Source organism: Malania oleifera, chromosome 2 (assembly GCF_029873635.1).
Source record: "Malania oleifera isolate guangnan ecotype guangnan chromosome 2, ASM2987363v1, whole genome shotgun sequence".
Taxonomy (NCBI): domain Eukaryota; kingdom Viridiplantae; phylum Streptophyta; class Magnoliopsida; order Santalales; family Ximeniaceae; genus Malania; species Malania oleifera.
Genome location: NC_080418.1, coordinates 106637040 through 106709128, shown reverse-complemented (window position 1 = coordinate 106709128; position 72089 = coordinate 106637040). Strand labels below are relative to the sequence as shown.

The 72089-nt window shown below is 36.5% G+C and overlaps 2 protein-coding genes across 2 annotated transcripts; both read right to left on the bottom strand.

Moving 5' to 3' along the window:
- Nucleotides 1–34536: 34536 nt before the first annotated feature.
- LOC131147584 (uncharacterized) lies at nt 34537–55236 on the bottom strand. The gene is made up of 5 exons (XM_058097075.1): nt 54821–55236; nt 54528–54600; nt 46479–46543; nt 38904–39013; nt 34537–35079 (listed from the first exon to the last, which is right to left on the bottom strand). Exons 1-5 carry the CDS (start codon nt 54935–54937, stop codon nt 34854–34856), a joined length of 591 nt encoding a protein of 196 aa, XP_057953058.1. The 5' UTR covers nt 54938–55236; the 3' UTR covers nt 34537–34853.
- A 7300-nt stretch (nt 55237–62536) lies between these two features.
- Nucleotides 62537–63434, bottom strand: LOC131147583 (uncharacterized). Its single transcript, XM_058097074.1, has one exon. It carries the CDS (start codon nt 63279–63281, stop codon nt 62664–62666), a length of 618 nt encoding a protein of 205 aa, XP_057953057.1. The 5' UTR covers nt 63282–63434; the 3' UTR covers nt 62537–62663.
- Between the last annotated feature and the right edge of the window lie 8655 nt (nt 63435–72089).

Below are 72089 nucleotides of genomic sequence, written 5' to 3'. Positions count from 1 at the left end.
TCGAATAGATCAGTTGTTATAATTCTCCCGGGTCAATTTTGGAATGACCGCTCGGGTAGCACCGTTCGCCATTGAGTTTAATACATAAAAATAGAGAGATGGGGGTTCATTTTGGCAAATATGATGTCACCAATGTGTTCAGAAGGTCGACAAACCTTAGGAACCGATTTCGGGTTGCAAAGCATCGGTCCAAAAATCACTGAACCTGCTACAGGAATTTCAGGTGGTTTTTAAACTAGGTCGGTTAAACTTAATGGCCATTTAACGGCGTTAGTTATTACCGTAGGGCCACATGGCAGCTTCTACCCGTGCCGTGTGTCGGTGGCTAGACGCGGGTCAGAAGGCGGGTCGGGTCACGTGGACAGAGCTTGTCACACCCCGAACCCCAAAATGGGGCCAAGGGTGAAAATGTAACTAACCTGTCCCTGTATCTGACAAAACATCCAAAGATACAGTACAATGGATGAGGGTTCGACCACGTGGGCTTCCTAGGCACCCTAAACACATCCAATCACAATCATAAAGGCAGCGAAAAAAGGACATCTATATACATATATGCAGTACCATACTAGAGTCTATACAAGAGCAGAAACAGGCTCTATCAAAACGTACAAATGGGTGCCCAATTACATCTCAGAATGGCAACCCACCCAAAAATACAGTCCTAGCACTTACCCAAGCACTAAACACAGTACACCGGCCACTACGCTCCCTACACCAGGACGCTAGTTTCGGTTACTCGAAAGAAATGTAAAAATGTACGTACAGAAGGGGTGACACACCTCTCAGTAAGGAAGAACACAGGTTATATCGGTGTGTGGCATTTGAGTGTTATAATGATACAACATACACGCAGTTAAATGCAATCCAGTACTCGTTACACAGTGCATACACGCACACATACACATACACATGATCAACAATCCTAGTGTCGTCACACCCTCGGCCTGAAGCTGACCCACGACATACGGCGTTGGCCCGTAGCCAACCCGCGAACACGGCACCACCGGCACATGGCTAGTCCCCGACTCCCATGGCATCGTACTGACGCTAACTGGTGGATCCACACCCTTCGGCCTGATCTATCGATATAGGCTCACGCCCTCGGATATAGAGCCGGACACTCTTGCCTACATGGCAGGTGATAAACACATGCCCTCAGATATAGAGCCAGACCTCTCAGTACCTGGAATAATTTCGGAACCCCGTTCCTGCTAGCATTTCAACATATTACACACACATGCATGCTCATCTAACCAAACAAACCACACCCATTTGGTAATCTAAAACATGGTTTTTCAAACAAATACAGTTTAAACAAGTCAAGGCACGACCATCCCAATATCATAGTATAAATCAACATATACCCACGGTTTTCAACAAAACCAGGGATGCAACCCGTCACCCCCTTTTTCCCAAAACTGTAATAATGAAAAACTCATAATTTCCCCCATTAGATCCCCCTAAATGAGTAGCCAAAACACACACAGGACCGTGAACCATAATTTCACCAAGTTCGATTTCAAAAATAACCAATATAAACATAGTTCCCCTTACCTTTTCCCCAAATAACAAATCCCAAACTCTAAAGTCCCTAAACAACGAACCGAGTTCCAAAACCTACAAATCACAGTACAAAATATGCTCACAAGACCGTTACCTACAAAACTACCAGATTAGAAATGAAAACCGAGTCTTACCTAGATTTTACGCCGAAACCCAAAAATCTCCGAAACAAGATTTCGTTTCGTAGAAATTGTGGAGAATCCTTTCATGATCCTCATGGTAACTTCAAATTTTTGATTCCATCAACGATCAGCGAAGAAATCTAGAGAGAGAGAAAGAGAGTAGGGAGATTTCTAGAGAGAGAGAGAGATAAAATTGAAGTTTCTTAGCTTGGAAGTAAAGAATATTCTATTTATAGCCCTTTTGACCAGGCCCAATTCGTCGACGAAATGGTGCCTTCGTCGACGAATCTTCCACTGACTTCGTCGATGAATCGGTGGCCTCGTCGACGAATTTGAGATCACCGGTTTTTCTGAAACTCCTCAGCTTCTCCTTGTCGACGAGTTTCTGAATTTCTTCGACGAGAAAAACAAAGGCTTCGTTGACGAAATTTAGCTTCGTCGATAAAATATACCAAATTCCCAATTTGCCCCCCTCTTATTTATTTAAACCCATTTATCATAGTTTGGGTTCTTACAATCTCCCCTTCTTATAAAAATTTCTTCCTCAAAATTTGCCATCTCTCATTCATAAAGTCATATCCGGAGTACAAATATATGAACTACCAACAAGAAACTAGCGACTACTACAGTGCAATCCCATCATACACATACCCACACATACCCTCACTTATGGCGGAGAATAACCATGGTTACATATACAACTGTCTCAGGAATTCACACACACACACTCCCGAAGACTAACCACCTATCCCAACCCACAGTAGGATCATCTACAAGTGCTCAAAAAAACTGTGGATACTTCCGGTGTATTTTCGTTTCCAGTTCCCAAGAAGCTTCCTCAACCTCGTGGTTCCACCACGATACCTTCACTAACGATATATCTTTGGTACGAAGCTTCTAAAATTTACGGTCCAGAACCTGAATAGGTATCTCCTCATACGCTAAAGTATCCCCAATTTCCAACTCATCATAACTAATAACATGTGAAGGATCCAACACGTACCTCTTTAACATGGATACGTGAAACACATCGTGGACCCTCAAAAGTGCTGGAGGTAATGCAATCCTGTAGGCTACCAGACCCACTCATTCAAGTATCTCGAATGGTCCAATATACCTCAGGCTCAGCTTGCCCTTCCTCCAAAATCTCATCACCCCTTTCATGGGAGCAATACTTAGAAATACCTTACCTCCCACTTCAAACTCTAACTCACGGCGGCGAACATCTGCGTAACTCTTATGCCGACTCTGAGCTGATCTAATCCTCTCCCGGATCAAACCTACCTTCTCAAACGCCTGCTGCACAAGTTCAGGTCCTAACACCTAACCTTCACCAACCTCATCCCAACACAAAGGAGATCGACACCTCTAACTATACAAAGTCTCGAACGATGCCATCCCGATACTAGACTGGAAGCTGTTATTATAAGCGAACTCTACAAGTGGCATAAACTGTATCCAGCTACCACCAAAGTCTAACACACATGCTCGCAACATGTCTTCCACTATCTGTATCGTCCTCTCCAACTGTCCATTAGTCTGGGGGTGGAACGTTGTACTGAAAGTAAGCTTCGTCCCTAATGCCTCCTGCAAGCTCATCCAGAATCAAGAAGTAAACCTTGGATCCTGATCCGATACTATGGACACTGGTACTTCGTGCATTCTCACAATCTCATGCACATACAAATCTGCTGGCGTACTCAAAGGATAGCCAACTTTCATTGGTAAGAAATGAGCAGATTTCGTCAATCTATCCACGAACACCCAAATAGCATTCTGCCCGTGAAGTACTGACGACAATTCGATCACAAAATCAATGGAAATATGCTCCCATTTCCACACCGAAATAAGCAAAGGCTGCAGTAGCCCTACCGGCCTCTGATGTTCAGATTTCACCTGCTGACACGTCAGACACTGCTCCACAAATTGAGTAATCTGCCTCTTCATACCAGACCACTAGAAGGTCTCACGCAGGTCTCGATACATCTTTGTACCACCAAGATGTATCGTATATATAGAACGATGTGCCTCCTCCAGAATCATCCTTTTAATCTCATCATCATTCGGAACACATAGTCTAGTCCCAAACCTCAACACACCTCACTTAGAGATGTTAAACTCCATAGTTAGTCCCTGCTGTACCTTTTCTCTAACCTTTGCCAACTTTGCATCACTAGCTTGTGCAGCTTTTATATTCTCAACCAAGGTCGGTTAAACCACCAAACCAACAAGAAAATTCTGATGATCACCAACCACCAACTCTATACCTGAGCTTTCCAAATCCTGTCTGATGTGACACTGAGTTACAACCGTAGATACATCCGTAGGCCCTGACTTCCGACTCAACGCATCAGCCACCACATTAGCCTTCCCCAGGTGATAACTGATCGTGCAATCATAGTCTTTGATCAATTCAAGCCACCGCCTCTGCCTCGTGTTCAACTCCTTCTGTGTGAAGAAATACCTTAGGCTCTTATGGTCAGTGAAAATCTCACACTGCACCCCATATAGATAGTGTCGCCAAATCTTCAGTGCATACACAATAGCAGCCAACTCCAAATCCTGTGTAGGGTAGTTCTTCTCATATTCCTTCAGTTGCCGAGAGGCATAAGCTACTACCTTACCCTGTTGCATGAGCACACATCTCAGGCCTTTCAGAGACGCGTCACTATAAATCACAAACCCACCATCCCCTGAAGGAATGGTCAACACTGGAGCAGTAACCAACTGGTGCTTTAACTCCTAAAAGCACTGCTCACAATCACTGGTCCACTCAAACTGGACTCCCTTCCTGGTCAATCGTGTCAGAGGTCTAGACAGTTTAGAGAAATCCTCTACGAACTGACGATAGTAACCTGCCAGTCCCAAAAAACTTCGAACCTCTTGCACATCCTTCGGCCTTACCCAGTCGACCACAGCTTCAATCTTACTAGAATCAACTGATATACCATCCCCAGTAACCACATGGCCTAAAAACGCAATCTGACTCAACCAGAATTCACATTTCTTTAGTTTAGCATACAACTTCTTCTCCTGCAGAATCTGTAACACTAACCTCAAATGTTTCATGTGCTCTTCTGTACTCCTCGAGTATACCAGAATGTCATCAATGAACACCACCACGTACCGATCCAGGTACTCAAGGAAAACCCTGTTCATCATATCCGTGAACACCGTCGAAGCATTCGTCAACCCAAAAGGCATGACTAAAAACTTGTAGTGGCCATATCTGGTTCAGAAAGCAGTCATCGCTACATCCTATACTCTAACCCTCACCTAATGATATCCTGACCGCAAGTCAATCTTTGAAAAGACTCGCGTTCCTTGTAACTGGTCAAAAAGATCATCTATATGAGGTAAAGGATAGCGATTTTTCACAATCACTTTGTTAATCTCACGGTAATCAATACACATCCGCATCGACCCATCCTTCTTCTTCACAAACAATATTGGAGCTCCTTAGGGCGAAACACTAGGTCGAATGAAACCCTTGTCCAATAATTCCTACAACTGCTCCTTCAACTCCCCAAGTTCTGCTGGAGCCCTCCGGTACGGATTTTTAGAGATCGGTGTCATACCAGGCAGCAACTCTATTGCAAACTTCACCTCACGATCTGGAGGTAAACCAGGTAAATCATCTAGAAACACATCTGAGAATTCGCTGACTACCCGAATGTCCTCGAGTCTCAACTCATCCCACAGTTGTTCCTTCATACACGTTAGGTACCCTGACATCCGTTCAAGAGTAGCCTCCTCGCCTGCAATGCTAATAGAACCTGTGGCGTCAAACGCACACACGATCCCATGAATTCATATTCCTGCTCCCAGGAGGTCTGAAAACTACCACCTTCCTACGATAGTTGATCACAGCATAACTGGAGAACAACCAATCCATCCCCAAAATGACATCGAACCCCGATATGTCATATACAATAAGATTTACCGGTAGCAGCTTTCCCTAAATTTTCACTAGGCAGTCTACCAACATCTTTCTACAGAAAGATACACTCCCAGATGATGTAGTAACAGATAACACCTCATTCATGTCTCAGGTCTCAACCCCACACCGTCCAACAAAACTCATAGATACAAAGGAATGGATTGCACCCTAATCAAACAAAATAAAAGCTTTTTTCGAAAGCAATAATAAGGTACCTGTCACCACGTTCCCTACATGCTCAGCGTCCGTTGGAGTAAAAGAATATACTCTGGCTGGAGTTGTATTCACCTGAACGGTTCCCTAAGGTATCTGATTGCTCCTTCAGTTCCCACTGAATGCAAAAACATCTCGCTTCGGTGCACGACAATCACAAGACATGTGGCCTGGCTAACCACCGTTGTAGCAATTACCCCTAAAAGACCAACACGCACCCTCATGCCATCGGAGACACCTGGTACAACAATCACTAGTCTAGCTCCCTTGAGAATCCTAGCGCTTGGTATTCTGACGATAACCCGAGCCCTTGCTCCTCTTCTTCCACGTTCCCTAACGAGATCCTATCTGAAAACTAGAAGGTACTATCCTCTTCCTTGATTCCTGATCCACCTCGTCCTCTCGGATACCGATTTCAATCACCGTGGCCTTATCCACCAACACCGAGAACTCACGGATCTGAAGCATACCCACCAGTCTGCGGATATCCTTCCTCAAACCCTTCTCGAACCTCCGAAACTTCTTATACTTGCTCGAGATCAAACATGGTGCAAAGCGAGACAGCTCTATGTACCGAGCCGCATATCCCTGCACCGTCAAACTCCCCTAAGTTAGCGCAGAAAACTCATCTACCTTTGCGTCACGTACGAAAGTCGGGAAGTATCCGTCGAAGAACATTTCCTTAAAACGGCTCCACGTTATCTCCTCAGAATCGACTCTCTGCTTCTCTAGTAGACTCACTGCAGTCCACCATCGACCCGCCTCCCCAGACACTAGAAAGTAGCATAGAGAACTCGCTGCCTATCCGTGCAGTGCAAGACTTCCAGAATCCTCTCAGTCTTCTCCATCCAGTCCTCTGCTGTCGTTGGGTTAGGTCCTCTAGATAACGTCGGAGGATGAATGCGTGTGAACCTCTCAATGGTGCACCCTGCAGCAATAGGAGAGTGCTTGCGTCTCCTCACACTCCGCCCGATCTCCCATAACATCTGTCTCATCAAACCTCAAAGCGCAGAAGGATACTCATCACTCGCAGTCTCCTTAGAGCCACTTCCCAAGTCATTATCATTGGGCTCCATTCTGTAACACAATAGGAATTTATCAATATCCTTACAATACGTACAGTTAACACAATGATCTACACTAATCGTGTTAACTACTCCCTGCCAGGTCTAGGTCTGTCCTATCACACTGACACGAAAGTCATCAATGATCTGCCCTACTTTTACTGGAATCGTCATTCCAGGAAAAACACATAATACCGTCAACAAATCCCGATTTAGCAACCGAATAACCCCCAACCAACTCTACCCATATCCACATCCTATGCTCTGGTATGTACTCTTAACTAAGCCTAACCAAGTCTATAAGATCTAGAAACCTGGTTAGCTCTGATACCAAGCTGTTAGGCCCCGAACCCCGAAATGGGACCCAAGGGTGAAAATGTAACTAACATGTCTCTGTATCTGACAAAAAATCCAAAGATACAGTAGAATGGATAAGGGTTCGACCTCGTTGGGTTTCCAAGCACCCTAAATACATCCAATCACAATCATATACGCAGCGGAAAAATGTCATCTATATACACATATGCCAAACCATACTAGAGTCTATACAAGAGCAGAAACAGGCTTTATCAAAACGTACAAATGGGTGCCCAATTACATCTCAGAATGGCAACCCACCCAAAAATACAGTCCTAGCACTTACCCAAGCGCTAAACGCAGTACACCGGTCACTACGCTCCCTACACCAGGACGCTAGTTTCGGTTACTCGAAGGACCAATAAAAATGTACGTACGGCAGGGGTGAGACACCTCTCAGTAAGGATGAACATAGGTTATATCGGTGTGTGGCATTTGAGTGTTATAATGATACAACATACACGCAGTTAAATGCAATCCAGTACTCGTTACACAGTGCATACACGCACACATACACATACACATGATCAGAAATCCTAGTGTCGTCACACCCTTCGACTCAAAGTCGGCCCGCGACATACGGCATTGGCCCGTAGCAAACCCGCGAACACAGTGCCATTAGCACATGGCTAGTCCCCAACTCCCATGGCATCGTACCGGCGCTAACTGGTGGATCCACACCGTTCAGCCTAATCTGCCGGTATAGGCTCACGCCTCGGATATAGAGCCGGACACTCTTGCCTACGTAGCAGGTGATAAACACACACCATCAGATATAGAGCCGGACACTCTCAGTACCTGGAATAATTTCGGAACCCTGTTCCTACTAGCATTTCAACATATCACACACACATGCATGCTCATCTAACCAAAAAAACCACACCCATTTGGTAATCTAAAACATGATTTTTCACACAAATACAGTTTAAACAAGTAAAGGCACGGCCATCCCAATATCACAGTATAAATCAACATACCCACGGTTTTCAACAAAACCAGGGATGCAGCTCGTTGCCCCCTTTTTCCCAAAACTGTAATAATGAAAAATTCATAGTTTCCCCGTTAGATCCCCCTAAATGAGTAGCCAAAACACACACAGGACCGTGAACCACAGTTTCACCGAGTCTGATTTCAAAAATAACCAATATAAACATAGTTCCCCTTAGCTTTTCCCCGAACAAAAAATCTCGAACTCCAAGGTCCCTAAACAGTGAACCAAGTTCCAAAACCTACAAATCACAGTACAAAATATGCTCACAAGACCGTTACCTACAAAACTACTAGATTAGAAATGAAAACCGAGTCTTACCTCGATTTTACGCCGAAAGCCAAAAATCTCCGAAATGAGATTTCGATCCATAGAAATTGTAGAGAATCCTTCCACGATCCTCATGGTAATTTCAGATTTCTGATTCCATCAAGGATCGGCGAAGAAATCTATAGAGAGAGAGAGTAGGGAGAGTTTTCTAGAGAGAGAGAGAGAAAGAGATAAAATTGAAGTTTCTTAGCTTGGAAGTAAATAATATTCTATTTATAGCCCTTTTGACTTGGCCCAATTCATCGACGAAATGGTGCCTTCATCGATGAATCTTCCACTGACTTCGTCGACGAATCGGTGGCCTTGTCGACGAATCTGAGATCACCGATTTTTTCGAAACTCCTCAGCTTCTCCTCGTCGATGAGTCTCTGAATTTCGTCGATGAGAAAAACAAAGGCTTCGTCGACGAAATATACCAGATTCCCAATTTTCCTCTCTCTTATTTATTTAAACCCATTTATCATGGTTCAGGTTCTTATAGAGTTGGTTGTAGGTTGTCGCTGAGCCGAGTCTCGGATTAGGTTCCCAAGTCAGATCAAGCGGCCGGGTCGAATTTCACCAACTGAGCGAGGAAGACACATGCAGGGCACATGGAGTGCATGCCGCTGGCGGTCAGTTCTCTTGCCGACATGTGAGGCACGTGTGATAGACGCTGTTTCATTTGTTGGTGCGTGATGATGCATGTGAGGGCTCTGGAACTCTGTTTGAGACGTGGTTTTCACCGTTAAAATCGTCTCGACACAAATTTCACAATGGTAGGCTCAATTTTGGATTTTGAGCGACTTCAAATCAGGGAGAAAATTGAATTTTTTTATGTTCGTCTCTGTTTGGAGGATTTTAGCGTTCCTAGACACTCTGATACCACTGATGGGTGGAAAGGAACACTCAGTCACTGGTTGTGACTGAAACTCAGTGAGAATCAATTGTAATAATAATATATTTTAATCTGAAATGAATACAGATAACTTCAAATAAAAACTCGCTCTCTCACTCACTGGTTTTACTCTCTTAACACGCCATATTACATTGCACACACACACAACTATTTATAACAAATACAAAAACACAATAATCAACAAATGCAGCTGGTAGGTGAGGTTGGTGACCAAAGAAGCGGCTGGTCGGCAGCCGTCGTCAACCATTGCTGCCACCGTCCATCGTCAAGTTTACTAAATTAACAATTTGCAACCAATTCTAACAAGGTATTGTCTATTTTGCCCCATTAATCTCACGATTTTATCATATATATAAAAGGTGTTTCACATAGTTAAAAGTCAAAACCATCCTTATAAGCCCAAAATTTCCCTAGTACACATTTGATGTGAGAGCGTGACGTGCTCTCCCATATGATCTCTAACGCATTTGTCAAAGTGACTTACCTCTCTGTGTACAATCCACCTATGTGATAATACCTCTAAGGTGGCTCTGATTTGAAGTGTAACAGTCTTGGACCCAACTCCAATGAGATATTATGCGCTTCGGCCCACTAGCCTTATGATTTTGTCCTATTAAAGATGCCTCATATAGTTGGAACCCAAACCATCCTTAGAAGTCTAATATCTCCCTAGTACACATCCTATGTTGGATCATGACACTAGACTAGTTAGGCAAAGGGCCCATAGCTCTTATTTTGTGTAATACACAAAGAGAAGAGACTAGACAAGGAGGATCTTAGCCCATTTATATAGGATAGGGCTGGCCGGTCCTTCCATACAACTAGCACTGGCTACGACCTACTTGGAAATCTTTGCCTATGCACTCTTCTTCACCTTTACATATCCAAACACTCAAAGCTCCCCTCCATTCACAACATTTAGAGCTTTTGGCCCTCCATCACTAGTTTCTTTGCTTCGAATAACCCATAAAACCTCCTTTTCTTCATTTCATACCCTAAGCTCTCGTTCTTCTTCTTTAACAAGTCATTGTCACCTACTCTTTGTGTCCAATCAAACCCAAATTCCTCAATGCTCAACCTCTTTGCACTTTACCTCACATTTCAAACATTGTTCATCCATCAAACTGCATTTGTCCAAATGCTCAATAAATATTCAACAATGATATGATCGATGTGCGTAGAAAACATAGAAGGAGCACAAAGTTATAGCTTTATAATCGATGATGAATTGTGTTGAAGAGGAGATGGTCAAAGTTATATAGAGAGAAAATCAAGGTTTGATGTATTTCAGAGATTTGTTGAGGGAAAGGTGCTTTAGTATTGAGAGATAGAGATAGAAACTGTGTGTTGCATAAGGGGGCACCTTGGAGGGGGTTTTCAGCTCTTTGCTTATCAATGTCTCGAACTTGAATTAAGAACTTCCAACAATTTAGTAGTCGAGGCCCTTTTTTTCCCACTGTAACCTCCCAATTTCTCTTACTATAAATGGATTTTCTCTCTGCCTCTAATGATATATCATTGCTCCCTCCACTACCACTACTTCACTCATCATCGTCATCATCATTCCCCCTATGCTTGCTCTTCCTTTTCCATTCATGTTACTTTTATTTATAGTATTGTCATCATTGTGTCCTTCTCTCCTCTTCCTCCTCCTTATAATTATCATCTATTTTTTCTCTCTTTTTCTCTCCTTAATTTTTCTCTCTATTTTTATGTTTATATATTCAAAGTCGTTAATTTTTTTCAAAATGTTTTTGGTAAGTTGTTCTATCAATTTTTTTTTTTAAATCAAAATTTATATTTTTATATGATGATTATGTTTACATAAGGAAAAAATATTCATGCTAAAAGGTGTTTTTGTTTTTGTTTTGTTTTTCATAATGTTCATTTTAAAGAAAAATAATTTTTTATATATCTTTTTGCTAAAGGTTATATTGGTCTTTTAAATCATTAGCCTATTCAATTGAGTGACTTAATTCAAACATGGGATATCTAGTCTAGTTTAATCTAGTCTATAAGCCTTAACCAACAAACCAAATGGATCCTTAAGTCCTTGTGTAGGCTTCAAGCCTCTCTGTCTTCATAACAAAAGTTATGTTTTGTGTTGACTCTATGATTCCAATCCTGTTTTGATAATGACAAATCACTTGATATTTGACCTCTGCAATTGAGTTTGTAAATAGGATCATGATTTAGAATGCACGAATGGTAAGCATGATATGGATGCCACGAGGAATCTAAAGTACATATCATTTGGCTCAATCTATGGAACTAGAAGAGTAAAAGGATAAAGAAACAAGCTTCAAGTTCAAGATCTTCAATGGGAATGAGTATTTAGAATTTAATGTATTTACATATCTCATATGATATAATTCGAAGCTCAAATATACCCTAGACTGACCTTAGGACTCATGCATTTCATGAAAGGTTTATTTACATTAGTTCCAGGTTAAATGAATTTTAGAGGCAAATTTTAGAGGCCTCGTCAACGAAACCCATGGCCTCATCAACAAACGCATAAAGGCTACTCGGCGACGAACGTTTGGTTCTTGTCGATGAGAAAATACCGAGAGCCCAAAAATCTTAGACAATGCTCACGTCAACGAACTCAGGTTCTCATCGACGAATGGGTGTCATACACTTGTCGACAAATGCGTGCTCTTTTTGATGAATGTCGCGGCATAGAACGGCGGTTCAGCGCAAATATGGATAGATTAACGTTTAATCTCCATGATCCAACATCCAAAAATTAATTTGATGGCAAGAACATTATTTAAACACTCCTAAAACCCTAAAAACACAAGAAGCAAGAGTTCTAGAGACCTATTTTCACATCTTGTGCTACATGTGCCTCCATTCAAAGATTTTGCCAATACTCTACTGCATTCATACTCTTTGGGCAAATTATCTCAACTTTTCAAAGGGATTTCATCTACAAATTTTGCAAGCAATCCTTGGTGACTGAGGTTTGATAAATAAGTGATTGGTTTGTGGTTTCAATATATATATATTTCAAATATTTTTCATCCCTCATACTTATATATCTATTATTTTTATTGAGAAGAAAAATCCTTGTGTTATTACTTGAAAAAATTTATTTGAGAAAGAATTTTGCTAAAGGTTGAATATTTGTGATATTCAAGTTTTTACTTTCATTCAAAGATTTGATATTTGGTTATTGCAAAAACTATTTGATTTCAAATTCTCAGAGCTTCTAAATACATATTCTTGATGAATGTCTTTTAAATATTTTGTTTAAATCTTGGCAATATTCAAAGTCATATTTTTATTCAGAGATTAAATTTTACAAATTATTTGATAGCAAGAACATAGATCAACGTATTATTCAAGATTATTTTTAAAAGGATCTTATTTTATATTCTTGCATAAAGTACTCTAAAATCAAACCCTAAGTTCTCCAAAGTTTTTAATTATAAAAATTATCTTTTGGGAGATATTGATTAAAGGGTAGATTTGTAAAGCATGTCATTCTTCATACAAAGATCATATCTTTACATATATGTTTAGCTTTATGTTTTATCATATGATTATGTGTTAAGAATTCTATTGTACTCACTATCTTGGTTAGAAGCATTTTGAGTTTTACAAAAATTATTATCTTTATATTATATTCATAGTTCGGGTTGTGAACCGGGGTTGAGGAGGAAGCTACGTCTCTTGTAAGTAGCAGACTATAAGGGAAGCTTCGTCCCAGTTAAAGAAGTGAGTCTTTAGTCAAATCCTTTAGTGGGTTGCTCAAGGCGAGGACGTAGGCCAAGGTAGACAGAACCTCGTAAAAATTGAGTTTGCATCTCTCTTACCCTTAACTCTATTTAATTTCTGCGTAAACTTATTTATGTGAATATTGTGAATGTTTTAAATATATAGTACATTTGCAAAGTAATTGGGTAAAATTGATTGATTGAAAAAAACACACATTAACTTGATTAATTGTGAAACATTGAGCTACTTGTAAGTAGCTTGCGAGTTTTGTAATAGAAAGTTTTTAAAATTAAAACTTGAAGGACATTATTTTTTAAAATACCCAATTCACCCCCCCTCCCCCCTCCCCTCTTAAGATAACATCAAAATTCACATTTGGTATCAGAGCGAGGTTACATAGACTTAACCATTATTTTTGTAAAAGATCACAATGACACATATCGGTGTAACCCCATTTGATGAGGGGCACTCGTAAACTAGACCACCAATTTTTTGCTGTGTAAATTACACCTATTGGAAACGAAGGATGAGTATATATCTTTTAAATGTTGATTGGAAAGTGTGGAGAATAGTAGGTACATTTACTTTATCAACTACTTTCATAGGAACATGATTTCCTTTAAAAGATGAGTATACTGATGATGATTGGAAATCTATTCAAATAAATGCTACTACTATAAACCTTTTATATTGTGCACTAGATGTTAATGAGATTAATAGGGTCATGGCCTGTAAAAATGCTAAAGAGATATGGGAAAAATTAGAAGTAACATATGAAGGCACTAAGGAAGTAAAAGATAGTAAGATAGATATGCTTACTAGTGAATATGAGGCATTCAAAATGACTGCTGATGAGTCTATTCAATTCATGTACACTAGATTCACACACATCACGAATTCATTAAATGCTCTTAGTAAATCTTACCCTACTTATGAGCTGATCAAGAAAATATTTAGGGGACTACCGCCAGTTTGAGAAGTTAAAGCTACTGCTATAGCCAAAGGAAGAAATCTGGAAGAGATGTCGATTGATGAACTAATTGGTTCACTCATCATGTATGAGCTAGCTATAAATGAGAGGAAAAATGAGCAGAATGAAGCAAAAAGAGTTACAGATCTTAAGGCATCGTCTAGTAGCACTAGTGAAGGAAGTGACTTAGAATCGGAAGATGACACGACCTTATTGACTAAGAAATTCGGAAAATTCTTGAAGAATAATGAGAATTTTAATAGAAAATTCTGAAACTCGAAATCAGAAAAGGGAGAATCAAACAAGAAGAAATAGAAGAATGATCCGCCAACTTGCTACAACTGTAGAGAGGTTGGACACATCAAGCCTGAATGTCCTAAACTAAAGAAAGCCTCCAAGAAAAAGAAGAAGGCTCTAAAAATCGGTTGGGACACGCACAATACAAGCAGTTTAGACACCGAGTCCAGTGATGATCAGGTAGCCAATCTGTGTCTAATGGCACATGATGACCTTGAGGTACAATCATCTTTCTTAGCATCTTCTTATTATTCCAATGATTTTGAAAATGAAAATAGCATGCTTTCTTATAATGAATTGCAACATGAATACTTGTACACTCTTAAAATGCTTAAAAAGAAAACTAAGAAAATTTCTGATTTGAAATGTAAAGTAAAAGAACTCTCAAAGCTTATTGAAAAGCATAATGAGTCTCATGCATCTATGATAAAAGAAAATGATTTAAAAAGTGAGGAATTAGAAAGAAATTTGAAAGACAATTTTAAAATTATTCATAAATTCACAGAGGGCCAGAGTAATTTTGAAAGGCTCCTTGGAGCACAAAGAAATTCCCTTGATAAAGAAGGACTTGGTTTTAATGGAAAAGAAAATTTGAAACAAAAACATCTTTACATGGTTTATTTTGTAAGAGAATCAAAGGTTTATGCTCTATCAAGAGACTCCTATAAATATACTACACGCTTTAAATGTAAAAGGATGGGTCACATAAAATTTGATTGTCCTTTTAAGAACAAGCATGTAAAAATTAAAAAGGTATGGAAAGTTAAAGGAGATTCAAGCTCCAAGCCAATCCCTGACTTAGGCATTGGAGAGATCGCCCAAAGTACACCTTGGGTCCTCCAAGCCTTGCTTATTTATCTCTTTTCAGGTGGTCATGATTAGGGATAGAGAAGGTCGTTCAATTTTTGGTTGCAACAGTTGGCGCCATCTGTGGAAACTTCTTGAGAGGCTTTCTCTTTCAATTCTTGATCATGTCTACATTAAATAATTGAAGATCGATGCATTGGCTTGATTGAGGTCTTCCGAAATGTCATCGTCCGACACCTAGATGTACTTGACATCGTCCGATTCATCGCCGATCGGGACCCTACCCAGTGCAAGCTCTTCATTTGTGGCCTTGGATGGAACACTACCATCAAGAACCTCCGCAATCTCTTCTCCACCTACGGTGAGCTCGAAGAAGCTGTCGCGATCCTTGGCAAGGTCACCAGGAAAAGTAAAGGGTACGAGTTTATCACGTTCAAGCATGTCAATGGCGCTTTGCTCGCGTTGAAGAAGTCAAGTAAGAAAATTGACAGAAAAATAACCAGGACCCAGCTTGCGATATTGGGAAATTCTAGATCTAATGCAAATTCGACTGCAATTGATGTTTCTATGTGCAAGATTTATGTAGCCAACGTGCCTATTCTCAATGTATGATTTTTTTCTCCATCATATAATAAAAATTCTATAAAAAAAATAAATAGATGCCACAATTTCAACGCTTGAAGAGCTCCACCTTGATGGCTAATAATAATTAATAGGATGCTCAAGTTGTTTAATTGATTGAACAATGACCTATGCCCCAAATGCATAATGACGTCATGATAACTGCACTGCCAATCAAATAAACAAAGTCAAGCTTTGAAATTCAAATGGGTTGGCCGAATACACCATAGGGTCAGCAATAATGACTCTTGCACATTCATGTGCACTAAATAGTGCTCTGAACAATGAATTTGAAATTGCAATTGAAATTTGAGTTGAAATTGCAACGCATATTGAAATTGCACCATTGTAGCAACTGCAATAAAAAAAACCCCAAACATCAAAATCGAGCTCTTTAGTGACATTCTGTCAAGCACCTAGAGCCCAATTAGCTTAGCAATCCACACCATAATCAAAATAAACAGTAAAAAAATCACCGTCGTCAATGGTAGACAGAGAAATCCAACTAGGAATAGCCTTCGATCGGAAACAAAGACAGAGCAACCATAAAATTGGTGCAACAACCAATCAGACATGAAATCCAACCAGAAAATAAATTGAAACATCTGAAAAACTTAAAGCCGCAAATGGTCAAACACATGGTGCACATGCAACCGTCGTACACACAGCTTTAACCCCTATGAAATCAAAACTGTAAATACCTCTCAGATTGAACAACCATATCGGCATCAAAATCCATCAAAATATAAATAAAAAAAATTAGATTCAAAAATTCTATGGTACCTAGGATATTTGAGATGGAGAAAACACAGTCATTCTCACCATCGGAAGACAACTTACACTTTATCTCCATCAACAAACTGGAACTGGAACTCAAATGAATCATCCATCCCTCATCGAATGACGCAAAGAGCATCTAGAACCATCAAACACTGAATCTTCAATTTTGAAATCAAAAAATAACCCGTTTGTTCATATTGATTTGGGGTCTGAGAGCTCGCAATTTTTAGACTAAAAAATTTTTGTTGCTGCCTTTTTCAAAACCCTAGAACAACAAAGAGAACAAGGAAAGGAAAAAACCCTAGGTAGGAGTGGAAAAATAGGATCTTGATCATGGCATTAGAGGTCACGGAAATGGATTCTAGAGAATTGAACGGATCGATTAGGCGATTATTCCTTGATTAACCTCAACTATCGAAACCATACTCGCAAGAAATGCATTGATAAAAGCAATACCTTCTTTATGAGGTTCACAGACTTGCAGGATTTGTGTCCCATAGTCCGCAAAATCAAAATTCAATGAGCGTGGAATCAGCCCATAGGGAGCGTCCCTCCCACAGAGGCTCCTTTGATCAAGTTAGTTTGTGAGAACAAAACCATTCTTCTGATGCAAGAATGCTTGTCAAGCCTCCTACCAAATCCAATCTTATTTAACAAGGCAAGTTGTCCATGGTTTGTAATAAGTCTATTTCGAATCCAGTATGATTATGACACTTTAACATCTTCAAAACATGAGGCTGATATTTTTATTGGAGAAGACAATGTTGCTACACATCTCAAGGCCCTATGGGAAGAGAGATGCACGAATGTATTGAAGTATTGAGGCAGTCATCCTTGCCTAATTTTCAAGGTATGAACTTTTCTCCTTCAAACTGGTTTCTTTTAGTAAAAACCTAATGTTTTATGTTGTTAAAATAATGAATAATGCGAGCAACTTGTCCTATCATTTAAAAATCATAGTTTTTTAGTAGGTAAACAGCCCAAAAAATGAGCACAAGGTTGACTTTTTGAGTCATATCTCGTTTTTTATAATGATAAATACAAGGTATTTAATGTTTGTCGAGTTTGTGTGCAGGATCAAATTAGCAAAATCATATGGTGGCACATAATGACTCAAAGGAAAAATAAAGGCCCAAAGTGTTTTAATTGTTGTAATTTATATTCAATTCATTGGGTCTGTAATAATTACTTCAAGGTCTGCAATAATTGATGCATATCATGCATATAGGGACTATAAGCTCTAGACCATAGGTGGACCTTAGGGATCACCCTTCGGTCGACCGATGCCAGGTTTTTTAGGTTAAGTTAAAATTCCTAGACCTTAGGAAAGGCCCTAGGCCATTGCACATATACTTAGAATAAGTCTCCACTTTCAAATATGTAATTACGAGTCATATACTACTTAGGCCCTAAAATAGTAAGGTTTCGGGCGACCGAACCTTGGCGTTGAAAACGCCTCGGTTGACCGAACATAGGAAGTAAAAGTCTTGACTTTACTTTGGGCGACCGAACTTGTGTGTTGAAAATGCCTCGGTCGACTGAACAAGTGAAAAGTCAAAAATGTTGACAGTAGTTTGGGCAACCGAACTTTTTTGAACTAAATGTCCACAGTCAATCGAACTTGAACCCTAACTTTTTCCAACAACTTGGGCACCCAAATGTTCATGTTCAAATCACCCTCGAGCGACTGAACATGCGAGTTCGGCAGACTGAACTTGTGACCAGGCGACCAAACCTCGAACATATTGGAAAATTGTCTTGGTCAGCAAACCGAACCCTCATTCAGGCACCTGGACTTCAAAAATCACTTTTTCTATATGTGAGTGTTCGAGCGACTGAACCTATGGCTCAGTTGACCGAAACTCTCAGGTTGACCAAATTTTTACCATAGTTAATTGGGGTTAAAAAGGGTTAATTCATTATACACTTTTAAAATAATTTTAATAATTCCCTGTGTGTCCCCAACGGTTATAATTTTGGTCTTCTCTATATATATGGGTTCATTCGCCAATTAAAAGGTGATTAGTGATTGGATTAGCCAAAAATCCTTTGAATATTTTGAGAACTTATTTTTCCAATACACATCCTATACACTCACCCATTATTATTCTCTTGCTAAATCAAACTTGGTGAGAGTGTCCTTGAGTGATTCCACATTGTTCTCACTTGCTCAAACTCTCATTAGTTTAATTGCTTGTTGATTTTTTGATTGAGAGTTTTGGCCAAAGTTTTTTCCACCCGGTTTAATTAATAAACTCATTGGGTGGGGAAAACTTTTAGCTAGTGAGTTTTTGCACCATTATTGCATGCCTCATTAAGCTTGTCTTGTATTGTGTTCTTGCAAAAAATTTGACAAGCTTTTACTACAAATATCTCTTGTGCTAGATTGTTGAGAAAATTATTTTATGAAATATTTTTTATTACACTTGTTGGAGATCTTTGAAACCATACTTGTGATTGATATACTTTAGTTTATTGTTTCAAAAATTGTTTAAAAATACACTCTTGCACTAGATAGCCTATTGACATTAGATTGAGTGTGATTACACTTCATTGGCACTGAGCTTATTGTTCTTATCTGTTTGATGTGCATTGATTATACTGTGTTGTATCGGTACAAATCTGCTTGTGTTTAGAAGCATTAAAATTGTACGAAAATTTAAATTTTATATTATATTCTAGGCATGACCTGAGGAGGCGTTGATCTAGCCCATAAGGATCGATAGGGCCCTCTTCGCCCCGTAAGGAGAACTTGTAAAGGTTGAGGTTAGCCCTGGTGTAATTTGACCTGGTTGTAAACGGTGCCACTCCACCCATTAAGTGAGAAATAGTGGTAATCCTAGGGCTTGCGAGCTGAGGCAGGGATGTAGACAGTATTGGTCAAACCCTGATAACATATCGTGCATGTACTTTATATTTCTAGCACTTTATATTCCTACACGTGTATGTTATATTCGATATATTATGAATGTTGTTCATATTTTATTTTCCGCATATCATCTGCGCAATTGGTATATGCTTAGAAAAACCTTAGGTTGTGAAATACTGCTATTGGATTATCTAAACCTAGGAATAATTTTCAAATACCCAATTCACCTCCCCCCCCCCCCCCTCTTGGGAATGCACCAATTCCAACACACAGCTCATTAGGTAAAGAAAAATTAGCTCAATTGAGACCTTAAGACGGCTCAACCGATAAGCAACGTTCATGAGGCCTAAAAATGCCTAGAAGATGAGCATGACTCATTAGGCAAAGAAGACAGACCCAATTGATAAGCAATGCTCATGAGGTCAGAAGTCTCCCACAATATGAGAACGACTCATTAGGCAAAGAAGACCGGCCCAACTAATGAGTAATGCTCATGAGGCCTGTAAATGACCAAAAGATGAGCACAACTCACGAGGCAAAGGAGACCAGCCCAACTGATGAGCAATGCTCATGCGGCTAGAAGATGCCCAAAAAATGAGCACGGTTCATTAGGCAAAGAAGACCAGACCAATTGATGAGCAACGCTCATGAGGCCCAAAGATTCCCAAAAGATGAGCACGGCTCATTAGGCAAAGAAGACTGACCCAAAAGAGCTGCTTGGCACAAATGCCCCATGAAAAGCTACTCGGCATAAATGTCCCATGAAGAGTTGCTCAACACAAATGCCCACAATGAGCTGCTTGGCAAAAATGCCCCCATGAAGAGCTACTCAGCACAAAGGCCCAATGAAGAGCTGCTCGGAAAAGCCAAAAGCGCAGTTGGATCAGCTCAGGTAAGCCAAAGTGCGCCCCAAACCCGGCTCGGCAAGCTGTAGATAAAGAAGCAATGAACAGGGTAAAAAGATAATAAAATAAAATGAAATAAGATAAAATAAAATAAAATAAAACACACAACATTATTTCGGATTGGGTCATCATCCGGATCAGACACAACTAGGCTCCACAAAGCCTAAAAGGAACAACTTTCGAATTTTGGAAACAAATTTCAAAATTCGAAACTAAAGGAGGGGCAACTGATATACCCAAAATATATCACCTACCTAGAGGAGACCAGAGCACAACATTAATGAGGGGAGTTACTGCTCAAGTCAATCACCACACCGGAGCAATTGATGCTCGTCTTATAATGGCCAGAGCGATCCACACCAACAGGGTAATAATAGGAGCGATTCACTCCCATGCCATAACTCACCAAAAAATGGTGTATCACCCTCGAGTCAAACTCTTTCACTATAAATAGGGAGTCAAAGAAGAGGCTAACGTATCTCATTCTAAATTCTACTTTACTATTGCATAAATAAACCTCTTCCTGACTTAAGCAACGAAGAGATCTCCCTGAGTACACCCCGGGTCCTCCAAGTCTTGCTTATTTATCTCTTTTTTAGGTGGTCGTGATCAGGGATCGTGAAGGTTGTTCAATTTTTGGTTGCAACACTAACAAAACTATAGCTCCAAATATCTAAAATTCAGAGTATAGGTGGGCTTTTCTAGGCAAAACTATCACTCATTTTTCTGGAAAGCCGAGAGCTGCTAACAATTTTTTAGACGTGAATACCCTTCGGTATTTGAGGTGTAACGTTTTCTACAGAGCTCCAAATAAGGCAATCTTGGTGTCAAACGAAAGCTAAGAAAATTTCCCACAACTTTTGCGGTTAAGGTTTTTAAATAAGGTAAGATTTTGATAGTTAAAATTGCACATCAATTCGGCAGATGGAAAATGAAGATGTTGAGACTTAGAAGGTTCGCCTAATTCAACCTAGCCTCTGATACCAAGATGATGTAAGACGGGAATGGTCGACCTATGTCCTATAGTTCAACCCTCACATAAGCACATACACTTAAACACTTTAAATTAAGAATTTAATTATCCGAACATAAACACAATAAATCATGCTTTATTTCATATGTTTAAGGATTTTGAAAAGGTGTATGACTTGTCCAACAATTAAGTCTCAATTGGTTCTTTGACAAAGGAATCAAGTTATATGCTGAAAAGTTGCTATTTCAAATATTCAAGAATATATGTTCTATGTTAGCAAACTAATATTCATACAATTGATTTTAACTAGCAAGTACCATCATTACAATATATGGATCAAATTGGTTATTCAAAGATGTGATTTTAATCTACTAGAAAAAGTTCACAAAATATAGCAAAGGATTCAAACACAAGTACTAAAGTTACCAAGAGATTGGTTTGGATGACTTGACGTTGTTCCAGACGTAGTTAGATCACACCATAGGTCCTTCGTATAAGATTTGAAACACCAACGTAAACGTAGCTATGGAGTGTAGGGAATGTGGTCGTGGGGTGTATGTTGGTGGTGGTCATGTGGTGTTGATGGAGGTTGTGAAATGGAGGAGATGGAGATGGAGTCACTGGATAGATAGTGGTCTCTCACCACTTGATCTCCGAAAAAAACGTCATAGCCTTACACTACTCACTCACAAGTCAAGCAAAGAAATGCTTCTTCAATATTCAACTTCAACTTCATGTCTTTGTTCTTACAATGAGAAGGCTATTTATAGGCATAGCCTAGGAGACAGAACATTAAACACTCAACAATTCTCAACAACTCTCAACAACAACTTTGAACAACTTTCAACAACAACTCTCAACCTAAAACATTTGATACTTACTAAAAAACAAGGAACTCTAACTAATAGGCACACAACTCAAGATTAGTTGTCTTGTATTATTACAATTCAAATTTAAAATTCAAACATATTCCAAAAAGAAGGCCAAAACCGTGTAAGGCTCATTGGAGCCATGTGGGGCCCACTGGGCCATGTTGGGCCCACAAGCTGTGTGGGGTCCAAATGGGTCTCAAACTTGAACTTGCAACAGCATGTCAACTCGGGTCTTCTCATGTTGAAAATTTTCAAGATACTCCATGTATACCAGTAAGAGTTATAAATCAATGTGGACATCGTGTGGCTGTCCACATGTCACCATGTCGGCGAAGGACAAAGGTAAGGGCTGCTAATCTCTATCATGTTGACCACAGTTACAATATACAACATTATATATATGCTAACCCTTTTCAACCCCCCGAAGGTTTTTCCCTCGAAATCCCAACCTGTTCAACTTCCCAATTCAAAATTCAAAAAATAGCAATGAGTAATCAAGCAAAATTGTCAATGGTTTGAGATATATAGTCGACAATTTATTCCTAAGATCCGCTGATGTAACCGTCGAAGGTCTCTGCCAAACCATTGACGATTTTCTTCATGAGTCTAACTCCGTCAATGCAACTCTGCAAAGCGTCGATGGTTCCCTCTGCACCTTATTTTCATTAAAGAAAAGAAAAGAAGGAAAGTATTTTTAGAAAATTCTTTGTGCATGTTAAATTACATCTCACACTGCATTAATAAGTATTATCCTACTTGTGTTGTGCCGTCTTTTTTTCTTTTTCTTTTTTGTAGGTCTAAGAACAATGGCTTTATTTGATTTGGGGTGTTAATCCAAATTTTGACTCAAAGAACTCAGTTTACTAAATATAAAAGAATTGGATGAACTATGTGAAGCAGATCTGCCAATGTGAATTGGAGAACATAAACAATCCCAAGGAAAAACTTGACCAAAGTAATCAAGTGATCGAGATAGGGGCATGCCTAAAAGAAGAAAAAGGATTGATAGTCGTAACGGAATAGAGCATCACGAAGACTTTTTGTGGGGAAGCACCGTTACCCATAAACTTGAATTCTTTTAAAGCTTTTTTTGTTGACACATTGATCTTGAAATGAATAATGTATTATTCCTTTAATCTTTCTATCTAATGGATTATCTTTGAGTTCATTGGTGATATATATATATATATATATATATATATATATATATATCATATTTTAGTTCCTTTAATATTTGGGCTATATATATATATATATATCATATTTTAGTTCCTTTAATATTTGGGCTAAAGGCAGGTGGTCATCATATGGCCAACTAGTAAAACCTAATGAACCTTAATGAATTGAGTTTCCACTTGTTAGCCTGTTAAGCCTAAACAAGTAAGCCTTTCTGAGTCACTTATCTAAAAATAACCTTGGCTTTTTTAGGGTCCTTAGTAAATGGAATTTTAATTGAGACAATGGAAAATACCAAGATGAAGGTAGGTCATCTTTCAGCCATCTTATTGAAAAATAAACACTATCCTTTTTCTAAGCCCCTTTGAACTTTTATATATATATATATATATATATATATATCTTAATCACCCTTAAATGGCCATCCCCTATACTGGCACAATTTTGACAGTGAAAAGAAAAGGCAAAAGGAGCAAAGAAAGAAAATGAGTCAAAATTAAATGAAGATGAACAAAAAAAATGATGAATGGGCAAACGCAAAGAAAATTAATGAAAGTTTTTCATAAGTTGAAAGAGTGACAAGAAAGGAGCAAGTGCTAAGTGGCAATTTGAGAAAAAAAATTGCAAAACCTTTGAAAGATATGCAATTAACAATTTTTAAGCCCTCATGCGTATGAACTTTGAGCTTCACAATCCCATTCTTCTTTAGTCTATGACCTAAATTATGGTCCTGTTAGAAGTCTTGTCTGGATTGGTTGATTGGCCTTTATCTAAACTGAATTTTAAAGCAGGACTATAAGTCTTGAACTATGTAATAATCTGATCCCAAGGTGGGTATAAAGGCAGTATGTTAGCTTCCCACCTCAAGTTTAGTCAAATCCATCAAAAGATCATCAAAATAAGATTCCTTATATTACTAAAAGTGGGGGAATCAATAGGGTTTCTAAGCCTCGTTTCCTATCTTTCTTTAATCTTATAAATTGACTTAGATTTCGTTTATGTCATTAAAACCCCATCGAAGTCCAAAATTTTAGTAGTGGTACTCAAAAGATGATATTATTACATATAATGATTGATATAACAATGTCAATTTCACAAATTTGTACCAAGGTTGCAGTATTTGGAGTTTGGAGTACACATCAGCATATGATCAACTATTAAACACCCTTGAATGAAATTTCCAATTGGCTTCAATTTTGATGAAAGCTAGAAATAGCATACATTGGAACCAAGGCAATAAGAAAAGGACAAAAGAAAAATATAAAAATAAAAAATAAATAAAGAAAAAGAGAACAAAAAAATGAAAGAAATATTTGAGTTAAAGACCTAAAAGGACATTCAACAACTTCCAACGATGCTGTTACTTAGAATGATGAATGTCTAGTGGACTAATAGAATTGAGATTTCGATGAGACAACTTGAGTTCAGGGTTGAAATCATTGTTCATTAGACTAGCCATTAGATTGTCAAAACCAAATACAAGTTTGGTAATGCTAATTGATCACACAGAAATTGCATCATATTATTTGTGTCTTGTTATGAACTTAAAATACAAACTTGTATAAGAAAATTATGAATTCACTTAAAACTGAAATACACAATCACATGCCTTGTTGTTTGTTTCACCTATCAATTAAGAAGATTACAAGTTAAGTTATTTGCCACAAGGCCACCCGAAGAGGCTACAAGCTTATAGATCAGGCAATGAACCTACTTAGAGGATTAACTAAATAATCTAAATTGATTCAGGTTCAAGATAGCAAAGTTGGCCAAGGTAAAGACTCGGGAAACAAAAACAACTTTGAAAAATCTAAAGCAGCTAGATAAGTTGAGAAATGCTCCATGGAATAGATAGCATCCTCATGGTATAAGTAGAAATTAATTCATTTGCAAAACCTTTTTATCAAACTTGACATTTTTTTGAACCATGTTGGTTCACTTCTTCCACCTTTTTTATATCTATAGACCGAATTAGTTTACCCCTACAAATAACATAGTTGCTTGTCCCATGTCAAAGGCAATTATCCTTCTTGTAAATCGAGTTGGTTTACCGCCAATATCATACTGCCAGAGTTCCTATGACAAAGGCTTCCGTTGTAAACCAAGTTGGCCTACACCTACCAATGACATGACAATTGTGTCTCATGTCAAAGGTTGTTATCATTCTTGTAAATTGAGTTAGCTTACTACCAATGTCATAACAACAGAGTTCCTATATGGAAAAGGCATCCCTTTTAGACCGAGTGGGCCTACACCTGCCAATGACACAATAATTATGTCTTATATCTAAGGTAATTATCCTTACTGTAAAATGAGTTGATTTAACACCAATATCTTGCAGCAATATACTTCCCATGACAAAGGCATCCCTTATAGACAGAGTTGGCCTATGCTTACCAATGATGTAGCAATTATGTCCCATGTCAATGGTAGTTATCCTTCTTGTAAACTAAGTTGGTTTAATTCCAATGTCATAGTGGCTGTGAGAGTTCCTATGACAAAGGCATATTTTGTAGACCAATTTGGCCTATGCCTACCAATGACATTGTGACTTGTCCCATGTTAAAGGTAGTTATCTTTCTTCTGTAAACCAAGTTGGTTTGCAACTAATGTCCCAGCAGTGCAGTTCTAAAGACAGACAATTCCCCTATAAAACAAAGTGATCTTGCCAAGTCGACCTATAACCTAAATAGGATGTTACAGTTGTTGCATATGTTATAGGTAGTTTATCCCATTTTTACTTTGGTCATTGTGATCTAATTCCTATAAGAAATGTCTCTTTTTTATGCATGCATGTGTCATTATATTATTGTCTCCTCACCACTCTTAAAAGTGTTAGGATTGTATTATATAGGGCCTAATCCAAAATTGGTATCCTCGTATTTATATGCCCCTTACCATAGAATGCTAGAGAAAGGGCTCTCTAACATCTTATGGCAATGAGGATATAATGAGGGGTAGATGTTGTCACCTAATTGTCTAAGTCAATTTGACTAAATCTAGGAATTTCTCAATTAATTGACCAAGTAATGGAATAAATGACTAGAAAGTAATTAATTAAGGAGTCTATATCTCCCTCTAAACCCTTGCTGACATGTTCAAAATTCAAGCTAAGTCAAGGTTTCAATTTCACATTTACATCTCTTTATTTTTTCTTCCTTGAAGTGGAATATCCCTAGTCTAGATAGGGGTTCACATTGAAGACAAGGTGCAGTTTATGCCCAAAGACCCTTACTAAACAAGGAAAAGAAAAATTCTTAAACTATAAAGATATTTTTGGAATAAGGACCATTAAGGTAAAACCCTAGCTCCCAAGAGTTTATTAAAAAAAAAAAAAAAAAAGGACTAAGCTCCCAAAGGAACTCTTATTGAATTTTATAGAGGAGAAAGAGACTGCATTAAAGATTATGGGATTTAGATATTTAGGAAAAAATGAAGGAGGGAGGCATGTTCAAAAGAACAGGAAACCAAGATGGGATTCACGTTAAAAGGAGTTAAGATGGGTATACCCTCAAGGGAAAGTAATGGAGAACACATGTTCAAAGGAAAAAGGGGAAGAAGATTATAGCACATTGAAAATACTTTCTCTTGGATCTTCTCAGTATTATTTTTGTTTTCTTGATCTTCTCGATCTTTGAGGAGAAAGGTGAGGGACAACTTTTGTTGACCTTGTAGGTCACACCCAGTTTTGATTATGACAAATACTCTTGGTACTAGTGGCTGTACTGAGAATTGCATGCAGGATCACCTTGTGTGCATTGCATTCAGGATCACCTTGTGCACACTTTAGGATTAAAAGATGTATCATGATGGCGTGCAGTGTTCGTGCCAAAAGATGAAGATCTTTGTGCTGTAATTTATACTCATTTGATTATTTCTTCATTCTAGGATGTAATTTATTATGAACTATGCATGTGTATGACTTGTAATAATTTGCATCATGCATGGTAGGTAGGTATGCTCAAAACGAACTTAGTTAGACCTTAGGTACCTACTCTAAGGACACAAAATCCCCTACATCACTTATCTTAATCAGGAGAATCAAAATCAATATAAAATGCACTTAATGGGAAAAACTAAGAGGGTTCGGGCGACTGAACCTTTGCCATGTAAAGCAGCTCGGGCGACCGAACCAGTCAACATGTTGACTTGGTCTTCGGACACCCGAACCTTTTTGAACGTACCTTCCTCGGGCACCAAAAAGCCTGTTAGGGCACTTTTCAACTACTCGGGCAACCGAAGGTTTACATTCAAATACAGGCTCGGGCGACCGAACTGCCTGGTTCGATTAACCGAACTATGAGTCGGGCACCCAAAATATCAAACATTTGCTACTAACTTTGTTTTAGCTGATTGACTCATCATTCAGGCACCCGAACCATTAAAAATTGTATTTTTGACTGTGTCTGTTCGGGCACCCGAACCTCGCGGGTTAAAATAATTTTTACTGAATTTTTAAATGGGGTAAAAAGGGTTAATGTTCTTAATGGTCCTTTAAACAAATCTAATTATACCCATTATATCCCTACGGTCAAAAATCCCTCCTTGCCTATATATACTCATTCATTTGTCTTAATTAGCAAGGATTAGCAAACTTGATTAGGGAAAAAATTCTCTCAACTTTCAAAACCTTTTATTAGCCAAATAATACTTCCAAACACTCACATACTCCTTATTCTTTTCTCTAAGCATTGTGTGTATTGTCCAAGGCTATTGTGTTTAATATTCATAGCTTAAACTCTCACTTGTATTATTGGTTGATCGATTTTCTGAGAGAGTTTAACATTAAGCTTCTTCCACCAATTCATTTGATAAATTTGGTGTGAAACAACCTTGAAGGTTGTGGTTTTTGCATTGTTGTTGCAAGGTACCTAAACCTAGACTTTGTGTGTGCAAAAACCCTTTATAAGCTAGTGATTCAAACAACTCCATTGCGCTTTGAACATTAGAATATATTGTTGAGTTTGTTTGCTTGAACTTACTTAGCATATTTTGAAACCCTGATCTGATATTGCATTATTCACATAGTGTGTTTCAAATATTGCTTGGGTATACACTCTATATCTGAACTAGAACCTTATACATGAATTGAGTGTTTAGCACATATCATTTGTGCTTGCATTATTGATTGAGCTATACTGGTGCACACATCTGCTTGTCTAGAAGCAAATTTCCGTGTACAAACGATTATACACATTGGTTGTATTCCAGGCGCGGGCCTGAAGAGGGAGACTAGCCATATGGAATAGTCCCGTATTGGCTTAAACTCGATTAGGAAAGTTAGGTGCGCCATCCTATTAAGGCGTTTCGATTGAGGTCAGCCCCTTGAATTGACCTAATTGTATTAGGTGCCGCTCCACCTATTTAAGTGAGCATTATAGTGGTAATCCTTGTGCTTGATAGTAAAGGCAGGGATGTAGGCAATTTGGCCGAACTTCGATAACATATCGTGCGTGTTCTTTACATTTCCACACTTTTTTTACTACACGTGTATGTTTATTTGTTAATCACATAGATTGACCCTAGGTTGTGTTACATTATTGTTAAAACCAGTAGACCTAGGCGATAAACTTTAAATACCCAATTCACCCCCCTCCCCCCTCTTGGGGTTGCACCAAAGCTAATAACTTTGGAATTTGATGTTTCAGATTTGGATTGAAGAAAATAAAGAGAGAAGGGAGAAATAAGGGGAGATAGGCATGGATGAGGAAGGAAAAGTAAGGGGAAGAGGCTAAGCCCACAAACAACCCCTCCCCCGTAGCATTGCAGCTTAGTGATTGGAGCAAAAATTTTGGTTTTTTTTTTTTTTTTTTGCAAAAAGGTGCCCAAGAGAAAAAAAAAATGAAGAATAAATACAAAGAGATGGAGAAAAAGAGAAATGAGGAGAGAGAATAGTAGTGGCACAAAACCATGGCAATTAGTAGGCTCACTAGCAGCTTGTGCAATGTGATGTGGTGGTGCGGCCATGGCTATAGTGGTGGCCACACTTGGAAAAGAGGAGGGATAAATAGGCCCTCAAAACCTATATTTTCAAGTCCTTATTAAGGTTGAACGATAGCGGAGGAAACATGACAATGTGGGTATGGCAGCAACACAATGGTGGCCCATGGTAGTGGGGTTGCAATGCTATAGGACCTAAGGTTTCCACAAAAACCCTTGGCAACAAAAGGAAGATGAAAATAGTATACTAGAGGGTGCTCATATGCATGCATGTGATGTTTCAAAATGAACCAAACTAATCAACCTGTTCATGGCCGACTAGTCATTTTTTTTATTTAATTTTTATTTTATATAAATGTGTATTTGTTAATTTATTAATTAAAACTAGTTTTTAACACAGAAAAAATCCAAATATATATAGTTTTATTTTTAATTTTTTTTGTACTTTTGTTTATTATTATTACTACCATTATTGTAATTTTTTTTTTTAAATCTAGAAAATATCTAAAAATCACAAAAAATAAAATTTCCTCTTTTTTTTTGGTTCCCTTAGGCTTAGTTGTCATTATTATTATTATTATTATTATTATTATTATTATTATTATTATTATTATTGGTACTACTACTTTTTTTCATCTTAACTGCATTTAATAATTTAAAAATCCAAAAAATCCATTGAAATGTAGAAAAATTCTAGAATTTTCTATTAAGTTTCCTAGGGTTCTAAGGTTTGTCTTTTAGCATATTTTCATATCAAAATAGAGTCTTACATTTTCTTTAAAAATCCAAAAAATGTCAAAACAATCAAAATAGGAAAACAGGGATAAGTCCCCCAATGTACATAAACTCTCGACTCCCACCTTGGTTTTGGTTCTGGGGATTTTAGAACCTTCTTATTGATGTGAGGTTGTTCATATAAATATTTTATTTGCATATGCATGTTGTTCAACTTGCATCTACTTTACTTGACTTATCTTAGTATCATAATATGATATACATGTTAAATAGTTGTATTCTATCTTGGCATGGGCTATATCTTGTGATTCTTTGGATTCTTGTTTGCTTGGATAATCCTCATAAACTCTTAATTAATCCAACAATGGAATCTAAAAGTGGTATAATAACGTTCTTTCGAGATTCTAGAGGTAAAAGAAGCTCTATGATCCTAACCAGTATACTAGATGGTCATATAGTGGAATAATATTTAAAAGGAGGTAATCTAAAATCAAAATGGAGAATCAAAGGCCATGTTAGGTTAATGTTTGAAATTTAAAATTTATCATGCTGTCATTCATGGAATCAATGTATAGGGGATGCTAGTATCTTTTCCTCACATAATCATACTCCCTAGTTTGGCTTTGGTATCAAAAATCGACCATTGACTACCAATTCCTTGACCTTAGGTTTGCTTAGAAACCAATTAATTGGTAGTAATCAGGTGACTTAACCATACCTAGGGGAGATAAAAAAAAGTTAGTGGCCGCACTGTAGAACCTAAACATGATTAAGCACCCACACAAAAATCATTTTACGGTTGCATCCCTATCAAGGCATCAGATCCCTAACCTGCTAGTTTTGATAAGTCCTACATATATACTCTTTATTGCATGTTTGGTACATAGAAATGGAATGTAATTGGGCAAAATCATTGAATTTATCACTTAATTTCTTCATTCTCTTTATTCAAGTTTCCATTGCGTTCCATTCCACAAACCAAATGGGACATTATATGATTTAAATGAGCATGCAAAAAATTTAAAATGAAAGCATGTAAATAGAATGTGAAGATGCTTATATTTTCATTCTTGATACTCAATTTAAAGATAACATAACAAATATAATCTTTTCCTATGAATGTTCTATTCTTTGTAATCACAAATTGATCAAATTCCATAAATTGCATAGAACCACCCTTACAAAGAAAAAAACATGACATCGAGAAGTGTGATACATTTTTCAATGTCAACACTAAAGAAGTGAATTTCAATTCACGATATAGGAGTCCCAAAGCACTAACTAGAAATGAGGTTGATTGAAAACTAATACCTAGAAAGTGTCATTACACATTTTATATCCAAGTTTTGAATGCTACTTATGGTTTTAAAAAGTAGTGCTAGATACTTCACATTATTTCATTAAAATTAAGCATCTCATGAATACTAGTGATCAATATGCAATAGTCCTTCAAATTTTAGCTTCTATTGTTAGTTATGGATTTGCAATTCAAAACTGCAGAGAGAAGTAAAACAAAGTATAATACATTAGAAATCATCACCCAAACCACAACATACCTCCCCGACTTCCCTAGAACCAAAAGGAAAAAAACTAGAAACATGCATTATATTGATAGCACAAGGCTTAATCCACCAGTTTCACCCTTGTCAAAGTACAGTAGCTATATAAAGTGAAGCCTTGAATCTTTCTAATTGACTCAACACCACAAAAGGAGTCTCTATATATGTCTCTTCCTTTATCTCTTTATTCCTCTCTATAGTGAAAATCCTCCCTTTTCATTTTTTTTTCTTGTCCTACCACCTTGTAGGTACAACTATGTCACGAGGTGATGTGAGATGATCTATGAGTTCATCCTGGCGTATTCGCCAGGTTCCAAGCAAAGATGTCCACACTACTTTTTACAAAACCTATTAAACATTGTTTCATCATCAAGGTGGTTGTTCCAATCTAAACTTTCTTGCTTGGATCAACTTTGTCTATAGAAGTTGCCTCCACATCCTCAATTGGTTGGGTTTGGTTAGTTTAGAGTACTAGTGATTCTTCATTTTCAATGGCCAATGTTTCCTCCTAAGGCAACTCTTCCACTCAAAGTTGCAAAATAGCATTTGTAGGAAGCTTCGTCATCAAATTAAGGTGGAAGTCGTTGCTTTAGTCTAGTTTAGGAAAATCTAAAGGAGCTCTAACCACTACGAAGTCCAACATGAATATAAAGGAATTTTTTCCAAAGATAATATTGAAGGATATACCAAAGCAAAGCCCATTAATGGTGTATTTATCAAATTAATCAATCTATACTTATCTTCATTTGGAGGGTTGTCTCCGAATAGAAGATGTTAGAAGAGCTCCTATTATCGAAAAGCACTCTTCACCTTATAATTTGCAATTGTCAAAATTATCACCGAAGCATTGTCATTTGAGAATTATATTACTCAAGATCCTGGTCTGAAAAAGGTATTACATGCCTAATTTCATTGCATGTAGGATCGACCTTTACACTTTTAGCTTTATCAAGTGAATATTATGCTCTAGGCTAATAACTTCTATTGTAATGTCAACTCTCCTCCTTTTTCCCCACCCCCAACATATATTACATGGATAGTCCCTAATATGCTTTCTCTTTCTTCTAGTTTCTCATAACATGACTCAACTAGTGAGTCGACTCTTGGTTAGTAGTGAAAGAACTCATAAATCGAGTGTTAAATTGTTTAAACAATAGAGAACCAAGCCCTAGATTCGCATACCATGTCCAAGTTAAGTTCTTAAGGTTCTAGTGAATGCACAATACATTATCACATCGGATGCTCTATACAAGACCATTAAAGCTCAAAATTTCTCGAGGTGACCCATAAAGTTCATGTTGTCATCATATGACTTTATCATTGGCATTTGGAACTTGACAGGTAACAAATCTTCCATGATCACCTTGGAAAGTAACCTCCTTTCATTCTTCACTTCAAGTCTATACCACTTTGCTTCCCTTGATCTAAAATACTACCCTTCCTGCTACATTTTCATTTCTCAAACTTTCCTTGTCTATATATTGGTTGTTGTCTAATCTCAAGTTCACCTGATTCTTAGAGAAGTAAAACTTCCTTGCACTCTAGAAGCTTTGTCCTTATTTTGGTGTTTGTCATTATCGATCATTGACTTGATTTTAGCATGGTTAGGAGAGTCATGGGCATACAAAGTTTGAACATTTTGCACCAACACCACCATCTACTCTTGCACGACATGAAATTGTTCTTAAGCAAGATGTGTCGAGAGGGTATCCAAATCTAGAAACCTTCCTCTAGGGAGTTCATTTAAATAGGAAAATAATGCTCATCATCTTGAATAATATTTTTATTGTTGTTTAGGCAAAGTTGCAAGTGCATTGTAGCTATTTACTCAATGTTCTGCAAATGACACCAAACTCTCTAAGCATGATTAAGTTCACTAAGATGATTCAAATGCCTAGATACCTATAAAACAAATAAGGTACCAGAGTTTGGATTTTCCTATTAAAAGGGGGTCTTTCTTGTATTTTCTTATAATTTTTATTACGACATCATCTTATTTTTCGAACACACTCCACAAATGAACTTAAAATTGTATCCAAATTTTGCTTCAATATCCATATACATCATATGCAATCCCACATGCTACTTAGGACTCCACAAATGAACTTAAAATTGTATCCAAATTTTGCTTCAATATCCATATACATCATATGCAATCCCACATGCTACTTAGGACCCCCAAAAGGATTTTAGCATTAAAAAGTTGAAATTTCATGCATGCTCAACTTACTTTAGTATCAAAAACATGGCTTTACTTGTCCTATGATCTCTAAAGGATTTTTAATTAAACCTTATAATTTTATTTTATTTTTCATTTTTGATTACATAGGAATTCTAACCAGGGCTTGGACTCCCTACTACTGTACCAAACCAATGGATCAGCATCCTCCGCTCCCAAATCTCGCTTATTATTAAAAAGATTTATCAGTCAACTTTATGACTAGCACATGCCCCCATGGGCGTTTAAATTTCAATGCCCTTTCATATTTCTTTATCAAAATTCTAAATTAATACAGAAGACCAATATCCTCTGATTGCAAATGAAGAAACAACTATCAGTCAGCTTTAATGTGAATTTTTTTTAATAAAAAATTTTCAGAGCAAAACGAAAAAGATATTAATGTATTTTCCAATTTTGAAACATTGTTAATCAAAGAAAAAGAATACAAAAAAAAAAAAGGCACTACTCAAACGTGGAACATGATTTATTTTCCATGATTGATTTTTAAAAAAAATTACAAAAATACCGATTTGCAAACATCCAAATCCGAAAATTAAAATTTATGCTCGCAAACAAAAACTCCTTAAATCAAACTAATCAAACGCCAATTACGTTTAGGGTTCCACTACCAATATTTACTGATAGAGTGATCTCATACAACCAAGATGTGAGTCCAATATAACTTCAAAGTCAAAACCCTTTACATTGAACAATCAACATTCTATTTGGAATTAAACAATCAATATTCTATTTTAAACCAAAATCCTTCCCATTTTTTTAAACCGAAATAACTTTAGCAATAAAAGACTACCTGGGGAAAATCATGTGATCTACATTTTTTCTTAACCATGCAAACAAAATGGGTACTGGCCTATATCAACAATCCTTTTCAATTGAGTTTATAACTGCACGTTTTGACCTTTGAAACTTTTAACAAGACTGATGCAGGTCTCTGGATTTTGGTGTGATTGGCATGCCCTTCTGCAACATTTCAGAGTTTTCAACTCTACTTTCTGGTAGTTTTGGTCTCCTCATTGGTCGACGTAAGAATTTGAACTGCCAGCCCTTAGGTTTTATCTGACCAAGCAGTTTCATCTGCTCCTTCCTGAACTTCCTATTAGCATACCATTTTCCACCTCGCCAACCCAAGCCATACCTGCCATTTTAGCAGATCAAAAATAGAACATGGAACTAAAATAATGACTAAATATAAATGTCAGTTTCTAAATTATCTGTTAGTACAATATTCAACACTCATGAAATAGCACACTGCCTGTCAAGATGAAGGCATGAGTAAAGCACATATCTGTTATAAACCAAGCATCAGAGACACACTTATCAATTCAGCACATTTATTTTAGGCATATAGTTAGGAAGTAGTGAATCATGTGTGTCAAATTAAAAACTATGGGTGGCTGCATAACTATGTGTTGTACTCAACCATAGGGTGCAAAAATTTAAATACTTGTACACGTAGTGGAAGAGTTGGTAGGCGACTTGAATTCAATCAGAATTTCTTCCTGTGTTCTCTCCCATCTATATGTAGTTTGCCTCTATTTCTTCATTCTTCCTTCTTCAAACTTCCACCAGGGTACTCTCTCCCCTCTCAACGCAATTTCTTCTTCATCCTTCATCCTTCTCCCTCAGTTTTTCTCCCCATCTTTATTGTCTTGTCTCCCTCCATATATCCTATATCAAATCTGATATCAAAGAAAATTTTGAAACTAAACAGCAGTCAGTTACCATATTTACAATTCAGAGCACAAATGCAATTCGCTTCAACACAGTTCTGTTGTAGCAAACATTGTTACAAACCATTTCCAGTAAAACCTTCAAAGCCATATAAAGTTCACAGAGGAATTGCAGAATAAACTCTAGTAGAAGCACTGTCCACCACAAAAATTTCGCATTCCCCTCTTTGTATACATTTTTCTAGAAGGATTTTGCACCAACACCATCAGAGACCGAAGCTGTTGACCAGTCCAAACCCAAAATTTCACCACCATACAGTCACCAGCATACCCTAATATGGTAGCAAAAGCCCCTTGGAGATCTCCTACCTGACTTTTTCTTATAACACCACCTCCAACCATCAACAAATGAAAGACCAGTACCACATAGTGACCACAAGCAACATGCACCACCAATGACACAAATTTTTGTTTTTCATTTCTCAGTTCCTGTTTCTCCCAGACATGACAAATTAACAAACAGATGAAAATTTGACTATTTCTGGCAATATTTTGACTCGCCCCACAATAAGTTGGAGAAATTTTCATAAATGTGAGAACTTGATTCTGCCTGAACTGAACTCAACATTTTGCTGCAATATGTGGTGTGGTCTTGTAAGGAATTCAGCTTTAGCCAGAAAATGACTATTGAGGGGGTGAAACTAGGTGCAATTAAATTGCAGGAACAACTGAGAATGATGGTAAGGCAAGAAATTCAACCATTGAGCTTGATCTGTGTTTATATTTAATATGATTAGGAAATTAGTAAAATTGCTTAGTTAGACATTATATATTCCCATTTATTAAAAGGGGAAAAAAGAATAATGCAAAAACCCAAAAAATATAACATTGCTGCTGCTCTTTTTCACAATCTTGGATTGATTATTTGCTTGCATTATAGTTTTTTCCATGTTTGTACCTTTAGCCACTTGTTTGTTACGTAATGTACGACTGACAAATTACTTACGATAAGTTTACTAACTTGTGTGTGCAGTATTGTAAATCTGGGCTTCATTTTACTTGTAGCAGAGTGTAGTTGTCAGAATATCACTCATTAAGTTGCACTTTATATTTTCTATGGACACTAAAAAGACCAACAAATCCATCCCCTAAACCAAGACAGATCTGTTATACATGATCCAAGACCATAGAGCAAAAGTTTGGGCAAGCCTTTGAATAATTTGCACAAGTCTCAACATTTGTTGGCCAAGCCCAAAAAACCAAGATCAATTAGGCAGGCAACCTATCAGGTCTCCCATTCACCTAGGGTATTCTTCTACTGGAATTCCCTAAGCTCTCAACAGGGAAAAGTTAGGCCCTTAGACCATCACAAAGAGCTGTTTAGCCTCCTCAGCCTCTAGTTAATCTGGAGCCTTAGTTTGTAAGATGATGCTTTTATGAGATAGAGTGATAGACTATACAAAACATCACTGCAATCCTAGGCATCTTCCAAAACCACCCATGTATGACAAGTATAAGAAGTACAACTTTTTCACAACATGTGCTCTTTCTCAATTTTGTAGTTTCTACGCACAGCATAGGAGCTAATCCTAATAAGATTACAGTCTCCTGCGCTTTTGGGGGGGGGGGGTGGCCGAAGCTTAAGAGCATTTTCAAGGTTCATAGCTTTCACGGCTCAACTATTTTTTACAGGGAATTCACTAGCGGTCTAGAAACAATTAGTCAATCATGCTTCCCATCACTAATTACATTAAGAAAGAGCAGTTAAACAGATCCCTAGAGGTACAGAGCTTTTGGAAAGGTTAAGCAAAGAATGACTGAAATATCCAGACTTAAGCAAATTCATAGAGATTGGCTGTGATGCCTTCAAGGTTGATAGTTGATAATGGTGCATTTTGAGTCGAGATGGAAATATAGCATATATGATAGAGTTATACACACTGGTGAGGACTGAGAACCCTCTATCATTAAAGATATTATCTTTTACGATAGGAATTTGGACTTATTTTGACCATCTTTCTTTGCAATATTTGAAATAATAGAAAAAATTGAGTAATAAAGAATGTTCGTCGAGTAGAATTCCTTAACAAGTACACCTTTGCTCTTAAACATCATTCATGTGTTGAGATTTAAAGTAGCCGATGGCCTCATTAGAGTTGTAGGCTCGTAGCCATTCTTCACGTAATATGTGTTAAGGTCATATAAGGATGAGTATTATATTTCTTGATTTTGGGATCATTTTTCAAAAGGTCAGTGAGGGTAGTCATAGAAAATATGTACCCTTTCATCTGTTAGAGTTACGTATGTATTGCCACTAAATTATGCATTTCCCACATTTCTTAATTGGGAGTTGCATGCAAGTGGATTACTAGGTCATTTGTGTAGATATAAGGGGATGTGACAAGGATAGTCTATCAGTGTCAGACTGGTCAATTAGATAAATCTTGCAAACAAAACATTGCCCTTTGTACCCCTTTGCTGCACTTGCCTTATAGAAACTTGAGTATGGACTTTGTTCTCAGACTGCTTAAAACAGCTTGACAACATGATTCCATAATTGTTATTTTTTGGCCAGTTCTCCAAAATGACACATTTTATCCTGAGTAGAAAGACCTTGAAAGAGGTCATACGTATTGTCTACCTAGTTCAGATAAGGACATTGAGTTTATTTGTTATTTTGGGAAAGTTAATGAGGAAGTTATCTGACACTAATTTGATGTTACCTTCTGCTTGATATCCCCAAAATGATGGTTAGATTCAGGTTGTTAACCATGATTTAAATTTTTATGGGAACTAACACATTCAAATCCGTCATTAGTCAGATAGGCAAAGATATGAAATATGAAGAAGTGTTAAGCATTGACTCACATCTTTAAGGAAATTTTTAATGGAGAACATTTCTATTAAAGAATCTTTGTCCTTAATCCCTCTTACCATATTTTGGATTAAATGGAGAGAAAAATGCAAGAGCTTACGAAGAACTTTTAGCTCCCCCACAATCCTCAAGGATAGATGGCTTTCTATGCTTTCTTCCTTGTTTGCAGGGCAGTACATGCTGGACGCACATTTAATTTTTATCAATTGGAAATTTGGATATATTCTCACTGTTGATTGATCTCTTCTGTTTTTCCTCTCTTTTCTAATTTTTAATTGGGAGGCACCCCCTTGGTTTCCTTTTAATGAATTCTCTTTCTGTCAGTTTTAAAAAATAAAAGAAAAATACATCACAGTCAATTAGCTTAATTTCTTTAGGACTGGAAACAAAGGAATTAAATGTGCAGAAACAAACCCAATAATTAAAGTGGTTCCTGCAGTCGCAACACAAGCTGCTGTACTGGAACTTCCTGAATCAACAATCTTCTTAATTTCAGAATGTTCAATATGATAATTGTTTTTCATCTGCCACAAAAGAAAAGATACATCTCAGATTTAAAAAAATATTATCATCAATCATGAAGTTGGAAAAACAATTTGTTCACCAAGTGTCTCGAAATTTTAAGTTCAAGTCAGATTTGTGTCCGACAGTCTACCAGCATAATACTTTATTGATTGTTTTCAGATCCAGTGGGAAGCCAAATGACAGTCAATATATTCCATCCAGAGTTTTCAGGTCAAAGATAATCAAATTCAACTGGATTTGCAACAATATTAGCAAGAAATACAGAGGATGAAAGAATTCCCATCCACTGGTACACATATTAAGTAACCATGGTAGACCCACTTTGAACAGCAATACAGCAAAAAAGTTAACACTTGCAGAGTGCAGATAAGGTTTACTATGGATGATCCGGTCCAGTTAAATTAATTTTATCGTAAATTACACCAACCCCCCTTGAGGTTTAACATAATCTAGATTCAAACTCTTCAGATATGGAATTACACCAACCTCCTCCTCTTCGTGCCTCCCTTCGTTACTTGACCAGTTGATTGTTATTTTCGGTGACATATTTTATTGGTGTCATCTTTAATTTTATACATACACATGCGCACACACGCACACACACACACATACACACATATACATATATATTATAAGCATGAAGGGGAAATGAACAGTGAACATGGTTAATTTTTCTGTTTTTCCTATTTTGCCTCCATTTTGTGGGTATTAGTGACTACCTTTACAGGCAGGCATTTTGGGCAAATAAAGAGAGGGAGAGAGGCATCAGGTCTGATAGCTTCTGCAGAACACAAACCACTCTTTGCTCAGCGATCACAACAGCCACCTGCCCTGCCCAGAATATGATGAAGGAGATTGAATGCATGATCTCTGCCTCATTGCCCTCATCACTCGTCCTACAGCAGATGGCTGCCTCGGGCCATTGTCACTGTTCATCGTCACTGTCCCTCCCTGGTGGTCTGTGTTCACAAAACAGAAACAAGGGAAAGATCCACGACATTTTATTTTATTGCAATTATTCATTCTTCTAGTTTTTGAGAGGGAAACATATTGTTTGAAATAGTGCTAAGTAAAAGTGGTGTTTTGATATTTTTGATACACTGCATCCAAGGTGCTACAGTGATTTCAAATTGTATATCAAGCAGTGTTGTGAGGGGAGGCAAACTGGTTAACTATGTAGAAGGAATGAAGCTAATTCCATTGGTATGATTTTTGGAACTCCTAATGTAAATTCGAACCATGGAAATGCAACATTTTTCAACTTTATTTTTGTAAAATAGGGAAGTCCTTGCTTGTGGACTTCCATAGACCAGAATCTCCTGTAATGCAGACAGGGGCCATGGGAAATTACAATGGCAGAGACGAATTAATGAATGGATTCCTTCAGCCATAGCTGTTTATGTGTGCAATGCAAAGGCTAACTCTAACTCTGTGTTGCGGTTTTCTCCTTTCTTCCGTTCTTCTTTCCTAACATTTAAACAATTTTTACTGCTGCCTTATAATCTGTTTTCACTTTTCAGCCTCACTTCACTTTTCCTATGTTTTATTCTTTCTTTCACAAGAAAGTTGAACCCCACCCCCCAACACACTGAACATTTTATTTATCCCTCCCCCCCCCCCCCCCCCCAACACGCACTGAACATTTTTTATTCTGGGCTCAATGCCTCACATTTTTCTTTCTTTCTTTTTTATTCCTCTTTCTTCTTTCACTATCAATTTTGAACTTTCTTCTTCTTTTTAGCACAGTGCTGATCATTGGATATGAATCAACCAAGTGAGGAAACAATTCCTCCTCCCAGGATCTGTTAGTAATTTAGTATGTGTGTGGTTTATCACGGTGGTGATCATTGGATATGAATCAACAAAGTAAAGAAATGACTAATCAGCACACTAGTCCTTTGTATGAGAGCTTAGAGTTTGGATCTTATATTTTGAAACGACTTGTTCAAAAGTGCTTTTGACAAAATTAACTAATTTTAATAAGTGCTGATAATAAGTCTTGAACTAGAAAACTACTGAAACTTACAAGTGGTGTTTGGTTGTATTTAAAATAAGTAGTATTTCAATACTTTTATTATAAGGTGCAATATGATTATTTTTAAATATATTTTAAATCAAATATATTAATATTCTTGTAATAATTATTATTATTTTTAATTAACATTTAAATATTTTCTATTAAAAAAATATATATGATTATTATTTTTAATTAACAATAATCTTGTTATTAATGTATATTTATAACATATGATTATCATATTAACTTATGAAAAAAATAATATTATTAATTTTAAAATTAAAATGTGTAATTCATTTAATGTTAATTTAAATTAATAGATGGTTCTTTGTTCTAGAATTGAATTAAATTTCATTAATACTAATATCTCACAACACATAGTAAAACAATACAACACATAGTAAAACAATATATGACTATTTTTTAATATATTTTAAATAAAAATATTAATATTTTATAATTAAATATTTAATTCATAATTGTATTAATTTTTATAATTAAAATTTTAAATATTTGATATAATTAAAAAAATATAATATTATTTCTTAATTAACGATAACCTTGTTATTAATGTATATTTATAATATAAGATTATCACATTAATTGATGTTAAAAATATTATTAATAATTAAATTAAAATATTTAATGTTAATTTAAATTTACAGACATGGACTAAAAAACTTTTAATTTTTTTTGCCTCCTTTTTCGGAAGCCCCTTACTCTATACCTTGACAGGAATAGCGGGACTCTCTAAAGCTCTACACACTCTGTGTCCTTCGATCACTATGATGTGTGGCAGTCCCTCTCCCCCTCCAATTTTGGGTACTCCGGGGCAGTTCTCGAAGGACTACATTAGTCTCGTCCTTCGTGCTTCTCATCCAATAGTCACTTCACTAAAGGAAAAAGAGTGGACTATATGAAATTTTTATTTAACAATTTCATTAATAATTATCTTAATTGTTATTTTCAATGTTTTAAAAGGTGAAGGCACAAGGTGAGGCGTTCTAACCCTCAAAAGGCGAGGCGTTTTAACCCTCAAAAAGGCAAGGCGTAAGCCTTAAGGCGTTGGGGTGTAAGCCTTTTGAGAATTATTTTTTAAGATAAAAATTTGTTAAGTAAATTATATATATTTAAAGTAAAGTAAAAATTAAGAAAATAAAAAATGGAATATAGAAAAGAAAAATTAGATGCACTTCGCAAAATACTTGTTGGCCATTCAAAAATTCGCTAACTTAATACATGACATAAATCATGACAAGAGATAGTTATACCATTACAAAGTTCAACTATTTTCATGATGCAAGAGACAACTCTCAGTTATTTTGGAAAGGTTGAGGTTCAAGAGTTTTAGAAATAAACTCATATTATGACATTTCTTTAATACAAATATGTAGTTAAAATTTTCTAACCAATTCTAAATTGAGAATCACACACCCAAAATGCGTAAGCCTCTGCTAAAAAGGCACAAAAAGCATGTTTTTTTGTAAAAATGCATAAGCCTTAGCATGTAATGCGTTAGCCTTTTTGGAATTTGATATTTTAGATTGAGCCTCAAGGCGTTTTAAGCATGCCATGCCTCAAGGCGAGCTTTGATTGAGCCTTCTAAAACACTGGTTATTTTAATTAACATTTTAATATTTTTGTTAAGTTAAATAATAATTGTTATTTTTAATTAAAATTTAAATATTTTTATTAAGTAAAATAATATAATATTATTGTTAATTAACAATAATCTTGTTCTTAATGTACACTTATAATATATGATTATCATATTAATTTATGTTAAAATAATATTATTAATTTAATTAATAGTTTTAATATTAATTTAAATTAACAGATGGTTCTTCTTCTTCATTCCATAACTGAATTATGTTTCACCAAAATTTAATATGTTATAATACATAATAAAATAATATATGATAATCTGCTAATACATTTTTTTAACTTACAAAATAGCCACTAAAATTTCTTATATTTACTAAACTGACCCCGCCTATGAACGATGCCACTTATATAAGTGACCAAAAAGCTAATTTTCATTGCTTCTCAAAACTTCACAAAAAAGTGCTTTAGGAAAAGCACTTTTTGTAAGAAGCACTTGTTATAGGACAAGCCAAACATTACTTTTTTGTAAAACTGCTTATTTTAAGTGGTAAATGTTATAAGCACTTTTTTAAAATGCTCCCATACCAAGGCTAAGGCTTGTACGGATTTAAATAGAATATAATACAAAAGTATATTGAGTTTTGTTTCAATTCACACAACCCAAATCAAAGGCTCAAAATTCATGCATGCAAACACAACCTAAGAGCTCCAAAAAATAACTCTTGAAACACCACCTTTTTGTGTGTGTGTGTGTTCTTAAGCTGGCTTGACATGGTTACAAAAGGTCTATAGGTATTTGTATTTTGGATAAAAATGCCAAGTCCTTGCCAAAGACATCAAAGAAAACACACCCTGCCTTGATACAAATGGAAATGTGAAAATAGTGCAGCAAAAGATCGCATGTGGAAACAAAATTTTATCTCAATGAGACTTTTAGGCCCCACTTGGAACTTAGTACATTAGGATAGGATAGGAATATGAAAAAAATCCACCTGTATTATATACACACATACACACAGACACACACATACATATATATATATATATATATATAAAACAAATTAATGAACAAAAATTGTTTTTTGATTAAAAAAAAGGTGTAGTAGATAGAGAAAGGAGAAATTACAACCTAGAGGCTGACAGATGGAACAAAAAAATAAATAAATAAGAATTAACCAAGAAAACCCTCTTTGAACCCTTCCCATTGTATTTCACCGAGCACTTAAAATTAGCTAGTTCCCTATGGTCCTTCTTTTCCTTACTTTTATCACCATCAAGACAAACTTCTTTACCTCCAGGGTTAGGTGGTCAAACCCATCTCATCCATCAATTGTAGTGCTTCTAAATCCTTTCCCGGAAACCTCCTCCACAGGGGTAGGGAGAATTGATCCTTATACCCCCTCCCTTCCATCAGTGATGGAGGCACATGCTATAAATCCACAAGTAAATCAGAAGACTTGGAACCATGTCCATATTGTTCCCAAATTTCATCAAACAGCAACCCACCATCGTGGTCAACCATTGGATTGCACATGCCCCTCCTACTAATATATATAAATTCTGAGTTACTCCTTCAGATTATTTTTATATGCAGTTGTTACAATTGCAGACGAAATTGTTTTCTGGTTTTAGGCCCCATTTAAGAAGGGCACAAACTATTGTGACCATCTACTTAAAGGTGGCTCACTGATAACCCCTAAAAATCAATAATAGAATTTCTCAACTTTTCACACCTTCTCGGAGTATGATATTGTATTATATGGTTACAAAAATATATTTTAGATGTTATGCTTGGAGGGCATAACGATAATTTTTACACTTACAATATCAGTTGGTCAAACTTGACAGGGGAGGTTGGCATAAATTTTAATATTGGAGGAGGCTAATTATAATAAACAAAACCTTGGGGGTATAACAATAATTTTACCCTTAAAACAATAGTTGGTCAAACTTGATCATTATACTTTAGAAGGTTAATTGTAATTAAACCAAACCGAGAAGGGGGTTGGCATAATTTAACCTTGATTTATCTTTTCATATTTTTCATCCTACCCCAATTTAATAATGTTTAAAGTAAAAGAAACAGATATCCTATTTCAATATGTACTGAGGCAGGATGACTACTCAACAATTTTTAAGAAATAAGTATTCACTAGGATGGAAAGATTAGTGAACATGTTATAAAATCATATGTTGAAAAAATGAATGAAATTTTAAAAAAGAAATCTAAACCTGGTGAGTTGCATTTCAGATACACTCTCTACCTAAAAAATTCGATGGAAATCATGGGCCAATGTCAAACTAGAGCATAAGAATTAACAACATGCAAGCAAGGTAATAAAAGTTAGGATCCTCAAAAAATCAATTTGAAACATTTCGAATAAAGAAATACGAGAAACTAAGTATTGAAATAAACAAATAAATAAATAAACTCCACTCAACGATGCTCTACTCCCACCTACTTGGATTCAACTACACCAGTTCTTTTTAGCTATTTCAAGATTACGCAGGGGACGTATCCTCTATTAAACTCTAGGAAATCATGTCTTACTGTACTAGAACATTTTAAATATAATTTATAGTTACTCATAAAGAAGTCCTAAATTTTGCAAGCAAAACATATATCAGACAGATAAAAAGACAAAAAATAAATGCTGAAAATATGTTGAAATACACTTATGTGAGCTTGTTCAATTGAATTTCAATATATTTCTACTAGATTGATGATTTCCAACACAGGGATTCATATCCTAAGTATATAAATTTTGTATACTCAAATTATTCTATTAAGAAATTGCAAAATGAGTGCAGGTACAAAAATCTCAAGTCATGAGATGACCCATGAGATGAACGGTCATGAGACATGCCATAAGACGTCTAATGCACTGCAGAATATTGGAATTTTTCTTACAGCTTTTTTTAGTGGTTACATGAATTTCTCTGCAGGATCTTCACAAATGCTGCTGGACGACTATCTTTCTTAATATTTTGTATCATCCCCACTAATTTAAATTAAACTCATGTTTTGACTTGTGAAACAAATTTAAAAGATTCTTAATCTTTCCATCCAGCAGATCTCAAAGTTCTTGGACATAATTGAATTATTATATATTAGCTTTCATTCTTTCTTTCTTTCTTTTGCTGATTGGAAAATATCTCTTCAATGTCTAAATGTTTTTTATCCCATTGGCCAAAATTTAAATTGATCTCATGATATATTACTTACAAATTCAAATTTGAGATCTTGTCTTGCCTTTTCCTTTAGAAAGTAATTTGAAGTTTCAAATTAACTTATTAAATAAGGAAACACAAGCCAATGTCAAACTAGAACATAAAATTTAACAACATGCAAGCAAGGCAATAAAAACTTGAATCCTCAATAAATCAATGTGGAACACTTTTGAGTAAGGAAATGCGAGATGCTAAATATTGAAACAAACAGATAAATATATAATCTCCACTCAACAAAGCTCTTGGATTCAACTACACAGTTCCTTTCTAGCTATTCAAAATTACATAATGGGCATATCCACTATTAAATTCTGGGAAATCATGTCTCACTGTACTAAAAAAATTTATATATAATATATAGTTTTCATAGAGAAGTCATAAATTTTGCAAGAAAAACATATATCAGAAAAAGATAAAGATAAAAAAAAAATAAAGATCTAAATGACAATTCCATTATTCACTATTGTTTCACCTGGAGTAGCTGACTACAATACACAACACACACACACAAAAGCAAATGCGGAAAGCTTCTACACCAAAGAACCACTCATGACTCATCTCAATGTACACAAGACAGTAACCGTGTGAGGTAATTTGCAAAATATACTCACAGCTTTTTCAATTGAGTCGAGCCTTTGTTCAACTTTTGCTTCATGAAAGTGGCGTAATGAATAACCTACATCATCACTAAATTTTTTTGAGCAAAAAGATTCATTGGTAAAACTTAATCAAAGCAGCCAAAAGCAATACATCACATGCACACACATCCACTTCAACACAAACAAGGATAAAATACAAAGCAGAAAAAAGTACATCTCTCTTTGATTATTTGATTTGGCCGGAAAAGCAGTTATGCTCTCGACACAGGACAGCATGCATGAGCCATCATATGCCATCCTGATCTTATCGTGAATTCTTATGTTTGATTTTCTCTTTTACGCTGAATCCATTTGGTCGCTGGAATATCTGCCTACTGTGAAGATCAATCTAAACTTAATTCATTGAATTGTAATACATTTAAAACTTCTGCATCTGCTATGCAAGATTTTTCAAGAACAAAGGATTCAATCAGTTTTGATCCTTGATGATTCCTCTATTCTTAGAGCTCAAAATTGTATGGGTTGCTTGGGAAGGTTCAGTAAACGTAAGGCTAAAAGAAGTGGACAGTTCAAAGCCTTCATAGGCAAATTGGAATAGCTCTTCTCTAATTCAGATTCACTTGATGATTTTGATTTTGATTTCCCTGAGCCTTCTAATGAGGGAGAGACTGTCACTGTTGATCCAGCTGATGATATGATTAAGTTGGGAATGGAAAAATGGGCAGTATCCTTGATTGGAAATTTTCTTGGTCAATCACCCCCTTTCTCTTATGTTAAAACTGTCTTAGAAAAGATTTGGAAGGTCGGTGTTCCATAGATTTACACTCTATATGAAGCTTTTATTTTTAAATTCGAGATTCAGTTACGAAACTGTGGGTTATGGAAAATGGCCCTTGGTTCTAATAATCCCACGTTCGTATCTCCCTGGACTCCTGAAATTGAATGGAAATCATTTGGACCTAGTAAGGTACCTATTTGCATTAAATTCCATATTGCTCCCTCATACTTGACTCCCACTGGTCTGATTTACCTGACTAGATCTGTTGGCAAACCTCTATTTCTTGATTCTTTTACAAAGGAGATGCAAAGCATGTTATATGCTAGAGTTTGGGTTGAAATTGATATGAATTAGGACTTTACTTCTACCATTCAAGTGAAAAATATGATCGATTCTGCCCTTGACAAAATTGATTATGCCTGGAAGCCTTTGAAATGCTCAAATCATGACTTGAGTCATTCCTCAAAGGCTGCAAAGGTAAAAAGACCTGGGTTGCCAGAAAGAACAAGGATCAGCATTCAAATCTGCTGAAGTCTCAATGTTCTATTGAAACTAATAAATCGTTTGACAAATATGGTGTTGCCATCTTTTTGGATGATGCATTAAAGGATGATATTTTGCAAATTCAGAACTCTTCTTTGAAGAATTCTTCTGATATGATCAATCAGAATAAGGATGGTCCTAGAGATTCAACCATTGACTTCGATGATAATTCTATTTGGGGACCACTGATGGGTTCGAATCCCAATATAAATGATGGTGGAGTTATGGTAATGTTGCATCTCAGTCAAGTTCTACTTCAGAACTACTTATGGTTCAGGTTCAAATAAGAAGAAAGCTGTTACTTATGGTAACTTTATGGTTTCTTTTGGTTTAGTTTCTGCTCTGAATGCTGACATTCTGCCCTCTAATGTGATATATGACTCTTGTCAAGGGATTGAACAATTGGTCTTAGAGACATCTAATACTAACTCTCAAAATATGAAATCTATTTCTGTAAGTTAGGAAAGTGTGATTCGGCAATGTGTTCATTCTTCATCTGAAATTTCTGTACCTGGTACAGCTCATAAGGTTGTTCAGAAACCTGATGCAAAAAGAAAGAGGAAAAAAGGGAAAGCTCAACTTACTTTCTGGATAAGGAGAAGCCAGTTTCTTCTTTTAAGTCATGATTAAAACAGCCTGCTTGAATACAAGGGCTTTGACTGACCCATTAAAAGTTTAAAACAGAAAGACATGAGACAGTTAATTCAGTTTCATAAACTTAGCATTCTTGGTCTTTGTGAAACTAAGATCAAACCTGAGGTTCAGAATATTTCAAAGAATGTCAGTAAGGATTGGGTTTTCCCAACAAATTATAGCTCTAAATCTCTTCAGGAGATGATTTGGGTAAGATATGATCCCCACATGATAAAATTGGCTGAAGTCATATCCGATTGTGCTTTCTGTCAAAGATTGACAGCTCAATGTCTGAAACTCCTTTTTGGTTTTCTTCCATTTATGACTCTTTAACTCCACTGAAAAGAAAGAAGGATTCTCTGGATTTAGCACACTAAGTCTACTTTTTATTTTAGTAATCACCCGTGGGGGGTTTTTGGTGATTTTAACAAAATTAACGATGCAAGTGAAAGTAATGTGGCTCTCTCATCTCAGTTGGACATTTTCCCAGGACTTCAGGGACTTCCTATCCGATATATTACAGAGGATTATCAGTGAACCTCTTTTTACCTGATCCAAAAATAGAGATAAAGGTTATATTACTAAGAAAATGGATAGGGTTCTTACTAATTTCATAATTACCTTTCAATTTCTTCTCTTTCTGTTCAATTTGTTCCCCCAGGTAATCACCATTGCCCTACTTTCCCACATAACTTTTCCCAGAGTGTGAATATGGCAATAATTTTCCATTTGAATTTTCTCAGTAACTGATTGAAGCATAAAGATTTCATACTCTCTGTAAAGGTGTGGGAAGAAAAAAAAAAAAAGGGTACTCCTACATTCATTCTTTGAACTAGAATGGGGGAACTCCTGGGAAGTCCCTGTGTTGCACCCCATTTAAGTTTATTAAAGAATAAAAATATTAAAAGTGAGATAAACAAGCATAATTTTGCAAATATAGGGAGTAGAATTCAATCAGCAAAGGATGTTACCAGCTAGCATCTCTTAATCCTTATGCTTCAGAGTCTGCATGGCTGAAAGCTGACGGGAGTCTGAATCAATATGGTGATCTGGTTAATGCTGAAGAGGATATCCGAAAGCAAAAAGTCATAATTCACTGGCATAAATCAGGAGACAAGAACACAAATTTTTTTCTCCCATGTTGTTCACTAATGAGTTTTAGAGATTGAATAAACTGTATTTTTTTTATTATTCCGATGGTAAGTAATTAGATTCTTTTGAGGAAATGAGAGATGAGATGGTTTGGTTATACCATTCTCTGTTTGGCTCTAAAATTCAGATGTCTTGCATTACGATATGGAGTCTCTCAGCAGTTCGATGAACATTACTTGGTCCATTTTTTGCTTTTCCCACTCAAAATGATGAAATAAAAATGCTTTGTTCTCTTTTTCTGACGACAAGTCCCCCCAGTCCAAATGGCTTTAATGATCAATTTTTTAAGGATTTTTTGGGAATAATTGAGAAGGATTCTGTTGCCACTATTAATTCCTCTTTTAAGGATTCAAACCAGTTAAAGCAAGTTAATGCAACTTTAAATTTGTTAGGTCCTAAGGTCAGTAATCCCTCTCAAGCTGCTGATTTCAGCTCTATCTCTAGCTGAAATATTAATAATCTATCACAAAGGTTTTGGCTAAATTAGGTTGCACAGGAGCTTATCCTCCTTCATTAATGGGAATCAACTTTCATAAAAATAGATGAGAATTTAAGATAATGCCCTTTTAGCAAAAGACTTGTTCATGACTATCATAGAAATCAATGGCCTCCAAGGTTTGCTTTTAAAGTTGATACTAGAAAGGCTTTTGATCCGGTAAATTAGGATTTTCTGCTAAGCCTTCTTTTAACTATCAACATCCCTTCATATTATGTAGCTTGGATTGAGAAGCATATTACTACACCTTTTCATATTTCCTTTGATTGTTCTCTGGAAGGCTACTTCGGGGGCAAGGAGATACTATCTCACTTCACTTATTTGTTATGATCATGGGGCATTCTAACAAAGCTACCTCAAAAAGCGTTGAGTGGAAAGTGGAAATTTCATAGCAGATGCAGTAGAGTGGACTTGACCAACCTTGGTTTTGCTGATGATCTTCTTATCCTTGCCTTTGGAGACCCAAATTCCATTGTCTGTATTAAGAATGGGCACTCCATTTTTTTATTATCTCACTGGTTAAAGGCAAATCCTTCCGAACCTGAAATTTTCTGTTCTAGATTTGATTTCTCCACTAAGCATCTCTACCAGTTAGGTAGCTTGGCTCATCTTTGGTCTCAAAAAAGCTTTGCAAAGGATGATTGTGAAGGTTTACTAGAGAAAATCTCAAGGAGGACTGGCTCTTGGTTCTTTTCATTTGCTGATAGGCCGCAATTAGTCAAGTGACTCATGTCAGTTCTGTTTAGTATATAATCCTTTTAATGTTCTGCTCTGGTGCTTCCTCAAGCAGTCATTGAAGGTCTTCATAGAAAAATTCAAGGCTTTCCTTTGGAAAGAGAATGAATGAGATACTTTGACAGAGGGGGGGTTGCAAGATTAAGTGGAGTTAAGTTTGTAAGCCTTACAATGAGAGGTGTTTGAACCTAAAACCAATTTCTGATTGGAATAAGGCCTCAATCTTCAGGATGATGAGGAATCTCATTGCTTCACAAATTTTCTTATTGGTTTCTTGGATTCACTCCCAAAGACTGAGGCTGAGAGCTAAAAGTTTCTGCACAGTTAATATTACTCACCATTGCACCTGGATATGGAAAAGGATTCTAGAAGTAAGAAATGCGATTTATCCTTGCAGTAAGCATAACAGTGGTCATTAAAAGTTCTCTTCTTTAAATATTGATAATTGGAATTCCGATAGTCCTTTGCTTCGCAGTCAGGGAACATATTTTCTCAGATTCTTGGTTCTCCCCCTAATTCTTTAGTCCCTGCTGGAATCAGTGGTCAGAATTCCAGAACTTGACCTCAATCTTCTTCTTCTGCTTTCAGATATTTTTGTTCACAAATTTCAACAGAGAATCAACCTGATCAGAGCATGCCACACAGAATAACGTGGGAGAAATCTGCTTCTGGTTCCTTTTCTCAAATTTCAGCATGGGAGGTTCTTATGCCTCATGATCCTCTAGTTGATTGGGATAAGACTATTTGATTCAAGTCTCATGTTCCAAGGCTTTATTTCATTTCCTGACTGGCCACCAGTTATATAGACAGCAATTTTCCATAGTATTGTCGAATGGGGTCTAAAGGATAATATGGTTGTCATTCATTTTCTGCTTTTATTGTGCTTAATGTTCTTTTCTTTGCAGAACCAGCTTCTTTGGAATAGTTGGTTTGAACTCAATGAACACAGCTTTTTCTTTAACCATTCAATTTGCAGATTGGTTTGAACAGCAGTGGTCTACCATGTTTGGGGGTTAAAAACAGCATGTTCTTTATCATTCTCTTCTTGATGTTGATTCTATAGTTTGTAAGATTATTTTGATGTTAGAGACAAATCTGTTAGTCTTGAATGACCTGTTCTCAGTTATTCTTTTTTCTCTTTTAGGCGTTGTCTAGCTTTTTCCTTGTATTTCCCTTGGTGCTTAATATATTGATTACTAACCTTCTGTAGTTCAGTTTAAAGAAAAGATTAAAATACAAAGACAAATGATTTTGCAGAGCAGTTTTTATTTTTTAATTTTTATATTTTTTCTTCTCACAAATAAAGGCTGCAATAACAGGTTTTGAATTCCTTCTTTTGCTTTGGCAGCATGCCAAATAAGACTTTATACCCATTAATTCTATAGCATTTGAATACCACAGAATACCACCGACTCACTCTAAACGCTTGAGATTTGAGAGTACTATAGCTAAATTACTAATATCTTATATGTCATTCACCACTCCCACCAAATATAATGATCGGTGCACCATTTAATATTGTCAAAGGCTCATACATGCAACAGGCATTTGCTTAAGACTAACCGCTAAACATCAAGGAATTTGTAGAAAAAAGTTTTATGGATTGGGGAACAGATTTCCAAGTGTAGCTCCTATAGAAGATAAGATAAGGGAAGGATGACTCAGATGGTATGGACACTTGCAACATAGGCCTTATAGTGCACCTGTGAGGAAGAGTGACTTAGTTACTGTGGGGGGCAGTAGAAAGGGTAGGGGTAGACCTAAAATAACTTGGGAGGAGATAGTGAGTAAGGATTTAATATCTTTGAATCTATCAAAAGAAATGGTCCATGATAGCATAAATTGGCGGAAAAGGATTCATATAGCCGACCCCACTTAGTGGGACTAAGGCTTGGTTTTGTTGTTTTGTTGTTGTTGTTGTTGGAACAGATTTCCAAGCACAATAATTAAATGGAGATATTTTTATTAAGCCTAACTTCTGAATGTCAGGGAATTTGGAGAACAAGTCTGCTGGACTGGGGAACAAATACCCAAACACAATCCATTAAATGGAGGTACTGTCATAACACTCTCCATCAGTCACCAGGCTAACACATCAAATGACCCATCACCGACATGAACCCTTGGACCTCCAATATGCAATTGTCATCTACCACTAATTTCACCATGCCCAACATATTGAGCACATTACCCATACATATATTGCATTATAAATTTAGGATTTAATTAGCACTAAGTATACTACTTACAGCAGGATTCTGTCCTCTTCTATACACAGAAATGTGGCATGGTCCAAAATGATAATAAACAATGGCAGAAATGTGGCATGGCCCATAATGATAATAATCAATGGCAGAACCATTGGGTCCCCTCAGGGGTAGTGAACTTCTGGTTTTAAATAATTCTATTTATGTGTTAAAGAAATTTACCTATTTTGCAGCCATGTTTAACTAAGGGCTCCTAAAAAAAATTATCAATATTATGAGCATTGAGTTATACATTGAATAAGCTCCTCCACTTTTAAGGCATGAAAGAATGGCATCAAAAGTACGTGTATATCTATTCATAGAGATAAATGCTTCTTTTATTGGATATAATGCTAACCTTGGTCAAATATACTTAATAATAAAATTTTAAAATCCTAGCTTAAAAATTGTTTTACTTATGTTGTAATAAAAATAAATTTAAAAATGTAATAACAAGCACATATTTTTCCCCCCAACAAAAGGCGAAATTTCTGCGCCAGACACTGCAACTTCTCCCATAAGTGTATCTGGCTCACTGACATCAATTGATTGCTACAATGCTACTTCAAATTGGAACATTTTATATTGGTAAATTTCCCTTCTATCTTGATATTTGAGTCCTAAAGAGCCACAAGCTACTTTGCAACATTCATAAATAAATAAATAAATAAGTCTCTAAAATGGGTTGAACATATTGTAGGATAACCACAATACCCTTTTTCAATGTCTCTTTTTGTTCAAAATAATTCGGGATTTTGCTTATTCAGGGCATGTTTGGGTGCAGCAGCATCATAAATTTACTCTAAATCTCACCTACTATGTCTCAAAGTTATATTCAATTATATCCCTAACATCCCAACTAATTACCATCAGAGTCCTAATTCTCATGCACTCTTAATTCTTGAAATTCATATCTGCGGCACTTGTTATACAAATTCCATCACTCACTACAACCCCATTTCACATTAATGGAAATTTTGAAATGAAAAGCAATATAATACCTCGAACAGTGTAAAATAAACTAGCATAATTTGAGTCCTAAAACTGCCACAGGCTACTTTGCAGCAATCGAAAAAAAAAATATCCCTAAAATTGGTAGGAAAATGTCGTAGGATACCCACAACACCATTTTTCAATGTCTCGTTTTTATCAAAATAATTCCTGCATTTCCTTACACGGGGCATGTTTGGGTGCAGCAGCATCATAAATTCAGTCATAAACCTCACCTGCTACATCTCAAATTTATCATCATATTCCATAAATCCCAACTAACTGCCAATCACTCAATCTTAATTCTTGAAATTCATATTTCTGCCACTTGTTTAATGAATTCCATGGATAACTACAACCCCATTTCACTTTCATGGAAAGTTTAAAATGAAACGCAATATAAAACCTTGAAAAAATAATAATGTAAAGAAACTTGCATAACCAAAGCAAGCCTAAAGTAAAATCAAAGTAGAATCTGAAGAGCTCACCAATCCATGCCGTAGCAACCGATGCCAAAGAAGTCCCGACTGTAAACACAACCCTGTGCTTCTCAAAAATATCCTAAAAAGATCAAAATCAAGCATTTAGACCCACCACCCCCCCCCCCCCCCGGGGGCCTGGGGGGAGGGGGTTGGAATCAATAACAGGCCGGGAAAAGGCACACATTAAAAATCAAACATGAAAAAAGGAAACAAATCCGATGAAAAAAGTTAAAAGAAAACAAAGGTCCACATGTGTAATCTGCTCTACTGGAGCAAAATAAGAGGGCGAAAAAAGGTACCTTGGTCGAAAAGTAAGTGTCCTGGACAGCAGCGAACGAATTCAAAGCTTTCCTCTTCAACTGGGGCATGGCGAGAGAACCAAATATGGAAGTCCCAGGGCTCCTCAGCCGCTGCATGCTGCATTCCACTTAACGAACACCCAGTTAAGCTGAGCCAAGAGTGATTTATCTGCGTTCTACGAAATCGAGACGACGATTGCAGAGGAAGGACTCAAGGGAAAGAAGCGGGAAATTTCTCGGCTTGGTGCTCCTTCCGTTTGGATCTTTCGTTGCGTACCCTTTTACTGACTTGACCTGAGGGGATTTGTACAGGAAGAAGCAAGGATTGTAAAAGAACGCGGAACTTCCATAGCGGGTTCAGAAAAAGAAGGAACGAATCGGACGGGCTGTATTATTCGCATTTTGTAAATAATTGTAGATGTTAAAATTAAGTGAAGAAAGGAAGAGATGTGAATAACTTTTTCTTGTATATATAAAATTGTACAAGGTCATCCTTTTACTCACAAAGATAAATCATTAATAACATTAATACTAATTATATAAATCATATTCTAATTACACAAATCATGAAGATTGACCAATTCATGGAGATTGGTCAATCAACTTAATTAGAAAGATATGCTAACATCTCCCTCAAACTCAAGGTGATATCGAAGATGTCAATTGGAATTTGCAAATTAAAGTACGATGACGATTAGGTGGATAAGCTTTCGTAAAGATATCAGTCAACTAATCATTCGAAGAAACTGACAAGATGCAAGTGTCCTCTCTTGAAGATGATGACACACAAAATGACAATTGATCTCGATGTGTTTGGTGTACTCATAAAAGACATACATAATTATTTCTAGTGATAGTTCTCAAGAATAAGGAAGATTAGCCGCCCATACAATTAGCTTCCTTCTGTTCTAATACCAATACCAGAACACTCATCTTACTCAATAAGCTCTTGTGTTATGTATATAGACAAAGTCTTTGAAAATAGGGAATATTACATGCCCATACATGTAACTTCCCTTTGCTCTGATACCAGATTGAAATTACTAGGGCACTCGTCATTCTTAGCAAGCCCTCCGACGAAGAGTTTTGTTTTGCCATAAATATTTATGTAATTAAGTTCACACACATCCATTATAGACCATATCACCGAGATCCATGTATACTCATAACCACACACATCCACACAAAAAATACCGTCCACACAGGACACATCCACACAGGATTCTACACAAGTGCTTCCTCACCAGCCATCACCGTCACACTTTCACAATAACATATCCATAGTATATCAGTAGAACAACCTCCTTAGGCCTACCAATGTTCTACCCCAATATATGATTACAATATAACAAACTCTTCAAGCCTACCAACGTTATATCATGATTATATATAGGCAATATAATGAACTCCTCATGCTTGCCAATGTTATATTGTGATACACACGAATAATCACAGAAAATAACTCATTCACACACATCAAAGTATTCATCATACAGTAATCACAAGTAGCTAGTATTCACAACCAATCAATGTTCACAAATAAAATGTATCCAAAATCATCCAATATTCACAAATAGTCAGTATTTATTACCAATCAATATTCACAACAGTCAGTATTCGCAACCAATTAATTTATGAAAGTTATATTCATGCCACACAATTTTTTCCATATATAATATATATAAAAAATTCATTATTTTCCAAATGCCTAACTATTCAGAAAATCATACCTAAGTATATAAATTTGTATAATCGAATTTAACCGATTCAAACTTAGTAAAACCCACTATAATTAATTTCCCTTACCTTATTCCTAAAAAGCTTGCTAAAATTCTAACCACGCTCGAGGCATTCAAAATTTCAAACCCTGAAATTACATTATCTCAAATAAAATCAACTCAAACTCAGTATAAAAATCATTTACTAACTTTCCTAGGCTAGCATACTCCAAATACACACATAAACCCAAAAATATCTAACTTACCCTGGTTTTGGGATGGTGCCCCAAAAACCCCAAACTGAAATTCTGCTTTACCAAAGTTGCAAAGAATATTCCCAAGAATCTTGTGGTGGTTCTTGATTGTCAATCCGAGCTTTAACAAAGACGGAATCTAAGAGAGAGAGAGAGAGAGTGAGGGAGCCGTAGGGTAGAGAGGAGAAGCATGAGGAGAGAGAAATCGTTGCTTAAAATGAAAGCAACCCTATTTATATGCAAGGCTTCATTGACGAGACACGTGGGTTCGTCAATGAGCCCAAGAAGAACGTTCGTTGACGAAGTCGTGAGTTCGTCGATGAATCTCAGAAATATCTGGAACCACTCTAGGTAAATCTTCAAAGACGAGACACGTGTCTTCGTCGACGGGCCAAAGAAGGATGTTCGTCGACGAAACCAGTTGGTTCATCAATGAATCCCTGCTGACTCCTTTAAAAATCCTTTTCCTTTTTCCTTCTTTCTTTTCCCTTTTCTCTTTATTTATTTCCCTTTTCTTTAATCCATTTTCATTTTATTTTTTGGGTTCAAGTTACTACATTCTTCCCTTACAAAATTTTGTCCTCGTAATTCGTTAATTCATCATTTTTCACAAACTTAAAAGCTAACTAACTACATTCACATAGTTCAATTTATTCTAATATGTGAACCATCAAATTACTTAAAATAAAACAAAACTATCCCTTATCCAAACATAAAAATATTACCTGCACCTCTAGCATTGTTGGTGTAAGCATGTAGACACACGCCGGGCCACCGCTGCCGCAAGGTACTGGGTTGTTCCTTCTATTCTAATTAGGAGCGGGTGCATTGCTTGGTGGAGCTCGACAATCACAAGCTCTATGCCCATATTTGCCACACATATAACACACGGTATTCCCACCCTGGCATTCCCCCCAATGCCTTCGATTACATCTGGAACAAAGGGGGAGGGATGAATTCTCTTGGTAGTCTCGATTAGCCCTATCTAACCTCTGACCCCCAGCATCTTGATCTCCCCTCCAGGAATCCTATCGGACATCGTTATATAAGCTGGAAGTTATGGATCTCTTTTTCTAATTCACTTCTGCCTCACTTTCTTGTATACTGGCCTTAACTTCCATGGCCCTATCCACCAACTCAAAGAAACTTTGAGTTAACAATGCCACCACTTGAGCGCGTATCCCTTGCCTCAGTCCTCTCTCAAACATTCGGGCTTTCAACGGCTCGTCTGGGACCATGTGTGGAGCGAAACGAGATAACTCCACAAACTTGGCTGTATATTGTTGCACAGTCATGGACCCCTAGGTCAAATGCAGGAACTCCTCTACTTTAGCTACCCAGGTGGTAGAGGGGAAATATTGGTCAAAGAACACCATCCTAAAGCGACTCCAAGTGATGACCGCTAGTCCTAGTCGCTGCTCCTTTATCAGCTTCACCAGCCCCCACCACTGCTTGGCCTCCCCAACCAGTTTAAAGGTGGCGTATTGTACCCTCTGCTACTTAATACACTATAGAATAGTTAGGAGCTCTTCCATCTCCTGAATCCAGTCCTCAGCTACGATCGGGTTTGCACCTCCTACAAAAGTTGGTGGACTCGTCTAGATGAACTGCTAAAAAGTGTAGCCCCTATCAGCCAGTGGCTAATCTTGCTCTCTCCGAGCTTTCTTCTTAGCCTAACGTGTTATGCTACGCAGCACTACCGAGGCATCAATGCCATCCTCACCCTATCCATGTGTTTATCTCCTCTGATGTCTATGTCCTTCCCCCTAGGATCCATCCTGAAGATAGGATAGAAACAAACTTAGAAGCTCCTCATTTATCATAATTGAAACAAGTTTGAAATGAAAAACTACTATAGCATAGGAGTTCTAATCTACGATTCGTCCATACCATCTTACCATAAAACCGTAACATCGACACGACAAACATACTCAACCAACCTAACGTTCTGACTTACCTTCCCAAGTTCCAGTCTCTTAACTTAGAAACAAAACCATTAATGGATATACTATAGTTTTCTAAAAATCGTCATCCCTGGAAAAACACAGAAGACCATCAAAAGATTTCCTCCTCTGAGTTTCTAGACCACTTTTCCACCTAACCTACCCACTCTCATCCTTATCCTAACTCGAATCTATACTCTTGTATTAATCATCCTTAAAGTCTGCAGAACTGTTAGGCTTTAATACCACTCTATAACGCCTTTAACTCGCCATATGGGGTCCGAAGGTTACGTGTTTCATTCACCTGTTTCTGATACCATAATCTACAATCATGCAGCGAAAATAAATAAAACTCTCAATTTAAATAACAGAGTATATCTATAAAACCCCAAAACAACAGTTTCAATCTGTTTATATTACATCTCGGTATTTAAAACAAAAACTATACATAAACTGTTCTTACAGTCACCCTAAAAGTTACCAAAAATACTACCTTGCCCAGAGCTCTAAGCTCGATCACCTAATTGACCTGAAAATATAATCATTTGCTAAGGTGAGACACATCTCAGTAAGGTAGAATAAACCATAATAGTGTGTGGCAGAGAGTTTAAATGAATAAAAAATATAATCATTTAATATTCAACATCAGTAAAGGAAGCATATACAAATTACACTCACATATACATAATTATTTTTAGTGATAGTCCTCGAGAATAGGGAAGATTACCTGCCCATACAAGTAGCTTCCATCTGCTCTAATACCAATACCAGGGCACTCACCTTACTCAGTAAGTCATTAAGTTATGTATATAGGCAAAGTCTCTGAGAATAGGGAATATTACACGCCTATACATGTAACTTCCCTCTGCTCTGCTACCAGATTGAAATTATTAGGGCACTTGCCTTTCTCAGCAAGCCCTCGGGGGAAGAGTTTTTCTTTGCCATAAATATTTATGTAATTAAGTTCACACACATCCATTATAAACCATATCACTGAAATCCATGTATATTCATAACCACACACATCCACACAGGAAATACCGTCCACATAGGACTCACATCCACATAGGAAATACTATCCACATAGGATTCACATCCACACAGGATTCTGCACAAGTTCTTCCCCGCCAACCATCAATGTCACACTTTCACAATGACCTATCCATAGTATATCAGTAGAACAACCTCCTCAGGTATGCCAATGTTTTACCCCATTATATAATGACAATATAATGAACTCCTCAGGCCTGCCAACATTATATCATGATTATATTTAGGAAATATAACGAACTCCTTAGGTCTGCCAACGTTATATTATGATACAAAGGAATAACAACACAAAATGATCCATTCACGCACATCAAAGTATTCATCACACAGTAATCACAAGTAGCCAATATTCGCAACCAATTAATTTATGAAAGTTATATTCATGCCACACAATTTTTTCCATATATAATGTATATAAAAAAATTCATTACTTTCCAAATGCCTAACTGTTCAGAAAATCAAACCTAAGTATATAAATTTGTATAATCGAATTTAACCGGTTCAAACTTAGTAAAACCTGCTATAATTAATTCTCATTATTTGATTCTTGAAAGGCCTACTAAAATCCTAACCACACTCGAGGCGTTCAAAACTCCAAACCTTGAAATTACATTATCCCCAATAAAATCAACTCAAACCTAGTACAAAAATCATTTACTACCTTTCCTAGGCTAGCATACTCCAAATACACACATAAACCCTAAAAATCTCACTTACCCTTATTTTGGGATGGTGCCCCAAAAATCCCAAACTGAAATTTTGCTCTACCAAAGTTACAAAGAATATTCCCAAGAATCTTGTGGTGGTTTCTGATCGTCAATTGAGGCTTTAATGGAGTCGAAATCGAAGAGAGAGTGAGGGAGCCGTAGGGTAGAGAGAGAGAGAGAGAGAGAGAGAGAGAGAGAGAGAGAGAGAGAGAGAGAGAGAGAGAGAGAGAGAGAGAGACGTGAGGGGAGAGAAATTATCGCTTAAAATGAAAGCAACCCTATTTATAGGTAGGGCTTCGTCGATGAGACACATGGGTTCGTCGACGAGCCCAAGAAGAACGTTCGTTGATAAAGTCGTGAATTTGTCAACGAATTTAAGAAATATCTAGAACTTCTCTCGATAAATCTTCGTCGACGAGACACGTGTCTTCGTTGACGGCCAAAGAAGGATGTTCGTCGATGAAGCTAGCTGGTTGGTCAAAGAATCCCCACTGACTCCTATAAAAATCCTTTTCCTTTTTTTTTTTTCTTTCTTTTCACTTTTTCTTTTATTTATTTCCCTTTTATTTTATCCATTTTTATTTTATTTTCCAGGTTCAGTTACTACATTTTCAGCAATGAGAAGTGAACCTTTTTTTTTTTGAAATACAGATTGGGTCTGGATCAAACCAGATAGGGGTGTGGTCTGAACCAGGGCATGGGTTGGCTTGGGTGTAGATCGGATCTAGGGCGCTGAGTCGGATCTAGGGCACAACTTGGATCTGTGACCTAGGTCTGATTTGGGGTGTGGTTTTGGGCTTCAAATTAGAATTTGTTAAGAAAAAGAGAATGCGGCCCAATAAAAAGGAAAAAAAAAAAAAAACTACTTTGGATTGGGCCTGTGTGATCTGCCTTTAAAATAGCCTAAATATGATCTTCATCTCAACCTTCGAACAGAAAGAGAATGTGCAGGTTGTGCACCTCAATTGTTTGACAAAATTCCTAATAAAACAGAAATCAAATTGAACAAGTTGATCAAACCATGTGAAAAAGAAATAACATCAGAATAATCCAACAATCAAGAGCAGCAGAATTTTGAAAAATAAAACTCACACTCAACATATGACGGTAACGTTGATGTGAGAGAAGATGAAAAAAAAAAAACAAGTTCTTGTTTGTGGTATTGAAAGACAGAGGGATAAAACATGAGGAGAATTATCTTCAAAAACAAGAATTGTACTTCTCAAGGATCGATTTGCTTTGATACCATGATAAAATTAGAGCGAAAGGAAGCGAGTGAAAAACAAAGAATAAAAGATAGCAAAGAATGAGTTGCTATTGATGTGTTTTCATTTTCTGTACAACCCCCTATTAATACTAAAAATTAGGAAACATGTAATTAAAAGAAAATCAATCTGTATGCTCCTTTTTAAATTAGAAATGATCTATTGACTTTTCTCTTAAGGAAAGTTTACGTGATTTCAATCGTGCTTTGGTTCATTGGTTTTCGCCATGGAATGCGGCATTCCTCAACAATATATATGCATTGTGGGCAGGCCAGTTTGGATTGGATGGATTAGAAAACCCATGTAGTCTGGTTATGTAAAATGGGAAACCACCAACGAACCTCCAGAAATTATTTGAGTTCCATTTTTTTGGGTCAATTCGATTTGGAATGATCAGATTGTTGAACATCCCTAAAGTCACAACTCAAACCTCAGCCCAGGATTTCGGTAATACTTGGGGCTCTCTCCGCTTCTTCCTTCTTTTATCTTTCCCGTTCTTCCATCCCCTGGCTCTATCGGCTTTCTTCACTACTGAACTGGCGCAATTGTGCTATGATATGTGCATCTGAATGAGGAGAAATTTTTAGAACCATTTTGGCATGTGCTATATGCATATAGAGACCAAACTATTGTAAGTCAAAGTGGCCATGTGGAAGCTAGCTGTCTAGTGCTACATTGTTAATTTGTTTTTGTCCTTTGATCATGTATCTGGGGTCGTGGATTAAAGCAGCATAATGTTGGCCATTGACAAACATTCGAACCAGAAAAAGGAACAAGAGTTCAATATCAAACACATCTTTTCTGGAAGAAAAAAGGAAGAAAAAGAAAATTATTTGAAACTTGGTGGAATCTATCTATAAAACCATAAAAATAAATAAATAAATAAAAACAGAAAACTAGAAATTTTCATTTGCCCCAAACAGTCCCCCAAAGCTTCTCTCCAATGAAATTCACAATCTTCCTCACCGAACCATCGTCATCTCCTTCACCCACCTTCCCCTGATCAGTGCAACTCCTCGTCACTTCCGCGGACTCCGATCCACCGAGCTCGATTCGCCGCCGCGGGTTCTCCCCGGAACTCTCCTCTCCCCTCGGCATGCCCCGAGCTCTCCTCCTCTCCTTCTTATTCATGTTGGGTGTGGCAGTACTCGATGTGGTCTTCTTCTGAGACAAGCCGTCTTCGTAAGCTTCGATGATCTCGTGTATGAGTTGACGGTTAGGTGAAGAGTCCCAACGTGCCCAGTAGCTCATGTAACAGCTGAAACAGTCACAGTGAAATGAAGGAGGGTGTTCTCCTTCTCCCCCACCGGAAGCGGTACTCTTACTCATCTTCTGGGTATTTTTCCGGGGGCGGGAGAAATTGGCTGAGGAGTTATAGCACGAGATGAGGTAAGCCAGAACTGCCTTGTCTTCCGGTGAGAGAACCGCCGTTAGCGACAGGATTGTTGCTGGAAGAAGGGCCAAGAGGTCGGCGGTGGCAGGCTTGGATGGGTGCACTTTGCCTTGCCTGGAGAGCTTCTTCATGGCAGGGTTTTGGTTTTGGTTTTGGTTTTGAAATGAAAGGAGTGCTTTGAAATAAATCTCTTACACGTCTCCTTTGTCCTTAGCTTTAAAATAAAATAGTGAGGCAGCGCAGACAAGAAAAGCGAACTCTCCGTTCACGCGCATTTGGACTGCTGTCGTATTCTGGAACCCTAAGGCACGGCTTGACCAAAGACCATATATACATGGATTTGGTGAGATTATTCCTCATGCGCAATCCACGTGTACAATTAATTTTGAACCTTCTACGTGCTTATCTTTTAGAAGGACGAAAATTAATATTTTGGAATTTAATTGAGTGAAAATGTTTGATTTAGATCGACAATTATGAGTCAAAATTATTCAAAACCCAAATATCTAGTCGTCTTAAATGTGCCATGATGAGATTGTCTAATTTAATATTTTTTGTTGTGGATTTAATTTCAATTAGTTTCAACTGCCTTCAATTCAATGGAGTTTATTTATGACCTAAATTTTCATTTAGGTCATTTGCAGGCACAAATATTATAAAGGGATTTGATTCTTGTAAGCCTTTGAGCTCTCTTTCTTTGAACGCTAGCTGAAAACGCTAGCTGAAGGCACATGGGCAAGGCACGGGCAAATTTGAAATTAAACATGGAGGAATTAATAAACGTACATATAACTCACGTGGAAATATTATTTTCGAAGTACATTAAAAAGGTTTTTGTTTAATGATAAATAAATATAACAAGACTAAACACAATATATATTACTCTAAACATATTTTCATGGCCTAACGTAACAATTGTTTCATTACAAGCATCTAGAATAATTTTGCAGCCATTATCTTTCCTTATTAAATGATAAAATGAATATTGCTGATAGTCATTTTTTACCATATAAAATAAAGCCCAATTTGAATGTTTGAAAAAATAAACAAAATACAAAAGAAAGAAAAAATAGTCAAGGTGGTCCCACCAAATTAGCTTGCCACCCTTATTGGCCTCCAACTGGTTCCTTCACACAGTTAATTGGTCCTGCCAAAATTCTAAAATTTGAGTTGTTTGCTTATGATCGGTTGGGAATTTTAGGGATGCCATGTGCGTCATTAATACTACGTGTTAAGTTATGACATTGACAGCTAGTAGTTCGTAGTTAATGACAATTACTTTGAATTCAAATTCAAAAGAGGTTTTCCCTCCCTTCCATTAGAGACCTATAAAACGACCTCCTTAGGGAGAGAAATGGGCACGTCGAAATGAGGGTAAGGAGAACATTTTAGAGTGAGAAAGGGTCTTGTATAAGAGTACTTGTTTAGAAAGCAAAAGGGATAAAATCCATTTCCTTCCATTCTCATTTGAAACATTTTTGAAACATTTAGGGAGTGACTTGAGAGAGAGAGAGAGGCCCTACAATTTATATACAATGTAATTAGCATCCCTAAGGTTTGTGCCTAGGCCTTCTCCTTTTTCAATTTGTGTTTATTTCCTTAAATGTTACAATGCATGTTGTATGAAGGTTCTTCCATGTTTGTGGTTAGATTTGTTTGAATTTTTTTTAATGTCATTTTATGTTATTTTTCTACATATTAGGGGTGTTAGAATGTCTACTTTCAATTCCCTAGAAAAGCCATGTTTGAGTATCAAAAAATTACATGCATGTAAAGAAATTTTGGGCTTAAAGCGATCAATCGGCCTATTTTGACGGTCGATGGACTCTTTGGTTTTTAAAAAAGTTGTTAGGGCTACCAGGTGGTTGACCGGCCCTTTGTAAATGATTAGCCATCGAATCTCAAGAATGGTTTTTTTTTTTTTTTTCACTTTTTCTCTTGATTTTCTCTAAAATTCTTCAAGTTTTTGAGTCTCTACCCATTAAAAAAGTGTACGTAGTTGGTTGAGTTTGCTCACTATTTGGATGGTGGTTTTTCCATAAAAACCCAAAATTTTTGATTTAAAAAGAAAATTCTCTTAAGTTTCCTAAAAAGCCTTCAAGATTTCAAAGATTTTTCCAAAATTCCTTAGAGTCATACATCCATGATGTGGCTTTCAATGTTATCCAAGTTTCTAAACGTGTTTTCAAGGCGGGTTTATGGTTCTTCAATAAAAATTCAACAAAGTTTTCAAATTTCTACAAAAGAAAATCGGTTATTCAAAGTAATCACCTATGAAGTGGCTTGAGGGTGGAAAAAAGGATTTTTAATTTTTTAAACTTGATTTTAATCTCCATTTTATAGAGCCTTCATTGAAAAATCAATTTTCCTAATTAAACTATAACATATTTTTCAATAAGACTTCAAGTATCTTAAAGATTTTCAAGTAATTTCAAAGATTTTCTTTTTCAAAATAGTCACCAAAAATGTGTTCTAAAACTTGTTTTGAAAATTTTTTTAAAGCTACAAGTGGCTCGATTCCTCCATTGGATGATATATATATAGGCAATTTACTGTGGTAGATTCAAGCACAAAAGAAATAAAATAAATAAAAAAAAGTCCATGTTTTTCTTACTCATTTCATTTTCTCTTTTTTTTTTTTGGTTTGTTTTGTGTGATTTTGTTTCAAAATTTGTTAAGGCATAAGTAGTGAAATTCCTATAGGGCATTCTGCCTCTATATGAATTCCATGAAAACCTTTTCAAATAGGTTAAAGGTGGAGAGAATCTTGAGTTTGTTGCAAATGGAAGAAAACAAAACTAGTAGAGGTTGGTCGGCTATTCTCGACAAGCTGCTAAGCATCTGATGCTACAAGCCTTATTTAGGACTATTTTTCAACCCTTCCTTCAAAATCCTCATTTTTAAATGAAACGCACACACACACTCACATATGATAAGTGTTGCAAACATTCGCAAAATCGGTGCTTTAGGGTGCTTCAAATCTCAAATTGAAGAGATTTGAAAGTATCTCTTCCTTATTTATAACAATACTCTTGAATCAAAATTTTGGAAAGAAAATATTTTCCTTTATTTTACCTTTCTAGAAAAGCAAAAAAAGGTGGTGACTTTGTTTTTAATGAAATGGGTAAGTAAGATAATCTAAGGATGGTTATATACTTACTTTGGTATGTTACATGTCACCAAATGTCGGCAACCCAAAATAGGTCTTCAAAACCCAATGTCGGCAACTTTGGCAACTTTGAGGAGGACATTTAAGAGTCAAGTCGTCTTTTTTATGTGTTTGTGTGTGTTGATTTTATGTTAAATATGCTTGTATGTGCTTTTCCTTTAATGTTATGTTGTATGTTTTTTGTTTGTGAAACGATATGCCATGATCTATATATATATATGTATGCCTTGATATGTTCATGCATTTTTTGCATTCCATAAGTGCTCTATTCACACATTTTCACTACAATGCAAGAGTTCTATACCCAAACTCCTTACCTTGTAGGATGTAGGGGAAAGAAGAAGTAGTGAGGTCCTTCGTGGGGATTTGTCTTCCGTATAGGCCTTATGAAAATTCCTAATTCACTCAGTTTGTTCACTTTGAAGACAATCAGGGAGTCTTTGAAGTTGTGATATGTAGTGACTAACTATGCACTAGAAAAAACATTATCTTATACTCTAGGATAGAGCTTTTAATAGGTTTTTAGAAATGAACACAAATGTTAATACACAAGGGCCATAGACATAACCTATTGGAAATGTGGCTCATATTTGAATGGAACGCATACATAGGGAAAGTATCATGAAAGAAAGAATAATAGAGAAGTTTGTAGGAAGAAATTGTCACCAGTTTGGGTGACGGTTTGCTCAATGATTTCAGACAACCTGCAGAAGGAATGCTCTCGGCTTTAAACAAATGACGATTTTCATTCGGTGCAAGTTACGATTTTTTAATTTGGTGATCAATAGATTGAGGGGATTGGAGGATTTTCCTTCAAGGATTGCTACAAGGATGATTTAGACAGGTTATAAGGTTCCTGTACACTTAGGGTTCGTATATAATCATATTGTATGCGTGTGTGCTCGGGTATGCATGCTTGTTTGTTTGTGTGGTGTATGTGTGAGGGTCTATATGTTGATGCATGCAAATGACGCTTCTCAAGAAAGATATATAACTTGAATAAATGCTCAAAGCCTACTTGTATAATGCCAAGATTTTTCCAAAAACATTTTTCAAATGAAAGAATATGGGAAAATAATTTTGATCTTTAAAATGAAGTAGAAAATATAATATGAAATCAAAGAATATTCAAATATAATTTCAGAGTACTTCTCTAACATTTCAAAAGAGGTTTAGCCAAGTATTTATAGGCATTATGGAAATATGGTCGTTAGGTGACCGTTGGGTATTAAAATAATAATATAATTTGAATTTTTCTAACCGTTTGAAGCTCAAACTAACTCAACTCGAGAGGTCCGATTGACTGACCAAAGGATGATTTCCTTTTTCACGAGTTTCGGTCAGACGGGCCTAAGATTCAGTTTTCCAGATCATATGGCTGGTCAACAGGGCCAATTAGGCCTTCAAGAGGCTAGTTAACTAGGCCCTTATCTAAGTGCCATTTCTTGAGGCTAGTCGACTTGGCCAACAAGGCTAAAAGGAGGCTGATCTACTGGGCTTGTTTCAAATGGCCATTTTGTCCCTTATGCCCTTGTTGGTCGACTGGGCTTGTTCAAATTACCATTTTGGCCCTTATGCCCTCATTGGCCGACTGGCCCAAGTATAACTAAGGGAGGCCGGTTGGCTAGGCCTTAACAAAAAATGAGTTTTGGCCTCGTATTTTAATTTCAAAAGCATTTTAAACCTTTGGTAAAAGATAATTTTTAAGTATAAAAAGGTTTTCATTTAATTTAAGATTCCTAAGGTCAATATAGGTCACGATAGAGCTTCAATTTAAATTAGTAAAAGCATGCATGCACACATAAACCCTTGTTAGCTTTGGTGTATTCCCAAGGGGGGGGTGTGAATTAGAATTTTAAGCTTCTTCTTAAGTTTAACTAGACATTTGCAGTATTACACAACCTAGGGTCTGTCTACCCAAATGGGCAGATAAGTATAATATGCAGAATTTAAATCATGCGCATCATTCACACTATAATGTACATGTGCGGTAAAAATAAAGTGCAGAAATATAAACAGACACACGATATGTTATCAGGATTTGGCCAATACTGTCTACGTCCCCACCTCTAGCTTGAAAGCCTGAGGATTCCACTAATACTCACTTAACGAGTGGGGTGGCACCGGTTACAATCAAGTCAATTAATGGGGCTGACCTCAACCAACACGCCTTACCAGGATGACACACCTACCTTTCCTAACTGGGTTTAAGCAATTTTGGGACTATTCAACAAGGCTAGTCTCCCTCTTCAGGCCTGCGCCTAGAATACAACAGATATAAAATTTTATGTACAAACAAACGCTTCTTACACAAGGTGATATGTACCTATTCAGCACAATATAATCAATGCACCTCAATGACGTAAGAACTATAAGCTCGGTGCTCTATGTGTGCAATCAACACTCAAGGTTGTGTATATAAACAATCAAGCACAAGAGTGTATCAAACAAGCTATTCTTTGAAAACCAGATAAACTAAATCTCAATGTCAGATTAGGGTTTCAAAGATGTTAGCAATAATATTCAAACAAACTCAAAAATAATTTCTTCAATGTAGCAAGCATGAGAGTTGTTTGAAAACAAGCTTTGAAAATGATTTTTGCACACAAAAATATAGGCTTAGGTAACTTGCAATGACAATGCAAGAACCACAACCTTCCAAGTCTTCCCACACAAGATTTATCAAGTTAAATCAGTGGAAGAACTTGATGCTTCTACTCTCAATTAAATCAAACAATCAATATAATCTAATGAGAGTATTAGCAAGTATGAATGAAGCACAAGCACACAAAATATACTCACAATACTTGCAAGATCAAGAAGGATGATGTGTATAAGTATTTTGGAGTATTATAGGCTAAAGAAGGATTTTTGAATTTGAGAGAGTTTAGCCCTAATCAATTTTGCTAATCCTTACTAATTGTTGCAAATGAATAGGTATTTATAGGCAAGGAAGGATTTTTGATCGTTGGGGACCGAATGGGAATAATTAGAAAAGTTTAAAACAGGTTTAAAAAAAAATTAACCCCATTTACCTTTTAACAAAATAATTTTACCCTAGAGATTCGGGTGGCTGAACTTAAGTTCGGTCGCCCGAACAGACTTAGCAAGAAAATCATTTCAAAAGGTTCAGGTGCCCAAAATTATGGTCGAGTGGCTAAACCAATGTCAGTAGCCAAATGTCTGAGGTTTGGGTGCCCGAAGCCAAGTTCCGTTAACCAAATTGACTAATTCGGTCACCCGAGCCCTTTTTGAACATGATCATTTAGGCGCCCGAGTAGTTGAAAAGTGTTCTAACACAGGTTTGGGTGCCCAAGGGAGAGACGCTCAAAAGTGGTTTGGGTGCCCGAACACAAAGTCAACATGTTGACTTGTTCGGTCGCCCGAGGTGTTTTACATGTCATGGTTCGGTCGCTCGACCTCTCTTATGATTTTCAATGAAGATCCAAATTTTGGCTACTTAATTTCCCCTGATATAAAGAATGATATTGGGGACTTAATTAAGTGATTGTGCAAGACCTAAAGTCTTTTCTAAGGCCGTTTTGAGATAGTCCCAAAAATTCGGCATCGGTCGACTCCCTAAGGTCTTTCTAAGGTCTTTAACTTGTAGTTCCTACATACATGATATGCATTAAATATTATAGACCTTTTTCCTATTTACTATTACAGACTCGAATTGAATGATAATATAAATTACAACATCAACTAATCTTCAGGGTCTTTAGGCTTCAAGCTTTCACGTGCCACCAAATATGAACTTGCCAATAAGAACCTGCACACAAACTTGAAAGCCATCAAATACCAGAGTGTTTGTCATTATCAAGACTGGGAATGACCCATAGGGTCAACAACCCTAATTACTATTATAACATAAAATTATGAAGTCTTCAGTCTTTGCTCTTTGTAATTCATGGAATGCCCCACACAATGAGATGACAAACATAGAATCGAAATTGGGTTCGGCTTGAAAAGGTTCCCCCTAAGAATATGCATAAAGTGCAAATTTATTCAATAAATTTCAAGCATACACAAACATGAAGACTTCCGAAATTTTAAGTTTAGAATTTAAGTCATTTAAGTCCAATGGTTCAAATGTGCAGTAAGTATTGCAACAAACTTATAAGAATATTCATTTCAGGACAAAATGAAATGTTTTATCGCCTTCCAATTTGAAGCACAGAGGCAGGAGAATGAGAAAAATTTACTCATAAGCCTTCTCCCCCTTTTGTCATTAGTAAAATGGGAAAAAAAAAAAAACTTCCTCTTAGATAAGAAGATCATTTTAAAACAATTAGATCCCTTAAGTTTTTGACTTAAAAAAAAAATGGTTTTGAGTTGCACAAGTCATGAATTTTAAAAAATCTCCCTTTTGAATATTAACATTAATTGCAAGGGATAGATGTCAAGGCTTGCTGAAAAATAAACTTAAACATAAAGAATCAAGCAAGCCTATTTTTCTAATATAAATTTAAGCACAAAACAGTTTATATTCTAAACAGAAAAATGCAACCATGTAAATCCAAAAAATTTGAAAATTTAGTGTAAGATCATATGACAACAAAAGTTCCAGTGAGCAATAAGAATTTTGCCTAAACATACAAATATGCCACAACAAACCAAAAAAACAAAAATATAAAATAAAAATCTAAGCCAAAGATAGGAGAGCGTAGAAGAGATAGAATTTTAAAATCAGAAGCTCCCCCTTTCAATTTGAAAGCTAGCTTAGATGCAAACTAATGCTTATACCTAGCAAGAATGATATCACTAAGTGTAAAAATATAGGCAAGCATTTTGATTCTTTAACAATTTCTACTTGATATTTGAATAAACCAATTTTATCATCTAGTAAGATTATTCCTATAGATCTCATATGCACTTTTTTTTTTTTTTTTTTTTAAAAAACAAATTTTTAGACATGTAAGGTACATAAATCCCAAGAACAATCCATATCTAATTATGTTCAATAAGCATAGGACATGATGTTCAATGTAATCAAAACAACTTTTAGGACTCAAAAACAAAAACAATAAATATATGATGCTTATGAGTCCATAAGAATGATTAAACGGAGCTCAGCTCCCCTGTTTATGCTCATGCACATATAAAGGCATTTTAAGGATGAAGTTCAATCTTCATTTATCATTCACTCATCCTTTCAAAAAATATTTTAGCATGCATTATATCATAATTATTTTAGCACATAGTTTATGGACTTTGATCATTTTAGGAAAACTCTAACAAAATTTCGGTAACATGTTGTCTGTAAATAGAATATTTCCCAAACCTGCAAATCACAAAGACATGCACTAGATATCCTAGTAGATTCTACAACATGCAATTCACAAGTCACTGCATCAGCCATGTAGGTGGCATTTAGTTCAATCAGCATGCAATCCTAATATCAACTACCAACATGCATTTCACAATACTGCATCAGTCATGCAATTGGTGTTCTAGATTAAACAGCATGCAATCCTAATATCAACTACTAGAAGTTCATAATATAAACATGAGATAAACCATCCATAAGATATAAGCAATAAGCAAAAATGGATAGTGAGTGTCTGCAGTGTAGTGTGGTGTAGTACAGTCAATATAAAACAGGGTGTAAGATGGATATGATTACAAACCCAATAGTAAAAAGATGTATATCTGCTAAAAATTTTAAAAAACTTACTCCCCCTCTAATGCTACTCCTAGGCCTCTCCATCATGGGGCCCTGCCTCATCGCTACTTACATCCATAGGATTCTTTTCTTCCCAATCATTAT

Coding starts and splice junctions, on each gene's coding strand:
- LOC131147584 (XM_058097075.1), bottom strand. CDS start 54,937: ATGCAGCGGCTGAGGAGCCCTGGGACTTCCATATTTGGTTCTCTCGCC. Junction 54,601..54,820: donor ACACTTACTTTTCGACCAAG/GTACCTTTTTTC, acceptor TGATCTTTTTAG/GATATTTTTGAGAAGCACAG. Junction 35,080..38,903: donor GGAACCACTTTAATTATTGG/GTTTGTTTCTGC, acceptor CTAAAATGGCAG/GTATGGCTTGGGTTGGCGAG.
- LOC131147583 (XM_058097074.1), bottom strand. CDS start 63,281: ATGAAGAAGCTCTCCAGGCAAGGCAAAGTGCACCCATCCAAGCCTGCC.